The 72,089-nt window shown below is 37.8% G+C and overlaps 1 non-coding gene and 1 pseudogene across 1 annotated transcript; both read right to left on the bottom strand.

Annotated features, from left to right (window-relative positions):
• Positions 1 to 8,124: 8,124 nt before the first annotated feature.
• LOC112813037 (U6 spliceosomal RNA) lies at positions 8,125 to 8,231 on the bottom strand. The gene has a single exon (XR_003205423.1). It is a non-coding gene; the product is annotated as a U6 spliceosomal RNA (small nuclear RNA).
• A 44,645-nt stretch (positions 8,232 to 52,876) lies between these two features.
• Positions 52,877 to 53,249, bottom strand: LOC112812949 (eukaryotic translation initiation factor 1 pseudogene; annotated as a pseudogene).
• Between the last annotated feature and the right edge of the window lie 18,840 nt (positions 53,250 to 72,089).

Genomic DNA, 72,089 nt, shown 5'->3' with positions numbered 1-72,089 from the left:
CCATAGAGCACTGGGAAGTACCAGATTTGGGCAGTATAAACTTGACAATTCTGTATAATTGTTGGTTCATTGAGCCCAGGGGTATTTTCACTTTTATGACTAAACTCACTTTTATATTCTTGCTGATGAGTTTTCTGGTACCTGAGTGTAAACCCAAACGGCTTCTATATTCATCAGTCATTATTCTTAGCTGGAATATAGGCTTTTGCACATGTGACATTAACAAGAAACAACTGAACCAATGGATGAGCAGCCCCTGCACTGTCAGTTTTAAATTTTTATTGATGAAAATTATGTTTGAAGAAGTAGACAAATCTAAGTGTATATCACAGTGAAGGTCCATAAAGTGAATGTATCTTTGGAATCAGCATTCCATAGCAAGATACAGAATAGAAGCCTCACTTGTGCCCATGTAGCCCCGATCTTCTTCCCTGGTATAATCACTGTCATGACTTCTAACACCATAAATTAGTTTCTCTCAATTTGAACTTTGTGGAAATGAAAAAAAAAAGTTCAGCATGTATTCTTTCGTGTCAGGCTTCGTTTACTCCCAACTTTGTTAGCAATATTTATCCTTGCACTTGTGAGTAGTTAAGATTCGTTCATGCTCACTGCTCTAGTATTCCATTGCATGAATATACTGTGATACATTTATCCATTTTACCACTGATGGCAATTGGGCACTTTCCACTTGGGGCTGTTACAAATATTGCTACCACGTACATTCTTGTCCGTGTCTTTGGGTGCACTGCCTTTTGACCTGACTCCTCCTTGCTGTAATGAGAAGAAAAATTACGAACTAAAGCAGAAGTACCCCCCTAAAAGATAAGCTCATGGTGCTACTGCTCTTTGGGACTTGCTATGTGACTAATTGTATTTTGAACATAAACAACTGCCTCGCCACAGTGCTTTCCCTCAGGAACCCAGACTCATTGAATCACTTAGCAAAATGACCCCAAGATACTCCTGTTCTCATTTGAAAACCAACTGGATTTCAGTTAGGGATGAAAGCAAAATTTAGGATAAAAATATGCAAGCTTAAAGCCATATAGAACAGCACAGCCAAAAACACTCATTAAAATTACTCATGGACAAAAGAGATTTGCACTAATTAAAATGCCTAGTCACTGTAGAGTGGGTTAAGAGGGAAGATTGACTTAGTACCAAATGGCTTCATTTTATGGCTTTACATCAGACTTTTGAAATATTTTCAGTTAAGGAAATGAAAGGAAGATGGAAAAAAAAAACACCTCATAAGGAAACATAAAATACCATAGACCTAAGGAGATCCACTATCATCATTATGGCAGCATTTCCAATCACATTTATGAACTGGGCAATTTTTATCACACTTGTTAAGGGACAATTGAGCAGGTGCCATTTTATGAGCTACTAATTCTTTAGTGATTCCCAAGTGGAGGATACACACACAAGTGTCAATTATTATGAGTCTAATAGAAATGCTGTGATTAGGCAAAATGCAAAGTAACATTAATCTCCCCACTGCTCTCTTGAGCAGAGTCAACTGTCAATTTTAGTCCTGAGGAGCTTGGAGACCACCAACATGGCCAGAGGGTTTTGGATTTGTTACATCAAGGACAGAGTGAGCTAAATATTTTTAATATAACTTATAACTTTATAAAACTAACTCTTAATTTAACATTATAGGAATATTTAAAGATTAAGAAGATTAAGTATGGTTCCTATAACTAAAATACAGATTTTTATATGTCAGTATATTATTCTGAAATTTTAACCTTCAAATTCAAAGTCATTTTTAGTTTAGACCAAAAGTCCTGATTTTTATCATGCTACAATTTCAGTGTTTATGTGACTAAACATGGGGGCATTTATTCAGGTGATATGGCATTTGTATTCTCATTTCTCATGACAATCAGAACAGCCACAAATCCTTCTAAATATCGAAATAATAAATGTGAAATACTTAGTGCCATCATTACACATTTGGCATTTGATAAGGTTAGGTTCCTTCTAGCATATGTTTGTATGATACTGACATATAACCATCATTCACCATATGTGGGGGGGCATAGAAATGGAAGGAAAGGCAGAAGAGGCCTAATACTTATTGACGGCTTCTAATGTGTGAGATAACAAGCTCAGTGTTGTATATGTGGTCGGGCTGATTTAATCCTTTCAGTAATGCTACAGGACATGATTTATTAAGCTTTCTGTGGATTAGAAAGTTGAGACTCAGCGAGGTTAAGTCTCTTGACCAGTGTTACTCTCTAGTGAATGGTGGACTTAGGAGTCAGAACCATGCCTACTTTCCCCCAGTACTTTTCCACTGCATGACCCAGCCTTCTCATTTTAAGCACTGATTCTCCATAGTTAAGGTCCTTCATGTTCTGTGGGAAAGCTTGAAATGAAAATGCTCATGGCTAACCTGCCAGTACACCAAGCATTTTCCACATTCAAGGTCATTATGTCTCATACCAGTTTTGATACTGGCAGTCTTTTTTGAGAAATCTCAAAAGATGCCTACCACCTTCCAGTTATCGGTCCCAGGGCAAGGAAGCCTCAGCCAGCAGCTACAGGCTGCATGGCAGCCAAGGTCAAGCTACTAAGAAGGGACAAGACTGCTACAGTTCATCGTCTCCAGGCCGACACTGGCCCTCAATTTAGAACAGTCTACATCCATATTTCCTTATTCCTTGCTCTCAATTTGCTGTTTTTCCTCTATCCAGTCTCCTCCAAGTCCAGACTATCTTCTAGGCTGCTGCCAGAAATCTTGAGGTTCACAAAATGCACATCTGACCGTATCATTCTCCTTTGAAAAATACTTGAATCCCCATAGATTAACGACAACATTTCAACTTCCTAGATTAGCATACAGGAATTGGGCCCCTTCTTCCGTCAGTGGCCTTGCCTCTCCCAGTCTCCCCCTGCATCCACATATCTTTCTTTCTGATCATCCTCAAATAATGGGACAAGCTGCTTCCTATCTGCAAGCTTTTGTTTATACAGTTTTTTTACCTTTTTTTTTTATTTTATTATGTTACATCAATCACCATACATTATATCATTGGTTTTTGGAATAGTGTTCCATGATTCATTGTTTGCGTATAACACCCAGTGCTCCATTCAGTACGTGCCCTCTTTAGTACCCATCACTAACCCATCCCCTCCCCTCTAGAACCCTCAGTTTATTTCTCAGAGTCCATAGTCTCTCATGGTTCGTCTCCCCTCCAATTTCCTCCCCTTCATTTTTCCCTTCCTACTATCTTCTTTTTTTTAACATATAATGTATTATTTGTTTCAGAGGTACAGGTCTGTGATTCAACAGTCTTACACAATTCACAGTGCTCACCATAGCACATACCCTCCCCAGTGTCTGTCACCCAGCCACCCCATCCCTCACACCCCCACCACTCCAGCAACACTGTTTGTTTCCTGAAATTAAGATTTCCTTCTACCAGTTAGATCATATGATACGAGTCTTTGATTCACTTATTTCGCTCAGCATAATACCCTCCAGTTCCATCCACTTCATTGCAAATGGCAAGATCTCATTCCTTTTGATGGCTGCATAATATTCCTGTGTGTGTGTGTGTGTGTGTGTGTGTGTGTGTGTGTGTGTGTATACACCACATCTGCTTTATTCATTCATCTGTTGATGGACATCTTGAACCCTCTTGGTAGGAGGTTTCCCCTTTCTCTGCATCCCAACCAACATCTGTCGTTTCCTGACTTGTTAATTTTAGCCATTCTGACTGGTGTGAGGTGGTATCTCATTGAGGTTTTGATTTGGATTTCCCTGATGCCGAGTGATGTTGAACACTTTTTCGTGTGTCTGTTGGCCACTTGGATGTCTTCTTTGGAAAAATATCTGTTCATGTCTTCTGCCCATTTCTTAATTATATCCTTTGTTCTTTGGGTGTTGAGTTTAAGAAGTTCTTTATAGATTTTGGATACTAGCCCTTTGTCTGAAATGTCATTTGCAAATATCTTCTTCCATTCTGCCAGTTGTCTTTTGGTTTTGTTGACTGTTTCTTTTGCTGTGCAAAAGCTTTTTATCTTGATGAGGTCCCAATAGTTCATTTTTGCCCTTGCTTCCCTTGCCTTTGGCGATGTTTCTAGGAAGAAGTTGCTGCGGCTAAGATCAAAGAGGTTGCTGCCTGTGTTCTCCTTTAGGATTTTGATGGACTCCTGTCTCACATTGAGGTCTTTCATACATTTTGAGTCTATTTTTGTGTGTGGTGTAAGGAAATGGTCCAGTTTCATTCTTCCGCATGTGGCTGTCCAATTTTCCCAACACCATTTGTTGAAGAGACTGTCTTTTTTCCATTGGACATTCTTTCCTGCTTTGTCGAAGATTAGTTGACCATAGAGTTGAGGGTCCATTTCTGGGCTCTCTGTTCTGTTCCATTGATCGATGTGTCTGTTTTTGTGCCAGTACCATACTGTCTTGATGATGACAGCTTTGTAATAGAGCTTGAAGTCCGGAATTGTGATGCTGCCAGCTTTGCTTTTCTTTTTCAATATTCCTCTGGCTATTCGGGGTCTTTTCTGGTTCCATACAAATTTTAGGATTATTTGTTCCATTTCTTTGAAAAAAGTTGCTGGTATTTTGATAGGGATTGCATTAAGTGTGTAGATTGCTCTAGGTAGCATTGACATCTTCACAATATTTGTTCTTCCAATCCATGAGCATGGAACGTTTTTCCATTTCTTTGTGTCTTCTTCCATTTCTTTCCTGAGTATTTTATAGTTTTCTGAGTACAGATCCTTTGCCTCTTTGGTTAAATTTATTCCTAGGTATCTTATGGTTTTGGGTGCAATTGTAAATGGGATCGACTCCTTAATTTCTCTTTCTTCTGTCTTGTTGTTGGTGTATAGGAATGCCACTGATTTCTGTGCATTGATTTTATATCCTGCCATTTTACTGAGTTCCTGTATGAGTTCTAGCAGTTTTGGGGTAGAATCTTTTGGGTTTTCCCCATACAGTATCATATCATCTGCAAAGAGTGAGTTTGACTTCTTCCTTGCTGATTTGGATGCCTTTTATTTCTTTTTGTTGTCTGATTGCTGTGGCTAGGACTTCTAATACTGTGTTGAATAGTAGTGTTGATAGTGGACATCCCTGCCGTGTTCCTGACCTTAGGTGGAAAGCTCTCAGTTTTTCCCCATTGAGAATGATATTTGCTGTGGGTTTTTCATTTTTTATGATATTGAGGTATGTACCCTCTATGCCTATACTCTGAAGAGTTTTAATCAAGAAAGGATGCTGTACTTTGTCAAATGCTTTTTCTGCATCTGTTGAGAGGATCATATGGTTCTTCTTCTTTCTTTTATTAATGTATTGTATCACACTGATTGATTTGCGGATGTTGAGCCAACCTTGCAGCCCAGGAATAAATCCCACTTGGTCGTGGTAAATAATCCTTTTAATGTACTGTTGGATCCTATTGGCTAGTATTTTGGTGAGGATTTTTGCATCCATGTTCATCAGGGATATTGGTCTGTAATTCTCCTTTTTGATGGGGGTCTTTGTCTGATTTGGGGATCAAGGTAATGGTGGCCTCATAAAATGAGTTTGGAAGTTTTCCTTCCATTTCTATTTTTTGGAACAGTTTCAGAAGAAGAGGTATTAATTCTTCTTTAAATGTTTGGTAGAATTCCCCTGGGAAGCCATCTGGCCCTGGGCTTTTGTTTGTTGGGAGATTTTTGATTACTGCTTCAGTTTCCTTAGTGGTTATAGTTCTGTTCAGGTTTTCTATTTCTTCCTGGTTCAGTTTTGGCAGTTTATACATCTCTAGGAATGCATCCATTTCTTCCAGATTATCTAATTTGCTGGCATATAGTTGCTCATAATATGTTCTTATAATTGTTTGTCTTTCTTTGGGGTTGGTTGTGATCTCTTTGATTCATGATTTTATTTATTTGAGTCCTTTCTCTTTTCTTTTTGATAAGTCTGGCCAGGGGTTTATCAATCTTGTTAATTCTTTCAAGGAATCAGCTCCTAGTTTCGTTGATCTGTTCTACTGTTCTTTTGGTTTCTGTTTCATTGATTTCTTCTCTGATCTTTATTATTTCTCTTCTTCTGCTGGGTTTAGGCTTTATTTGCTGTTCTTTCTCCAGCTCCTTTAGGTGTAGGGTTAGGTTATATATTTGAGACCTTTCCTGTTTCTTGAGAAAGGCTTGTATTGCTATACACTTTCCTCTTAGGACTGCCTTGGCTGTATCCCAAAGATTTTGAACAGTTGTGTTTTCATTTTCATTGATTTCCATGAATTTTTTAAATTCTTCTTTAATTTCCTGGCTGACCCATTCATTCTTTAGTAGGATGCTCTTTAGCCTCCATGTATTTGAGTTCTTTCTGACTTTCCTCTTGTGATTGAGTTCTAGTTTCAAAGCATTGTAGTCTGAAAAGATGCAGGGAATGATCCCAATCTTTTGGTACCGGTTGAGACCTGATTTGTGACCTAGGATTTGATCTATTCTGGAGAATGTTCCATGGGCACTAGAGAAGAATGTGTATTCCATTCCTTTGGGATGGAATATTCTCAATATATCTGTGAAGTCCATTTGGTCCATTGTGTCATTTAAAGTCTTTATTTCCTTGTTGATCTTTTGCTTAGATGATCTGTCCATTTCAGTGAGGGGGTTGTTAAAGTCCCCTACTATTATTGTATTGTTGTCAATGTGTTTCTTTGCTTTTGTTATTAATTGCCTTATATAATTGGCTGCTCCCATGTTAGGGGCATAGTTATTTACAATTGTTAGATCTTCTTGTTGGATAGACCCTTTAAGTATGATATAGTGTCCTTCCTCATCTCTTAGTATAGTCTTTGTTTTAAAATTTAATTTGTCTGATATAAGGATTGCCATCCCAGCTTTCTTTTGATGTCCATTAGCATGGTAAATGGTTTTCCACCCCCTCACTTTCAGTCTGGAGCTGTCTTTGGGTCTAAAATGAGTCTCTTGCAGACAGCATATCAATGGGTCTTGTTTTTTTACCCAATCTGATACCCTGTGTCTTTTGGTTGAGGCATTTAGCCCATTTATATTCAGGGTAACTATTGAACGATATGAATTTAGTGCCATTGTATTGCCTGTAAGGTGACTGTTATGGTATATTGTCTGTGTTCCTTTCTGGTCTATGTTACTTTTAGGCTTTCTCTTTGCTTAGAGGACCCCTTTCAATATTTCTTGTAGGGCTGGTTTCATGTTTGCAAATTCCTTAATTTTTTTTTTTTTTTTTTTGTCCTGGAACCTTTTTATCTCTCCTTCTATTTTCAATACAGCCTAGCTGGATATAGTATTCTTGGCTGTATATTTTTCTCATTTAGTGCTCTGAATATATCATGCCAGTCCTTTCTGGCCTGCCACGTCTCTGTGGATAGGTCTGTTGCCTATCTAATTGTTTCTACCATTGTAAGTTACATATCTCTTCTTCCGAGCTGCTTTTGGGATTTTCTCTTTGTCTCTGAGACTCGTAAGTTTTACTATTAGATGTCAGGGTATTGACCTATTTTTATTGATTTTGAGGGGGGGTTCTCTGTGCCTCCTGGATTTTGATTCCTGTTTCCTTCCCCAAATTATGGAAGTTCTCTGCTATAATTTGCTCCAGTATACCTTCTGTCCCTCTCTTTCTTCTTCTTCTGGGATCCCAATTATTCTAATATTGTTTCGTCTTATGGTATCACTTATCTCTCAAATTCTGCCCTCGTGATCCAGTAGTTGTTTACCTCTCTTTTTCTCAGCTTGTTTATTTTCCATCATTTGGTCTTCTATATCACTGATTCTCTCTTCTGCCTCATTTATCCTAGCTGTTAGAGCCTCCATTTTTTATTGTACCTCATTAATAGCCTTTTTGATTTCGACTTGGTTAGATTTTAGTTCTTTTTATTTCTCCAGAAAGGGTTTCTCTAGTATCTTCCATGCTTTTTTCAAGCCTAGCTAGTATGTTTAAAATCGTCATTCTGAGCTCTAGTTCTGACATCTTACTAATGTCCATATTGATTAGGTCCCTGGCAGTCAGTACTGCCTCTTGTTCTTTTTTTTGAGGTGATTTTTTCCGTCTTGTCCTTTTGTCCAGAGGACAATAGATGAATGAGAGAACAGAATGTTAACAGGGTAACAGCGACTCCAGAAAAATATAAAAATATGGAATGCTTTATGAATTTGCATGTCATCCTTGCACAGGGGCCATGCTAATCTTCTCTGTATCATTCCACTTTTAGTATATGTTCTGCCAAAGCAAGCACTGTTTATAATCTGCCTGGAATATCCTTCCTTCCTTTGTCTCCTGAGTAAATCCAACTTTGTCTTTTATAGTTCAGGTCCAACCATTAAGCCCCAGTGTCTGATTTTTATGGGCTGGTACGTATTCCAATAGAATACAATGACGTTACTGAATTAAAATAATTCGACTATGTTTCCCATGACAAGGTAAGCTGCTTGAGGACAGGGACTACAGTTTCAGGAATGTTTTTTTCTGTACGTAGCATGAGAACATGGGCTCTGTATCATGCTTCTTGAATTCAAATCTAAACTCTGCCACTTACTGACTGACTCACTTCTCCGTTCTAAGCCTCACTTTTCTCATCAATGAAATGGAGCATCACCCACTTTGTGGGGTCATTGTTAGAATTAAGTGAGGTTAGCCTGTGTCTGAAAGTGCAGCGTCTGCCATATGTTCAATACTCAATAAATGTTAGTTATTACTATGATGACAAGAACAGTAACTATTTAATGAATAATCATTCTCAGTGTATAATAATTAGGAATTCCATAACCATTTGATAGTTTAGTTTTTGTTTTTTTTTTGCAAACAAAGCATGCTCTACAAGTTCTTTTTTTGTTATTGGAAGTATAGTTGATGTACAATGTTATATTAGTTTCAGGTGTACATCATAGTGATTTGACAATTCTATACATCCCTCAGTGTTCACCACAATAAATGTAGTCACCATCTGTCACCATACAGTGTTATTACAATATGATTTTTTAAAATTAATTTTAAATTCCAGTGTAGTTAACTTAGTGTTAGTTTCAACTGTACAGTATTATGATTCAACACTTTAATACATCACAGTGTGCTCATCATGATAAATGCACTCCTTAATCCCTATTACAATATTATTGACTATATTCCTTATGCTCTTTTTATCTCTGTGACTTAGTTTAACTGGAAGATTGCACTTTTTAATCCCCTTTGCCTATTTTGCCCATCCCTCCACCCACCTACCTCACCTCTGGCTACTACCAGTTTGCTCTTTGTGTTTATGAGTCTGTTTCTGTTTGTTCATTTGCTTGTATTGCACATACAAGTGAAATGAAGTAGTATTGGTCTTTCTCTGACTTATTTCATTTTATTTAATACCCTCTAGGTCCATTCATGTTGTTGCAAATGGCAAGATCTCATTCTTTGTTATGGGTAATATTCCACTGTATATACACACAGTGATTATACATCTTCTTTATCCATTCACTTATCAATAGACACTTAGGTTGCTTCCATATCTTGGTTATTATAAATAATGCTGCAGTAGACATAAGGGTTCATATATCTTTTCAATTTAGTGTTTTCATTTTCTTGGGATAAATAATAGTGGAATTACTGGATCATATGGTATTTCTTTTTTTAATGTTTTGAGGAACTGCCATACTATTTTCCCTAGTGGTCACACCAGTTTACATTCCCACCTACAGGGCACAAGGGTTCCTTTTTTTCCACATCCTCATTGGCACTTGATAATTTGTTATCTTCTTGATAATAATCATCCTAACAGGTGTAAGGTGATATCTCATGGTAGTTTTTGTTTGCATTTCCCTGATGATGAGTGATGTTGACCATCTTTTCATGTGTCTGTTGGCCATATGTATGTCATCTTTGGGGAAAAAATGTCTGTTCAGGTCCTCTGCCCACTTTTTAAATTGGATTATTTGGGGGTTTTTGTGTGTGTTGAATTGTCTAAGTTCTTTATATATTTTGGATATTAGCACCTTATCAGAGATATCATTTGCAGATATCCTCTCCCATTCAGTAGGTTGCCTTTCCATTTTGTTGATGGTTTTCTTCATTGTACAAAAGCTTTTTATTTTGGTATAGTCCCAATAGTTTATTTTCTTTTGTTTCCCTTGCCTGAGGAGACATATCCAGAAAAATGTTCCTGAGGCCAATGTCCAAGAGTTTGCTGCCTGTTTTCTTTTAGAATTTTTATGGTTTTAGGTCTCACATTTAGGTCTTTAATCCATTCTGAGTTTATCTTTGTGTGGTGTAAGAGAGTGGTGCAGCTTCCTTCCTTCCTTCCTTCCTTCCTTCCTTCCTTCCTTCCTTCCTTCCTTCCTTCCTTGGCTTGTAGCTATACAGTTTTCCCATCACCACTGATTGAAAAGATGTTATTTTCCTCATTGTATATTGTTGCCTCCTTTGTTGTAGATTGATTATATATGTGTGGGTTTTTATCGGTGCTCTCAAGTCTTTTCCATTAATCTGTTTTTGTGCCAGTTCTATACTGGTTTGATTAGTATAGCCTTATTTATGATATGATATTATATGGTATAGTTTGAAATATGACTTTGTTTTTCTTTCTCAAGATTGCTTTGGCTATTCGGGGTCTTTTGTGGTTGTACACAAATTTTAGGATTACTTATTCTAGCTCTGTGAAAAAATACTATAGGTATTTTGATAGGGATTGCATTGAATTTGTTGCTTTGGTTAGTATGGATATTTTAGCAATGTTAACTCTTCCATTCCATGAGCATGATATATCTTTCCATTTGTTTGTGTTGTCTTCAGTTAATAAAGGTTTGAAGGACTTCTGCCTTTGTCACACTTGTCAGAGGAACTCTTAACAGGAGGTAAAATTTGTGTTATCTAGTAGAGAAAGGAAACTAAGATATCTTCTAATATCCTTGCTCTGCTTTACAACCAAAGTAATTGAGGCTCTGTAACATTAACTGTATCATTTAGGGTTTGATCAAAGAGACAGAAGTCTTTTGATGTGGAATGAGGGATTTATTATATGGATCAGACCGTGGGCAACTGTGAATGTTAGTGGGGAAGATGATATAAAGCCATTGCTTTCATGTCTGGTGGTAAATCTTAAGTCACAGCAGATCAGCAGAACCAGCAGTCTGGAGTCAAGCCGGGCCTGAGGTAGAGGGTCATGAGGACAAACTGAAACCTTCATAAACAGCTAGAACCTGCCTGGACAAACTGGAACTCCTATTTATTCCCCCCTGCCTCCAACTTTGCTGATACAGGTGATCTGAACAAAGAGACAGTGTCCTAAGCCACACATGTGCCTAGTCCAAGACTTGGAGAAACCAGAGAGTAAGGTGTGGTAGGAGCTAGAGGAGCTGAGGTCTGGTGGCCCCTGGGGCCAACAAAGTGAGTCAGCAGACAGGCAATAATGTGCATGCGTGCCCGCAGTGCATGGGGCCCAGGCTGCCCTGCAGAGCATAGAGGCTGCCACTTCCCTTTCACCTTCTAAATTGCAGCTACATTTCTCCTGTGGCCAGTCCTAACCTGAAGAAATGAATTATTGGAAGTGCAGTTCCAGGTCAGATAAATTGGCACAGCTTAAAGCTGCCACATCAAGTAACAACTCTTACAGATATGCGATTGTAGAACTGGCCCCAGGATCCAATGTTCTTTTCATCAGATTACTCTCCCATCTATAATAGTATCAATTGCAAGGTGAAGAACATATATTTTACTTTGGAAAGATTAAGTATTAAATTTTTGAAAATAGGCTTCAAATCACTGGATTTCTATCCTAAGCAATGCCAGACTTTTCAGTAATTCTCAGAAAATTTTATTTTGTAATATCAAATGGTCTGTGAGATCATTTAGGCCCAACTTGCTTACTCAATATGACATCCATATTGGAAAAAATTAGCTTAACACTGATCTATGGAATATTCCATGTCTTGGCAAAATGGAGAAGGGGGTTTGCAAAGTTCTGATGTTTGTGAGGAAATTCTAAATCATTCAGTTTTGGTCAAAATCACACCAACCGAATACCACGGAGGTTTTTGGCTCCCCAGAGATGGCCTAATTGAAGACCACAAAACCACAAGTAGCCACATGGCCATTGTTTGTGTGATTTTGTGAAAACTTCCAACATTCTAAACTCTAAACTTAGTAGCAAGGGACATTTTATCTGTAGGAGAATCTGAATTTCTGTGAAAACTTTGGTTTAAGCAGCTTCATCCACCTAATTACATGTTGCTCAGAAAACTATATGAAAAATAGACTGAACAGAACACTCAACCAAAAGATGTGACTTTCGAAGAACCTCCTCTAGGTGGCCCCAGAGTTCTGTTTCTGTTCTGACATCTTTGGGTTCTTATTTAAGATCTCTTCTCTCATAGAAGCTAGCACACTTTGTTATAATTATTAACTTTATGACTTTATGACAAGCTATATCCCCTTCCCCCTTTCAATTCCATTTTACCTTAATTGTTGTGACTTTTTTAAAAAAAAGATTTTATTTATTTATTTCAGAGAGAGAGAGCAAGAGCATAAACGGGGGTGGGGGGGCAGAGGGAGAAGCAGACTCCCTGCTGAGTAGGGAGCCCAGTGTGGGGCTCGATCCCAGGACCCTGAGATCATGACCTGAGCCAAAGGCAGACGCTTAACTGACTGAGCCACCCAGGCACCCCTAATCATAACTTTTTAAAGTGCTCTGTTTTGAAAACATTTCTTCAGTTCTTGCCATAGCTCTCGTTTTGCCGTTCTTGTGGATGTTTTAGCTCAAAAACATGAATCAGTAAAGTCTCATAATACTCTATGGTATATATACTATATAAGACATCTTTAAATTATCCTGATTTTGTAGTTGTCATTTGCTTTGACGGGGAAAGTAAAGAGTGCCAGGGACCATTTTTTCCCATGATAAGTGGCAGATTTGTGGAATCTGGTTCCTTCATCTCTGTGGCTGAACTTTCACTTAAAGGGCTTTGATTATGCACACCAGTCTTGCCATGGCACAGGCAGGGCTGACTCACAAGGTATGTTCACCTTGGGGAGGCAGCTGGGTTTTCAGGGGCTTGACTGAGATGTCAGCAACAACATTTTAAGGATGGAAGCTGTCTTCAGAGTTTGAGGGCAGTGGCTTTTTTGAATTGGAGAGCCAGAGTTCAGCAGTATCCTCAAAGTGAGGACTTTGGGTATGGAGGCCAGTGTCAGAAATGTGTATGCAAATCTCAGCTCACCTCCTCCCCTGTAGTTGTTTTTTGTTTTTTGTTTTTTGTTTTTTGTTTTTGTCCTTCTGGGATTACCTGTGCCTGCCATTCTTGCTAATTTCCTCTATGCTATTAAGTGAAACAAGGATATTTACTGATGGTAATCTAACAGACCAAATTCCCCAAAGACATTTTCATCTAGTAAGATGTTCTTTAATGTTAGAATAAAACAGTATGTAAGACCTTGGGGTTTTAGAGTTAGGGAGATGTAGGCTGACTTTTAGCTATGGCACTTATTGGCTGTGCAGCCCAGGAAAAATTATTTCATGTCTCTGAGCTTGGTTTCCTAAATGATACAATACAAACAATACCTCAGAGACTCCACTGCAAGGATCAAATGAAATGTGAGTGGATATAGTGATGAACACTGAGAGAGCATGCCGTAAGTGGTAGGTCTTACTGTTTTAATTATTTATTGTCTTATTATTTTATTATTTTATTATTGTGTATACAGAAGTAAAGTTATAATGGTACCTGATAGGAATGGGTTTAAAGCGTGGAGTCTGGACTCATATCTTGTGTTTTTGTTATTATGTTAATCACCATACATTACATCATTAGCTTTTGATGTAGTGTTCCATGATTCATTGTTTGTGCATAACACCCAGTGCTCCACGCAGAATGTGACCTCTTTAATACCCATCACCAGGCTAACCCATCCCCCCACCCCCCTCCCCTCTAGAATCCTCAGTGTGTTTTTCAGAGTCCATTGTCTCTCATGGTTCCTCTCCCCCTCCAACTTACTCCCCTTCATTCTTCCCCTCCTGCTATCTTCTTCTTCTTTTTTTCCTTTAACATATGTTGCATTATTTGTTTCAGAGGTACAGATCTGTGATCCAACAGTCTTGCACAATTCACAGCGCTCACCATAGCACATACGCTCCCCAATGTCTATCACCCAGCCACCCCCTCCCTCCCACCCCCCACCACTCCAGCAACCCTCAGTTTGTTTCCTGGGATTAAGAATTCCTCAAATCAGTGAGGTCATATGATACATGTCTTTCTCTGATTGACTTATTTCACTCAGCATAACACCCTCCAGTTCCATCCACGTCGTTGCGAATGGCAAGATCTCATTCCTTTTGATGGCTCCATAATATTCCATTGTGTATATATACCACATCTTCTTTATCCATTCATCTGTCGATGGACATCTTGACTCTTTCCACAGTTTGGCTATTGTGGACATTGCTGCTATAAACATCGGGGTGCACGTACCCCTTCGGATCCCTACATTTGTATCTTTGGGGTAAATACCCACTAGTGCAGTTGCTGGATCGTATGGTAGTTCTATTTTCAACTGTTTGAGGAACCTCCATACTGTTTTCCAGTGTGGCTGCACCAGCTTGCATTCCCACCAACAGTGGAGGAGGGTTCCCCTTTCTCCGCATCCCTGCCAACATCTGTCGTTTCCTGACTTGTTAATTTTAGCCATTCTGACTGGTGTGAAGTGGTATCTCATTGAGGTTTTGATTTGGATTTCCCTGATGCCGAGCGATGTTGAGCACTTTTTCATGTGTCTGTTGGCCATTTGGATGTCTTCTTTGGAAAAATGTCTGTTTATGTCTTCTGCCCATTTCTTGATTGGATTATTTGTTCTTTGGGTGTTGAGTTTGATAAGTTCTTTATAGATTTTGGATACTAGCCCTTTATCTGATATGTCATTTGCAAATATCTTCTCCCATTCTGTCGGTTGTCTTTTGGTTTGGTTGACTGTTTCTTTTGCTGTGCAAAAGCTTTTTATCTTGATGAAATCCCAAGAGTTCATTTTTGCTCTTGCTTCCCTTGCCTTTGGCGATGTTTCTAGGAAGAAGTTGCTGCGGCTGAGGTCGAAGAGGTTGCTGCCTGTGTTCTCCTTTAGGATTTTGATGGACTCCTGTTTCACGATTAGGTCTTTCAACCATTTGGAGTCTATTTTTGTGTGTGGTGTAAGGAAATGGTCCAGTTTCATTCTTCTGCATGTGGCTGTCCAATTTTCCCAACACCATTTGTTGAAGAGACTGTCTTTTTTCCATTGGACATTCTTTCCTGCTTTGTCGAAGATTAGTTGACCATAGAGTTGAGGGTCCATTTCTGGGCTCTCTATTCTGTTCCATTGATTGATGTGTCTGTTTTTGTGCCAGTACCATACTGTCTCGATGATGACAGCTTTGTAATAGAGCTTGAAGTCCGGAATTGTGATGCCACCGGCTTTGCTTTTCTTTTTCAATATTCCTCTGGCTATTCAGGGACTCTTCTGGTTCCATAAAAATTTTAGGATTATTTGTTCCATTTCTTTGAAAAAAGTGGATGGTATTTTGATGAGGATTGCTTTGAATGTGTAGATTGCTCTAGGTAGCATTGACATCTTCACAATGTTTGTTCTTCCAATCCATGAGCATGGAACGTTTTTCCATTTCTTTGTGTCTTCTTCCATTTCTTTCATGAGTATTTTATAGTTTTCTGAGTACAGATCCTTTGCCTCCTTGGTTAAATTTATTCCTAGGTATCTTATGGTTTTGGGTGCAATTGTAAATGGGATCGACTCCTTGATTTGTCTCTCTTCTGTCTTGTTGTTGGTGTATAGGAATGCCACTGATTTCTGTGCACTGATTTTATATACTGCTACTTTACTGAATTCCTGTATGGGTTCTAGCAGTTTTGGGGTGGAGTCTTTTGGGGTTTCCACATACAGTATCATATCAGCTGCAAAGAGTGAGAGTTTGACTTCCTCTTTGCCGATTTGGATGCCTTTGATTTCTTTTTGTTGTCTGATTGCTGTGGCTAGGACTTCTAATACTATGTTGAATAGCAGTGGTGATAGTGGACATCCCTGTCTGCCGCGTTCCTGACCTTAGGGGAAAAGCCCTTATCTTTTCCCCATTGAGAATGATATTCGCTGTAGGTTTTTCTTGATGGCTTTTATGATATTGAGGTCTGTACCCTCTATCCCTATACTCTGAAGAGTTTTGATCAAGAAAGGATGCTGTACTTTGTCAAATGCTTTTTCTGCATCTATTGAGAGGATCATATGATTCTTGTTCTTTTTTTTATTAATGTATTGTATCACGTTGATTGATTTGTGGATGTTGAGCCAACCTTGCAGCCCAGGGATAAATCCCACTTGGTCGTGGTGAATAATCCTTTTAATGTACTGTTGGATCCCATAGGCTAGTATTTTGGTGAGAATTTTCGCATCCATGTTCATCAAGGATATTGGTCTGTAATTCTCTTTTTTGATGAGGTCTTTGTCTGGTTTTGGGATCAAGGTAATGGTGGCCTCATAAAATGAGTTTGGAAGTTTTCCTTCCATTTCTATTTTTTGGAACAGTTTCAGGAGAATAGGTATTAATTCTTTAAATGTTTGGTAGCATTCCCCTGGGAAGCCATCTGGCCCTGGGCTTTTGTTTCTTGGAAGATTTTTGATGACTGCTTCAATTTTCTTAGTGGTTATAGGTCTGTTCAGGTTTTCTATTTCTTCCTGGTTCAATTTTGGTAGTTGATACATTTCTAGGAATGCATCCATTTCTTCCAGGTTATCTCATTTGCTGGCATAGAGTTGCTCATAATATGTTCTTATAATTGTTTGTATTTCTTTGGTGTTGGTTGTGATCTCTCCTCTTTTATTCATGATTTTGTTGATTTGGGTCATTTCTCTTTTCTTTTTGATAAGTCTGGCCAGGGGTTTATCAATCTTGTTAATTCTTTCAAAGAACCAGCTCCTAGTTTCCTTGATCTGTTCCACTGTTCTTTTGGTTTCTATTTCATTGATTTCTGCTCTGATCTTTATGATTTCTCTTCTCCTGCTGGGTTTAGGCTTTATTTGCTGTTTTTTCTCTAGCTCCTTTAGGTGTAGGGTTAGGTTGTGTATTTGAGACCTTTCCTGTTTCTTGAGAAAGGCTTGTATTGCTATATACTTTCCTCTCAGGACTGCCTTTGCTGTATCCAAAAGATTTTGAACAGTTGTGTTTTCATTTTCATTGGTTTCCATGAATTTTTTAAATTCTTCTTTAATTTCCTGGTTGACCCATTCATTCTCTAGTAGGATGCTCTTTAGCCTCCATGTATTTGAGTTCTTTCCGACTTTCCTTTTGTGATTGAGTTCTAGTTTCAAAGCATTGTAGTCTGAAAAGATGCAGGGAATAATCCCAATCTTTTGGTACCGGTTGAGACCTGATTTGTGACCTAGGATGTGATCAATTCTGGAGAATGTTCCATGGGTACTAGAGAAGAATGTGTATTCCGTTGCTTTGGGATGGAATGTTCTGAATATGTCTGTGAAGTCCATTTGGTCCAGTGTTTCATTTAAAGTCTTTATTTCCTGGGTGCCTGGGTGGCTCAGTTGGTTAAGTGACTGCCTTCGGCTCAGGTCATGATCCTGGAGTCCCGGGATCGAGTCCCGCATCGGGCTCCCTGCTCGGCAGGGAGTCTGCTTCTCCCTCTGACCCTCTTCCCTCTCGTGCTCTCTATCTCTCATTCTCTCTCTCTCAAATAAATAAATAAAATCTTTAAAAAAAAAAAAAATAAAGTCTTTATTTCCTTGTTGATCTTTTGCTTAGATGATCTGTCCATTTCAGTCAGGGGGGATGTTAAAGTCCCCCACTATTATTGTATTGTTGTAATGCGTTTCTTTGCTTTTGTTATTAATTTCCTTATAAAATTGGCTGCTCCCATGTTAGGGGCATAGATATTTACAATTGTTAGATCTTCTTGTTGGATAGACCCTTTAAGTAGGATATAGTGCCCTTCTTCATCTCTTATTACAGTCTTTGTTTTAAAATCTAATTTGTCTATATAAGGATTGCCACCCACCCCAGCTTTCTTTTGGTGTCCATTAGCATGGTAAATGGTTTTCCACCCCCTCACTTTCAATGTGGGGGTGTCTTTGGGTCTAAAATGAGTCTCTTGCAGACAGCATATTGATGGGTCTTGTTTTTTAATCCAATCTGACAGCCTGTGTCTTTTGATTGGGGCATTTAGCCCATTTACATTCAGAGTAACTATTGAAAGATATTAATTTAGTGCCATTGTATTGCCTGTAAGGTGACTGTGACTGTATATTGTCTGTGTTCCTTTCTGATCTATGCTGCTTTTAGGCTCTCTCTTTGCTTAGAGGACCCCTTTCAATATTTCTTGTAGGGCTGGTTTCATGTTTGCAAATTCCTTTAGTTGTTGTTTGTCCTGGAAGCTTTTTATCTCTCCTTCTATTTTCAATGAGAGCCTAGCTGGATATAGTATTCTTGGCTGCATATTTTTCTCGTTTAGTGCTCTGAAGATCTCATGCCAGTACTTTCTGGGCTGCCAGGTCTCTGTGGATAGGTCTGTTGCCAATCTAATGTTTCTACCATTGTAGGTTACATATCTCTTCTCCCAAGCTGCTTTCAGGATTTTCTCTTTGTCTCTGAGACTCGTAAGTTTTACTATTAGATGTCGGGGTGTTGACCTATTTTTATTGATTTTCAGAGGGGTTCTCTGTGCCTCCTGGGTTTTGATGCCTGTTTCCTTCCTCACATTAGGGAAGTTCTCTGCTATTATTTGCTCCAATATACCTTCTGCCCCTCTCTCTCTCTCTTCTTCTTCTGGGATCCCGATTATTCCAATGTTGTTTTGTCTTATCGTATCGCTTATCTCTCGAATTCTGCCCTCGTGATCCTGTAGTTGTTTCTCTCTCTTTTTCTCAGCCTCTTTATTTTCCATCATTTGGTCTTCTATATCGCTGATTCTCTCTTCTGCCTCATTTATCCTAGCAGTTAGTGCCCCCATTTTTGATTGATTGCACCTCATTAATAATCTTTTTGATTTCGACTTGGTTAGATTTTAGTTCTTTCATTTCTCCAGAAAGGGTTTCTCTAATAACTTCCACGCTTTTTTCAAGCCCAGCTAGTATCTTTAAAGTCATGATTCTGAACTCTAGGTCCGACATTGTACTAATGTCCGTATTGAGTAGGTCCCTGGCAGTCGGTACTACCTCTTGTTCTTTTTGCTGAGGTGGTTTTTTTCATCTTGTCATTTTGTCCAGAGGAGAATAGATGAATGAGAGAACAAAATGCTAAGAGGTTAACAACGTCCCCAGCAAATATACTCTATACAAATCAGAAAAGACCTGAAACCAGGGGAAAAGAAAGGGAAAGAAAGAAAAAAGAAAGAGGAGAAAAAAAGAAAAAGAAAAAGATAAAAACAAACAAAAACAGAACAAAACAAAAAAAAAACAGAATATGATCAAATATTATCAGGCTAGTGCATAGATAAGTGCCACACACTGGATTTTGGGCGTATTTTGGTCTGTTAGAAGAAAGTGCCTCCTAAAATACATCTTGTGTTTTTATCTGGCATCATGGCCTATGAATGGTGAGACCTTGAGCAAGTTGTTTAACTCTTAACCCCCTATGACTTTGTCTTCTCATCTGCAGAATGGGGAGAATAGCTACTTCTTAGGGGCATTGTTAGAAATATATATATTTGTATTTCACTTATGGAGGGCCTAGTGCATCATAAGTGCACAATAACATTCAGCTCCTGTCATATCACCCTTCAGAATGAGCAACATACACACATAGTTTTAATTCATGCATTTTTAATATTTGTTAGAAAAACTTGAGGGCTATCCACTCTGATTTAGGATGTCAGGCCATAAAGAATTTGCTTTTAATCAACAAACTTGACAAATTTTGTGGGCAGGACAGAAAGACTGACTTCCATATCTTTCATACAAATCTTTTCTACCTTGCTTTTCCTTTCCCTCCTGCCAGAAGGTTATTAAAGGGAATATAGTATTTAAGGAGGAGTTATGGCATTTAAATGTGAACACATTTCAGGAAAAGGAAAAGTTGGGAGTGGCATCAGAGACCCCTGAGTGTGTGTCACGACTGTGAGAGCTTGTATAACAATGCCAAGCATCTGTTTTCCTCACAGAAGTTTTGAGTAAGTAAATCCCGGTCATGCCCAAGGCTTGGCATTTTCACCAGTACTCCAGGTGATTCTGTTACCCCACTTTGAGAATCATTAGAGTGAGAGCCCCTAAACGGGGTAAAATTCCATTTCTAGAAATTCTGACTCTAAACCCCAAGATTTCAATCACTTATTATTCTGGTCTTAAAGAATGTGCCCAACTATTTATGTACAAACGTATGTGCAAGGATGTTTGTTGTTAAGAGTGAAAGTTTAGCAGCAGTGTAAGTGTCCAAAAAGAAGGGACTCATTAAACAGATCATATCAGTTCTGTCTATATGATAGAGTGCTCTGTAGCCATTAAAATTAAGACAAGTTTCTGCAAGTTCATAATTTAGTGGTAAGTGAAAAGATAGTGAAGATATGTACACTTTGAATCCATTTTTGTCAAAAATATTATGTTCATAAAGGCTAAAGGATACTGGCTAAAATGCTACTGTTTTAACTCTGGATAGTAGGTGATAGATAATTTTACAATGTTCTCTGTGCTTTCCATGGTTAGGAATTTTTTAAATAGGATATTCTGAGAATTTAAAAAGTCCGTATATATATATATACTGCAGGGCTTAAGCACATTTGCCAAGAAAACTGGTAGGGAGAATAACTGCCCCCCCTCCAACACACACACAAGGTGCCCACACTCTAATCCTCAGAAACTGAATATGGTACCCTACATGGCAAAAGGGACTTGGAATATGCAATTAAGTGTTCGTTAGAGACTTGGTATGGAGAGATTATTCTGGATTCTCCAGTGGACCTAGTCTAATCAAATGAGTTCTTAACAGCAGAGAAACTTCGTGGGCTGATGAGAGAGAAATGTGATGACAGAGGGTTCGAGAGCTGTGATGTGAGAACTCAGCCTTTGCTGACTCTGAAGATGGAAGAATGAGCCACAAGACAAAGAATGTGGATGGTCTCTAAAGTTGGCAAAGACAAGGAACAGATTTTCCCTTAGAGGCTCCAGAGGAATACAGTTCCTGTCTCACCCAGTCTTAGCCCAGTGAGATCTGGTGTGGACTTCTAAACTAAAGAACTGAAAGATAGAAAATTTGTGTTGTTTTAAGCTGCTAAGTTTGTAGTCATTTGCCACAGCAGCTACAGAAAATGAACACAAAAACAAAGCTAAATATTTGCCATTGTTTAAGATTTTTCCTAGTGTATAGACCCTCTGCCACAATCAACAACCAAATTGCTTTCCTTATCTATGGTATCATTAAAATTATAAATGTTAATAGTGGAAACAACTTCAATCATCTAATTCCAGACATATTTTAAACATGAAGAAATCAAGGCCTGGAGAGGTGTGTGACTTAGCCGTTGAAAATTAAAATCCTTTAAGTTGCAAGTCTCAGGGAAGTTTAACTCACTCTGATTTTTCATATGTTTTATTATATTTATAATATATTTATATTAGTTATTATAGTTACATTATTATATTTTATTACATAACAAAAAACAGGGTGGTCTTTTCCACAGGCTGTCAGAACTCTGGCTGTTGGCAATTCTTTTGGCTCTGGCTATTGGCAGGATGACTGCCCCAGCACCAGGCCACACATCCACACATGACAATGTCCAGGGAAAAAATGGGAGTGTTTCTTCCTGTATCTCCTTCTTAACAGTGAGGAATAGTTTCCCTTATACACTTTAGCTATATATGTTGTGATTCTGAGCATGAAATCTAGAACCAGATTCACTGGGTTAAAATAATAATGCTGCCACTTAGTAGCTGTGTAACCTTCCTTGGGCCAGTTATTTAACCTCTCTGTGTCTCATTTTCCTCAACTGCAAAGTGGAATTAGTACATTTTGCCTGCCTCATTGAGTATGCAAAGAATCAAATGTGTTACTGTAGCTGCCAATTTGTTCAAGCCTCCTGTAGCCACATCCCTAGAGTAGTCCCCTTCTATGCTGACTCTGGGCTCAGCTGTGTCAAGGAAATGATACTGGGCATGACCCAAGCAGAGACTTGAAATGCACTTGCGTATTAGGGCTTGTCTTTCCTTGTTGCCCTTTTTTTTTTTAAGATTGATTGATTGATTGATTGATTGAGAGAGAGGGGGGATGGGGAGGAGCAGAGGGAGAGGGACAAGCAGATTCCGTGCTGAACGTGGAGCCCAACGCGGGGCTCGATCTCACAACCCTGAGATCATGACCTGAGCCAAAATCAAGAGTTGGACGCTTAACTGACTGAGCAACTCAGGCACCCACCCCTTGTTGTTCTTGAACATTGCTGTCATATGTTAGCAGCCCAGGGTAGTCTGCTGGAGAGGAGAAACATGTTGCTTTGGTTGCCCTGGCCAAGAGCTCAGCCTATGAATGAGGCCATTTTAGATCAGTTAGTCACCACTCATCCATCCAGCTGACTCCAGACTCCTGTGTAAGCTCAGCACAGATCAGCAGTCTCAGCCCAGACCTGAAGAACCTGGCAACCAACCCACGGAATCATGAGATAAGTTGTAGATTAAAGTCACTAAGTTTTAGGATGGTTTATTATGTATCAAAGGCTGGCTGATACAGTAAGCACTCAATAAGAATTAGCTATCCTTTGCCTGTAAGTCTCATGAGTCAATCACCAACGAGATGATTATTCAAATGATTGTAACAATGATTAGTTTAAACCAGAGGCTTTCACCCTGGCTATGTCTCATGAAATGTTGTGAGGCATTAGCAAGTGGCAGAGGTGATTCTTATATGCATCCAGGGTTGGGAGTACTCATTTGATTTGGAGTAATGATTGAGAAGGAATGGATGTTGGGTTGTCAGTCATCAAAGTCATTACACGCATGATCACGTAGCTGGTCAGTGGCAAAGAGATGATATTGACTAGTTCTCCTGAGCCCCTGCCTGTGTTTTTTCTCTCATTGCATGCTGTGGGAGAGGGTGATACCCTTAGGCATTCACAACAAGTTAGCTATTGGGCATATTGTCCAACAGCAGAGGGAAACTTGTTCACACTGTTTTTCTTTGAGCTGCACATATTCTGAGGCAAAATAGAAAACTTCAGATACCATTACTGAGACATTTTTTCTTTTCTCCTGCATGCCCAGCAGCTGGTGAGTGTTCGGCATCAGATATGGGAAGTTAAGCTGAATAAACCGGAGGAAAACCTTCTAGAGAAAGCAAGCTCAGCTTAAAAAAAATGCTAAGTTTGCCGACTCAAGAGTCCAGGACAGCTTAATAGAATTGAACAGAGGAAAACCAATTAAACACTTTAAACTGCTATTCTGGGGCTCACCAAAACAACACAAATCAAAAGAGGAAATATTCAATTATTAGTAGCAACTGGATTTTTGTGAAAGGTTTTTAGTTAAGCCAAGTCTCCCCTCTTGATACAGCTTCCCAGAGGACCAACCGATTTTTCAATCTCCAAAAAGTACTTCATTGTGGATTTGCCCACAGGGATATTCAAAGAAATCCTAATTGCCTAATGCATAGCTCCTCACTCCTCACTCCTCTTTTCAAAAACATTCAGGGTTCCCCATGGCTTGTCAATATCCTTGATTGGGTAGACAAAACCTTTTGCAATATGGTTGCACAACACACATACTACACCTTTCTAGCTTTCCATATTACTCTATCTACTTATAGCCTGAATTCTTAACAAACTGCCCTAATTAATCCTGTCCTCCGCTGCCTTCTTGTTTGTGCTTATGCCCCCCACCCCCCACCCATACTCACCTCTTCCATATATCCTCACTGGCTAAGTAATCCATTTTCAAGACCAACCTCAAATGGTAATTCATGAAGCCTTTGCTTATTTTTTTGCTGAAATGCACCAGCCACAGACCACCTGAAATGCAAGTATAGTTAAGGTTTATTTAACTTGCTGTGGTTTGGAAGAACACATATCAGGAAACCATGAATATTTGAACTTTGAACTTACGCTGGGTGATTCTGAGGAGGGTTTAAGGAGGCAAGGGTCATTTCTGGATGGGGTGCTGTCAGAAAGCAGGAGCCACTTGGTGATTGGATATCTTGATGACTTTTATTAAGAGGCAGCATCACTAAAGCAACGCTTTCTCCAGTTGACTGCTGTCTTGGCCACTCATGTGATTTAGGCTTGTCCATTTACACTGGACTCATAATCCTCTCCTGCTGGCCACTAGGGATGTCTGGGATTGTGATCTCCATTTACTATGTTTCAGAGTTAAATAAGGGACTGTGTAGAACACTGCAGGAAGATGAAACAGTGACCTGTAAACAACCAGATATTAAACATTAGGCTTTGTGGGCCAGACTGTCTCCATCACAACTACTCAATTCTGGCATTATAGCAAAAAGGTAGTCAGAGACAACATATAAATGGATGGTCTCAGTTCCAATAAATTTTTTTTATTATTGAAGTATAGTTGACATACAATGCTATATTAGTTGTAGGAGTATGATAGCAGTTTGACAATTTACATATTATATAGTGTTTATCATGGTACGTGTAATTGTTATCTTACACCATATTATTGACCATATTCCCTACACTGTACTTTTCATCTGTGTCTTGTTTATAACTGGAAGTTTGTACCTCTTAACCCCCTTCACCCATTTCGCCCATTCCCTCACCCTGCAGCCACCAGTTTGTTCTCTGTATTTATGAATGTGTTGCTGTTTTTTGTTCATTTGCTTTGTTTTTTAGATTCTACATATAAATGAAATGATACAGTATTTGTCTTTCTCTGACTTATTTCATTTAGCAGATCCATCCATTCTGTCATAAATAACAAGATTTCATTCTTTTTATGGCTGAGTAATATTCCATTATACACACACACACACACACACACACACACACACACACACCCCACATCTTCTTTATTCGTTCATTTATCGGTGAACACTTGGGTTGCTTGTACATAATGCTGCAATAAGCCTAGGGTTGAATATATCCTTTTGAATTAGTGGTTTTGTTTTCTTTTGGTAAATACCTAGTGGCATTACTAGATGATACTGTATTGTATTTTTAATTTTTTGAGGAACTTCTGTGCTCTTTTCCACAGTAGCTGTACCAGTTTGCATTCTCACCAGTAGTGCATTAGGGTTCCTTTTTTTCCACATCCTTGCCAACACTTGTTATTGTTTGTCTTTTTGATAATAGCCATTCTGGGTGGTAGGAAATGATTTCTTATTGTGATTTTGATTTGCATTTCCCCAATGATTGGCGATATTCAGCATCTTTTCATGTGTCTGTTGTCCATCTATATGTCTTCTTTGGAAGAATATCTATTCAGGTCCTCTGCCCATTTTTTAATTGGATTACTTGTGGTTTTTGGTATTGAGTTGTATATGTTCTTTATGTATTTTGGATATTAATCTCCCATTGGATATCATTTGCAAATATCTCCTCCCCTTCAGTAGGTTGCTTTTTCATTTTGTTGATGGTTTCCTTCACTATGCAAAAGCTTTTTATTTTGGTATAGTCTTGATAGTTCATTTTTGCCTTTGTCTCTCTTGCCTGGGGAGACATATTCAGAAAACTGTTGCTAAGGCCAGTGTCAAAAAAAATTACTGCCAATGTTACCTTATAGGAATTTTATGGTTTCAGGTCTTATATTTAGGTCTTTAACCAACTTTAAGTGTATGATTTTATGTGTGGTGTAAGAAAGTGGTCCAGTTTCACTCTCATGCATGTAGCTGTCCACTTTTCCCAATGTCATTAGTTGAAGAAACTGTTTTCACCCATTGTATATTTTGGTCTCTTTTGTCATAGATTAATTGGCAGTATAATTTAGTGAAGTCCCTATCAAAATATCAATACTATTTTTTAAAGAACTAGAACAAATAATTCTAAGTTTGTATGGAGTCATGAAAAACTCCGAATTGCCAAAGCAATCTTGAGAAAGAAGAACAAAGCTGAATATATCACAGCCCCAAATTTCAAGATATACAAAGCTATAGTAATCAAAATGGTATGGTACTGGCACAAAAATAGACTTACAGATTACTAGAGCATGATAGAGAGCCAAGAAACAAAACCAATAAAATTTTACTTACAAAAAACAGGTGGTAGACAGGATTTAGTCCAGAGGACTAATGCTAAGTTTGAGGCCCATTCTTGCCATTTGATCGCAAGCCAATGACCATATCTGGTTTTGCGATTCTCATCTGTAAAATGGTGATAATAGTTACTTGCTTTATGTGTAAGGATTAAAACAGGATATTGTTATGTGGAAAACCTTTTAAAATATGAAGCTCTGTATACTTAAAATATATTATTAGCTCGTCAGATATTTAGAGAACAGAACTGTTCACCTTTCTGCAGCAAGCTTGTGATAGGTGTGGAAATGTGCCAAACAGATCTCCCTTTAAGAGAAGACTTGCTGCCTAGTGTGCTCAGCAGGCAGCCTCCAGCTGTCAGCTCCTTCCTGGTCAACCTCAGCTGTTGAGAGCTGCCTCATGCACGTCAGACATTATGGTGACTGAGCACAACAAAAGTATACAGGTTCAGGCATTTCAACCTCAACTTGATAACCAGTACTCATTGTAGAGCTCAGTGCCAGATGGGCCAAGGCTCTGGAGGACCTGCATGTTGGTTCAACTTCTCCCTCTTCTCAATCATGCTTCCTCTCCCTTCCCATCATGAGTTGATCCTTAGTAGATATCTTGTACTCTAATGTCTATCTTGGGGTGTGATTCTGGAGAACACAACCTGCAACAAGGATAATTTACTGAGATACTACTGTGGTGTGGGTGTGTTGTCTCCTTTGTCCATTTCAAGAACATAGCCAAGCCTTGCCTTGAAGCTATTTATGTTCTTTGAGGACAGTTCCACTTTCTGACCAGAATCTGTGATAGAAATATGCTTGGGTTTTAAAGGTGTAGATGGAGAGATGGCTTGAGAGGTAAGTGGCCAACTCAGAGGGAATGGAATTACTCTGGACTAGGAAGTAATTAGTGAAGGGTCTGTGTTCTATTAGTATCAAGATCTGCCCACTATGTGTTCATAACATCCCAAGAAGACCTCAGAGAGGACAGGGAGAATTTTGTCACTCAGAGAGTCTGGAACGGACAAATTGGAGTACTGATGCCAGCAAAATTTCTCGGCCCGTGGGACCTCTTCAGGGGAACATGTATGTAGGCTTGGATCATAACCAGGGTGGGAGTTGAGAATCACATTGAATTTAAGCTTTGAAAAGTACAATAATGTGTTTTGTCTTGCATAGCCTAGTTATGGCGTAAAATCCAATCTACTGCATTTATATCCCTTTAAAAATAATTTTCTGACAAGTAAATTCAGTGAGTTTTGAGGAAATCAACAATGAAGGTCTAATCACTTATTGATTTCACAAACATATATTAAGCATCTACTACCTCCCTGGTATTCTCCTGGCCACATAGTGATGAATAAGGTAGATATGGTCAGCAGCAAGTTTACAGCCACTTTTTCTTCTGCTGCTGCCAACAGTATCTCAGGGCCAGGCAGCTGGAATCATGGGAATTTGACAGGGCCTTCAAAGATTGAAGGGGTCAGTGCAGCCTCCTGTTACTTCCTGAGAGACTCCAATTTACCTCAGTGCAGGCAGAGCACATCACAGGCTTCTCTTGCTGCCAGCATCTGGTCTCTCTACTTGGGGGCTTTCTCTAGCTGCATGAACCTGCTCAGCACATGTGCAGGACAGGCCTGAGGGGTATGTGTATGTGTGTGATGTGTTGTGGGTATGCTGTAGCATGGATGTATTGGGAAGAAGCCCTCAACCATTGGAGATGGAAGTTGGTGAATAAACAACCCTGCTTGCTTGCCCCTTAGGTAGGAAAACTCTGAGATATGCTCTACACTGACTCCCAGAGATCCCCAGTGGGATTCAGCCACAGTCACCCACACCAATAATATGCTCATTACTGCAGTCTGTCTTGGCTTCCTTCCTTTCCCTAATTCATTTTCCCACTCCTGTTCCAGTGATTTCCAGCATCACCTTGCAGATAAACTACTTAAGTCCTCATCATGGCATCTATTTCCTGGGGAACCTAACTGAAATTCCCACCACCTTCGGACTTGCTTCAGCAAGGAAGGGGCACCATCACCACTACCACGTGCACCCCAGTACCATGCTGGAAAGCCCCCATCTCTGGGTCCTTGTTGATGAATGTGTTTGCTTTGTAGAGTAGCAAATCTCTAAGCACTTTGATTGACATATGGCTGAAAATAGCAAGCAACTAATTTGCTTTTCTTCCTAATGAACAGTAAGCCCACCGAAGGCAGGTTTGTGTTATTTCTTCTTCCATTAACACTAAGCATAATGTTAGGCATCAAGTAGGTGCTCAGTGATGGACCTGAAATCTTCCCTGGGGAGTTTGCCCCTACTTGTAAATAAGCAGCCAAACGAGTCTCTTAATTCACATTTCTAGTTTTTATTTAGAGCCTGAAGGAATAGTATATGTGGTCTCTTGAGGGGAAGAATTGAATGCCTCCGGTTTTTTCATGAAGTCTTTGGGCATTTCTATGCAAAATCTGTAAACTGACATGATCAAAAGTAGTATCTAGCAGGGTTCAGCAAACTATTTTCTGAAGGGGGCCAGATACTAAACATTTTAGGCATTGTGGCAAGAAGTCTCCATTGCAACTACCCAACTGTGCCAGAGACAGTATGTAAATGAATGTTACAACAAAATATTATTTGCAAACACTTCTGGCTGGATTTAGCCCATGGGACATGGTTTTCTGACCTCTGGCCTAAGGTAGTGTAGTCCAGGAGAACTTTCTGCAAGATGAAAATATTCTGTAATCAGAGATAACCAGTTTGGTAACCAATGTGTGGCTAGCGCTACTGAGAATATGAATTTATTTATTTAATTTACATGAAAATAAGTACATGTGTCCAGTGACTAACATATTGGGCACTGCATGGTATTGTTTTCCAATCCTGGCAAAGCCCAAACCACTTAATCATATTTCTATCAACATTTCTGCCCCAACTGCTGCTGCTTTGGGGAACACAGTGATCAAAACAATGAAAATGAGAACAGCATATGCTCTGTCTTCCCAGTGAACCTGCCAACTTCCCTCTTGCTTTTGGTGTGGTTTGCTGAACATGATACATATGGAGGAGACAAGCCATTATTTCTTCCTGGGCATGCTAAGGCATGAGTACAGCTCTCAGGCATATAGTTTATGAGCTGCAGTGTCTTTCCCAGGAATTCAGACATCTTCAGGTGGTCTTGGATACTACTAGGACAAGACTCATCAAGGTTAGGGCTTAAGTTTTCTTTCTCAATAGGCTCTTCCACCCTAGTAGCACCGTCAGCTCCAAAGTTCTGACCTTTTAGCAGTTGATGACTCAATTTTGGCAAGCTGAGTTTCCACCCCCCTTCTCCTTTTTAGAGTTTGCTTTTCAAAACCAGCCTAACAGGGATCATTTCAGTGTGTGATGAAGTAGGCACTTATTGAGCAATAAACCTGTGGATTTATGCTTATGGGTTCCTAGAAGCAACTTTGCCACAGTCCTGTGAAATCTTGCTCACAGTTCATTGAGCTCTGACTGGATCTTGAATTATAGTTGATGCTCCAAACAGAAAGTAATATTTGTCACATTCTATAACTGTATGTTCTACAGCTTTGGAATACTGTGCATTGCTTTGACAAATTCACTCGGCTAAAGCTGGAGTAACTCTTTACATCCTGGGTCACACAGTTCTAATGTGCCCCTGTAATTTTACAAATAACTTATGGATAGGAAAGCACACACATCGAAACCTGATGCATATTCACCAGCTCAGCACAACCATGGAACCATTATGCAGATCATTCCCACCAAGGTGGGAAGCACCATCCTTACTTTTAGCAGCAGTATAGGTTATTTAAAAAAATTTTTTTTTAAAGATCTTTGTTTTTATTTATTTGAGAGAGAGAGAATGAGAGATAGAGAGCACGAGAGGGAAGAGGGTCAGAGGGAGAAGCAGACTCCCTGCTGAGCAGGGAGCCCGATGTGGGACTTGATCCCGGGACTCCAGGATCATGACCTGAGCTGAAGGCAGTCGCTTAACCAACTGAGCCACCCAGGCGCCCCAGCAGTATAGGTTATTTTATTGGTTTTTTTTCAGGTTACATAAATCAATCAAGTATACTCTATATCTAGATTATTTTGTTTGTAAGATTCATTCAATCTCTTTTGCTGTACTTAGAGTGTGCATTCTCATTAACATAAGGCATTCCATTATATGAATATTTATCGATTTAACTCTAGATTAATATTTGTGTGGTTTCTAAAGTTTGGAACAATTATAGACAGTGCTTCTATGACCACCCTAGTGCATGCCTTTGGTACACACATACGGAATTTCTGGATCATTTGGGTATGCATATATCGACTTTAGAAGATCCTGCCAGTTTTATAAAATGGTTGAACCATTTCACACTCCCATCGACAGTGTATGGGAATTCTAATTGATCTACATCCTCACAAACATGTTATTTTCTTTCTTTCTTTTTTCTTTTTACTACTATAGTTGATATGAGGAAACTTATTGTGGTTTTAATTTGTGTTTCCCTAATAATGAATTGAGTTCTGTACCTTTTTTTTTTTTTTTATCTTTATCAGCCCTTTGGGTTTTTTTTTTTTTTTTTTTTTGTAAAATGTCTGTCCAAGACTTTTGACCAGTATTCTCTTGGATCAACTACTTTTACTTATTTAATTTTTGAATTTTGTTTTTGAATATATAATATAATCAAGTCCAAAACCAAAAAATATTTTTGAAAGATCTAGCAAAATGTATTCCTCTCTCCTTTGTCCCACTTCTCCCTTTCCTATGAGGAACTGCTTTTTATTAGTTTTTATTAGTTTATTAGTTTTATCATTTTATTATTTTCCTGTGCTTTCAGGGCTTCTTATGAGGGTGCTCCTATTTAAATATGAGATAAATTTTCCATGGAATTAGCAAAATGTCAGGACAGTGGCCCCACTTTGAACAACCCAGGAGGTGGTTTTTGTTGTTTTTTTTTTTTTTTTAAAGATTTTATTTATTTATTTGAGAGAGAGAGAGTGAGAGATAGCACGAGAGGGAAGAGGGTCAGCGGGAGAAGCAGACTCCCTGCTGAGCAGGGAGCCCGATGCGGGACTCGATCCCGGGACTCCAGGATCATGACCTGAGCCGAAGGCAGTCGCTTAACCAACTGAGCCACCCAGGCGCCCTGTTGTTTTTTTTTTTTAAGATTTTTCCATTTATTTTAGAGAGAGCAGGGGAGGGGAGGGGAGGGGCAGAGGGAGAGGGAGCAAGAATCCCAAGCAGACTCCTTGCTGAGCTGGGAGCCCAACACTGGGCTTGATCCAATGACCCTGAGATCATGACCTGAGACAAAATTGAGTCAGACACTTAACCTACTGAGCCAGCCAGGCACCCCCGGGAGGTGGGGTTTTTATTTTATTTTTTTGCAGTGCCAGTGCTACATTAACAACAGTTGAGATGATAACTGTTATGTGCAACTGTAGGGCAAGAGGCATAATTTGGGAATCATTCTAGATCTGAAAGACAGGATATGAGCATGTCATCTAATGCTTCTGTTTTGTCAGAACTAAATAATTCAGTCTATTAAGCATAATGCTTGAAAATCAAATATCTAAGTTGTAAGTCGGTCTGTTCATCCTCTAAGCCATAAATTCTCTAAACATAAAGATTTATTGGAATCGTAGGACTTACATAAGCAAGGATGTATGATTTGCTGCAGATTTTTCTGACTTAACTGATGTTAGGCTCTTTACTCTCCAGTTTCTCAGGTACTTGCTATTAATAAGTTGGACACCTTAGGGAGGTGCATTAACTCTTTTGAGCCACCTGGGCAACATTACCACACAGAAAATTAGTATAAAGAAGATTGCTTTCTCTATAAGTGTTCCTTTTTTGCAAGCTTGCTGAAGTGCCGATTTACACTTTGAAGCAGAATCAGATAACCTATTCAGGAAACTTTGGAGTTCTGTGTATACACAGTACCCCAGTGGTCATATGTCAGACTTTAAGAGAAAAGCCCCATGTGTTCTGGAAGAGTTAATTTACCAAAGGTGAAATGTTGTCAAAAGTAGCATATAGACTACTTATGATCACAAGTGATCACATGCCTGTGTTTGAGACAATTAAAAAAAAAAAACTTAAAACACAAAATTATCTTGATTGCCACTCAGCTGTGGTAGACCTGTGGGAAAGCCCTCAGACTTCCCTCAGACTTTAATCTGGGAGAACCCCAGCTAAGGGTGTGCATCCTGGGGGAATATTGTTTGGCCTCTGGGGATAGGGCTTCTACCTGAAGCTATGTTAGGTTCATGTTTTCCCAGGAAAAGCCTCCAAACACCTTTATCTCTCCTTCAGAGAAAAAAAAAATCCAACTAGAGCCACTGCTCAGAGAAGTAACCTAATATAGGTGTAAGCATGTGGTTCCAGCGCCAACAAACATAATACATCAATAGGAGAGTAGTTCGGCTAATGCCAGGTGCCATGCAACAGAAAAAATAATTTTTTGGTATTTAGGCATCTGAGCTAGGTGCAAAGACTCTTGACTTATTTTCAATAACATTTTAAATTAGTATTTTCATTAATTTGAATGAAAACTAAAGTCTGGTGATCGTTGCACTCAGTTATCTAGATTTATAACATACGTATTTATTATATATTAACACACTTAAATAATAAATGAATTATGTAATATATTAAATATTTTTGCAGCAGCTAAAAAACTCCTTAGTTATTATGTAAAATTATATAATAAACATAATATCTTTAGAACATTCTATTTTCAAATTATAAAACAATTGACAAATTTATTTTTATTGCCTTTATCAAATAAGGCAGTCTGCTAGGCCAAGCAGAATCTAAAATTCGTGGGTCCCAGAGAAGTTAGCAGAGAAATAGTGTATGTTCTGTCCTTTTATCTTGAGCGGTAAAGAAAGGGCTGGTCTCATATGATTTCACTCATATGTGGAATTTAAGAAACAAAACAAATGAGCAACAAAGAAAAAAAGAGACAAACATAAACCAGACTCTTAAATACAGAAAATAAACTCGTGTTTGCCAGAGCAGAGGTGGATGGGAAGAAGGGTGAAATAGATAAAGGGATAAAGAGTACATTTATCTAGATGAGCACTAAGAAATGTATAGAATTGTTGAATCATATTGTACACTTGAAACTGATATAACACTGTATGTTAATTGTACTTGAAAAAAGAATAAAAATAATAGCTGCAACAGTAAAAAAAAAAAAAAGAGGGCTGATCTCCAGTCTGACCCCCTTCTCTCCCCCTCACTTTGACTCTATTCGAAAAGGGGTCACATACATAGACACTTGCACACTCAACCCCCATGTCCAACCTCCATCCACCTACCTCCTCTGCAAATAGCTGCTCCCTAGCCAATTCTCAGACCCAGGGCTGTACACACCAGTAGAGTGTCCACCCTCAAATGCATGGAAACAAGAAAAAGACATGCACACACCTTGGAAGCTGAAGTATGTTCTAGAATGAGTTGGAAGAGACCTGAGTTCCAAGTAAACCTCTCACCCCTAGGTAGGGGCAGAATTGGTAAAGGACCAAAACAGGTCCTCTCAAGTACAGGAAATAAGGCAGGATCTCTTCCTGTCTCATTCTAACAATGGTACTACTGTTAGGCTACTGGGTACAGGGGAGAATGGAAGGTAAACAACAACAGAGATCCCAGCTCTCATGCTAGTTAAAATTTAGTTGATGGGATAGGCTTCTTATAAGAACGAACACAACTCTCAGATATCTCACCAGAAACTTACAAGGAATTGCTTAGCGCAACCTCTTCCACCATATGGAAACAGTTCTTCCTTTTAGGAAATACTGGCAGGCAGCTTCTCTTTGGAAACTTCTCTGATTGCCCACAGCCCTGCATTACATCTCCAACAACAAAGACCCTTGAAAGATAGACTTACCACCTACATTAGGAGTTGTTAAACTTGTTCTGTAAAGGACTAGAGAATAAATATTTCAGGTTTTACAGACTGTATTGTATAGTACCTGTCGCAAATCCTCAACTCTCTTTGTAGTACAAATGCAAACCTAGACAGTGTATAAACAAATTTGGAATAGCAGTGTTCCAGTAAAACTGTGTTTACAAAAGCAAGCAGTGGGCTGAATTTGGCCCATAGGCCATCATTTGATTTATATTATGACCAGATAAGGGAGAAAGATAGAAATGGGAGGTCGGAAAAGAGAAGAAAAACTCTAGGAGAGAGAGACAAATATACATACTCAAAAGGGGAAATATATTTTTTAATTTATTTTTTATTTAAATTCAATTAATACACGATGTATTATTAGTTTCAGAAATATATTTTTTAAAAAGACGGGAGAAACAGTGTCATGAAGCAGTGTACTCAGTGAATGACTGCAGGTATATGAATACATGAGTACACACAGCAGCAGTAGAAAAGATGAGAGAGGTAAACAAAGGTCAGTGTGCGGATCCTATTCTTTAGTTGTATTTACATATTTTACATAAGAATATATGGAAATCCTCTCTTTGTCTTATTTTAACTTAAAAAAAATTCAATTCCCTCTTCTAAAGGGGAAGTTGCATTTTATTTTATAGAAAGTAATGGTATTTTCAAATAGCATCCCTTTCTTATCACCTATAAGACTTCTGCCAACAAAAACTTGGAATGCCGTTTTTTAAAGTTTAACATGTAATTTTAATAGAGGTTATGTTAGGGACTTGGTCTAACTAAGCAGAAGACTAGATTGAGCCAAAGAATTAGAACATCCTCACCTATGATCTAAACATCTAGGATGATCCTATTTCCTCTCTTGAATCAGTGAGGTAATTTTTGGAAAGACGCATGTCTTGATGGAGGAAAAGCTTTACTGAAATGGAGATCACTCGAGTTTAGGACGCTTCCAGTAATGTCATGAATTTCAGTCATTGTTTGCTTTGCATCGGTTGGCTCTCTGTAGTCAGCCACAGATGAGGTTTTCAAGGACATCTGGATTGTGGAAAATTTCAGCCAGTGTATCCTTGACATTTCACTGGGATGGCGGGAAGGGAAAGATACTTAATGATGTGAGAGCTTATTACACATTGCATTTTACCTTGAGACAGTTGATTCTTTCTGATATGGGGATAGTCCTGAAAGTTACATCTGACAATAAAACTTTTATTTTCAGTTAGCCCATTACTGGAAAAACATGTTTTTCTGTATCTTTGGAAAGAATGTACTGTTTTTCTACAGTGCTTCCCTAAAGAGCTGATGAGCTCGCAGAGTATCTTCACTAACTCTGTATATATTTGCATCCCCTCAAGCCTCACTCCTTCAATATTTAAGAACTACATATCTGATCATTTTGCTATTCCCTTTGTCAAGTGTCAGTTTCATTTGCTACAGGTTGGATAGATGAAATGTTTTTTAAATTTTCTTTTTTCTATTATGTTCAGTTAGCCAATGTATAGTACATCATTAGTTTTTGATGTAGTGTTCAATGATTCATTAGTTATGTATAACACCTAGTGCACATCATAACACATGCCCTCCTTAATACCCATCACCCTGTTACCCCTTCCCCCACCCCCTCCTCTCTGAGACCCTCATTCGTTGATAGATGAAATGTTTGGGTCTCAAGACCAGGGAAAAATTTCACTGTCAGTAAGAAAAACTTAAAAATAAATTGAAAAATCTAACCCTAAGTCCTGGGTCCATCTTAATAATCAGTCAATGATATTAAATCTGTTGTTAGGGTTCTAGTTTGTCTGATCTGAATGCCTCCTTTAATATGGAAGAAGAAGAGTCACTTGTACAAGGCCCCATGACTCATTTGTCAAAAGAGAACAGATTGAAATGTTAAAGGCCCATCATTTCCACCTTGCTCTAACACTACTCCCGTTTTCCACATTGTTCTTTCCATGGTTAAATAGATTCATTCCTTTAAAAAGCATTTACTGCAGTGAGGCATCACCTCACCTATGTTAGGATAACTATTACAAAGAAAAAGTTAAGTGTTGGCAAGAATGAAAATACAAACTTGTGCACTGTTGGTAGGAATGTAAACTGGTGTAGCCACTATGGAAAACAGTATGGAGTTTCCTCAAAAAAATTAAAAATAGGAATGCCTGGGTGGCTCAGTTCGTTAGACATCTGCCTTTGGCTCAGGTCATGGTCCCAGGGTCCTGGGATCGAGTCCCGCATCGGGCTCCTTGCTTGACGAGGAGCCTGCTTCTCCCTCTGCCTGCCGCTCCCCCTGCTTGTGCTCTCTCTCTCTCTCTGACAAATAAATAAATACAATCTTTTTTTAAAAATTAAATGATCCAGCAATCCTAGTTTTGGGTATATAGCCAAAGAAACTGAAATTAGGATCTCCAAGAGATACCTGCATCCCTATGTTCACTGCAGCACTCTTCACACCAACCAAGACAAGGAAGCAACCTAAATGTCTATCAACAGATGCATGAATAGGGAAAATGTGGTATATACTTACAATAGAATATTATTCAGGCTTTAGAAAGAAGGAAATCTGCCATTTGTAACAACATGGATCAACCTGGAGGACATAAAGCTAAGTGAAATGAGCCAGATACTACATGATTCCACTTATATAAGGAATCTAAAATAGTCAAACTCATAATATCAGAGAGCAGAGTGATGGTTACCAGGAGCTGGGGGAAGGGGATAATGGGGACATATTAGTCAAAGGGTACAGAGTTTCAGTTCAGCAAGATGAGTAAGTCCTAGAGATCTGTACAGCATAGAGCCTATGGTAAACAATACTGTGTTATATTCTTAAACATTTACTGAGAGAGTAGATTCTATGGGCGGTGTTCTTATCAGTAAAAATAGGGCAGGAGGAAAGTTTTTCAGGTGATAGATATTTTTTATGGCATAGATTGTCATAATGGTTTTAAGGGTATGTAATATGTCTAAACTCATCAAGTTGTATATATTAAATATATACAGCTTTTTATCAACCTCAGTAAAGTGGCTTAAAAACAAAAGCATTTATTTTTTAAATATTTTATTCACTTGAGAGAGAGGTAGTAAAAGCAGGGGGAGAGACAGAGGGAGAGGGCGAAGCAGACTCCCTGCTGAACCAGGAGCCTGATGTGGGGCTCGATGCCAGGACCTGGAGATCATGACCTGAGCTAAAGGCAGACGCTTAACCATCTGAGCCACCCAGGTGCCCCCAAAACAAAAGTGTTTACCAAGAACCTATGAGGGGCAAACATCCCTAGATGCTGCACATATGAGGATCTATAAGATAGATGAGAAATCACTCTTGAGAAAGGCAGTCACAAAACTAATGTGATAATCTTGATAAATCAGAATATGCCAGGTGTGTGGGAACATAAATGAAGGGATGGGGCACCTGGGTGGCTCATTCGGTTGAGCGTCTGCCTTCAGCTCAGATCATGATCCCAGGGTCCTGGGATCGAGCCCCACATTGGGCTCCCTGCAACGCGGGAAGCCTGCTTCTCCCTCACCCACTCCCCTGCCTTGTTCCCTCTCTCGCTGTATCTCTCTGTCAGATAAATAAATAAAATCTAAAAAAAAAAAAAAAAGGGGATAACCCATTCTTTCTGGATTTGTGGGTGATACAGCTTTCCTCAGAGAGACTCATTTTAGCAATAAAGAACAAATCCGTTTGTTTGGTTTATTTGGTGCCTGAATGATCTATGTAGTTACTATACTGGGTCATTGTCATACGTTCATCCTCTATTTACTAAGTATGTACAATTTATACTTGAAGTGATAGAATATAAGACATGGAATTTGCAGTCTTTACACTTAAGTAGCTTACAACTGAAAAGATGGTAGACTCCAGTGTACCTTCATATAATCTGTAAGAAACACAGCCAAATAAAGTAGGGCATGAAGGAAAAGGTGGGTTGGAAGTAACAAAAGTGTTATAAATAAGAATGTTTCTGGAAAAAGTGAACACAGTAGAAACTCTCTGAATTGAAGAAATGTAACAAATAGTATTATAAATATAAAGATATTGTTTGAAGAAAATTTGTGATAGGTGTAATTGAATGAAAGAGAAAATAAAAACCCCTGCTGCCCCACCACCCAGAGCTAATCATTAACATTTTGGTATCCAGTTGTTTTCACAGATTTTTCTTAGGTACAAACAAACACACATTTTTTTCGTACAGAAATTGGGTTCATATTATAGATACTATATTGTAATCTAAAGATTATACCTGATAGTATAGTGTTGACACTTTTTACTCCCTTTATTTTTTTTTAATTTTTTAATTTTTAAAAAATTCAAATACAGTTAACATAGTGTTATATTAGTTTTAGGTGTACGATATATTGATTAAACAATTCTATATATTTCTCAGTGCTCTTAATTGTACTCTTAATTCCTGTAAGTGTACTCTTAAATCATTTTATCTGTTCACCCATCTCCCAACCCACTCCCCTTTTGGCAACCACCAGTTTGTTCTCTGTATTTAAGAGTCTGGTCTTTTGTTTATTTCCTTTTTTTTTTTTTCATTTGTTTCTTAAATTCTGCTTATGAGTGAAATTATATGGCATTTGTCTTTCTCTGTCTGACTTGTCTCACTTAGAATAATACCTTCTAGGTCCATCTTTGGTACTGCAAATGGCAAATTTCATTCTTTTCTTTTTATCCCTGAGTAATATTCCATTATAGATATATACCATGTCTTTTTTTTTTTATAGAGGTTGATTTATTTATTTTAGAGAGAGAGAGTGTGCATGGGGATGGGGCAGAGGGAGAGAGAGAGTCTTTTTTTTAAATATTTATTTTTTGAAGGAGGGAGGGGGAGAGAGAAAGAGAGAGAGTGAACAAGTGGGTGGAGGGGTAGAGGGAGAGAGAGAAATCCCTAAGCAGATTCCCTGCCCGACTCAGGGCTTGATCCCAGGACCCTGAGATCATGACCTGAGCCTAAATCAAGAGCCAGGTGCTTAACCCACCGAGCCACCCAGGTGCCCCAGAGGAAGAGAGGGTCTTAAGCAGACTCCACACACTGAGCATGGAGCCTGACATGGGGCTCAGTCTCACCATCCTGAGATCATGACCTGTGCCAAAACAAAGAGTCGGAAGCTTAACCAACTGTGCCACCTAGGCGCCCCATCATAGCTTCTTTTTTTTCTTAATTTAAATTTTCATTCATTAACATACAATATTGGTTTCTGGAGTAGAATTTAGTGATTCATCATTTACATACAACACCCAGTGCTCATCACAAGTACCCTCCTAAATACCTGTTACCCATCTAGCCCGTCCCCTGCCCACCTCCCTCCATCAACCCTCAGTTTGTTCTCTATTGATAAGCGTCTCTTATGGTTTGCTTCCCTTTTTCTTTTTTTCTTTTCCCCTTCCCATATGTTCATCTGTTTTCTTAAATTCCACATATGAGCGAGATCATATACCATATCTTTTTTATCCATTCATTTGTCAATGGACACTTGGGCTACATGTATCTTTTTGAATTAATGTTTTCATTTTCTTTGGATAAATACCCAGTAGTGGTATTATTGGATCCTATGGTAATTCTTTTGTTTAATTTTCAAGGAAACTCCATACTGTTTTCCACCGTGGCTACATGAAATTGAATTCCCACCAGTGGCACACGAGGGTTCCTTTTTCTCCACATCTTCTCACCAACATTTATTATTTCTTGTGTTTTTGACTTTAGCCATTCTGAACTTTTTACTCTATTTAATTCTCTTCTAAAATGTGATATTAAAGAAGTGCATATCATATAATTTATTAAATCAATTCATATGTTCTTATGCAGGATGTTTCCAGTATTTTGCTATTACAAGTAGCACCATAATGAACACACTTGTACATAAATCTTGGTCTGAATCTTTGATTCTTTTAAAGTCCTAGAACTTGAATCATTAGGTCACACTTTACACAGACCAATCACTTCTCAGAAAAATATAGCTGTTTTAATCCTACAAATGATTCACCCTAGATAATAGCATTACTACTTTTAAAAAATCTTTTCAGCAGCACAAATTAAGTGTCATTCTTACAATTTATGTTCCTTTGGTTTAGTTACATTTAATAGTATATAATTATTATCTACCTGTATTTTTCCACTGTGTTGTTTACTCATGTCTTAAAACCAGTCACCAATTTTCATAAGTAGTGTTTTTTTTTCCAAAAAAATTAAACCAGTATGCATTAAGGTAGTTAAAACTGTTAAAAATATTCTTTATCTGTCTTTTCCTGCTAAATTTATTTCAGATGTTTTATGACATGGTATGTAGAGTTCTTTTTTTTTTTTATCCCCCCCTCCCAAATTTTAACCAGTTGTCTGAAAACAACTTATGGAATAGTGGCCTCCTTCTTCAGTGAATATTTTCACTGCAAATTTCACATGTATCATATACTAAATTATTTCATGTACTTGGATTTATTGCTGAATTTTTTATCTTATTTCACTTACTCGTTGCATTCATTTCACTGGTAAATTATTGTTATTTAAAGACGTTATTTTATTGGTAGAATGAACCTGAACGTCTGTCAACACAAATGTCTTTTTTTTTTAATTATCTTGGCCACTTATTCATTCATTCATTCTACAAATGCTTATTTGGCTGTACTATTTGCCTTGCTCTGTTTCAGGATCTTGTTGCTGATTTATTCTTTTTATAACATAATAACATTTATTGTTTTATTATAAAAGTACATTTTCACTGGAGACATTTTAGAAAACTCAAAATATGCAAATTAGAAAATAAAAATACCTACAGTCTAATTACTAGTCTTAATGCTTTGGCCTATAAATTTAAGTGTGATATCTATTCACTAAGGTGGATTGTTCTTTTTTAAATGTGTGCTTAACATATAGACCTCTATAATTTTCATTTAAAATATGTCATGAACATATTCAAATGTAACTGAATATTTTTTGGTAGCACTTTAATGACTTGGCTGTTTTCCCTAATATGGGTCTACCATAATCTATTTATATGCATTAGATGTTTCCAGATTCTACTGTTATAAAGTATACCATGATTAATTTCCTCATACGTATGTCTTGCATCTGAATATTTCTTTAGTATATATTCTTGGAAGTAGCTAATCTATTTGAATTTTACAGAGGAAATTTAAAAGAGTTTTGTCAAGTTTCTAAATACCTCATTGGTATTTCAATTTAAGTTCCTCAGAAAACTAAAAGTAGAGGGGCGTCTAGGTTGCTCAGTTGTTTGGGCAACCAACTTTTGGTTTCAGCTCAGGTTGTGATCTCAGGGTCATGAGATCAAGCCCCACGTCATGCTCCTCACTGAGCATGGAGTTAGCTTGTTCCTCTCCCTGCCCCTCCCCGCTGTGCGCATGCTCTCTCTCTCTCTCTCAGATAAATAAATAAAATCTTTTTAAAAAATAGAAATACCATATTATCCAACAATTCCATTATTGGGTATTTACCCAGGGAAATGAAAACACTAACTCAAAAAGATAAATGTAACCCTATGTTTATTGCGGCATTATTTACAATAATTAAGACATGGAAACAATGTAAGTATCTCATCAATAGATAAATGGATAAGGAAAATATGTTATACATACACAATGGAATATTATACAGCCATAAAAAGGATGAGATCATGCCATTTGAGAAAACATGGATGGACCTAGAGGGTATTATGCTAACTGAAATAAGTCAGATTGAGAAAGACAAATACCATATGATTCCACTTCTAAGTGTAATCTAAAATAATAAACAAAAATCAAAATCAGAAATATAAATAGAGCAAACTGATGGTTTCCAGAGGGGAAAAGAATGGGTGGTTGAGCAAAGGAGCAGGAAATACAGGTCTCCAGTTATGGAATGAGTAATTTATGGGAATAAAAAGCAGAACATAAGGAATATAATCATTGATACTATAATAGAGTTGTAATAGGACAGATCATAGCTATGCTGATGGTGATCATAGCATAATGAGTAAACTTGTCAAATCACTAAGTTGTATACCTGAAACTAACATAACATTGTGTGTCAACTATATTCAGATTTTTTAAAATTGCATTTTAAATTCATAAATTGGTTTCTGTCCAGTTGACATCTTTAAATATTGATTTTTTTTGCTTTGATATGTGATTGTCCGCTTGTGTAATTTTTCTTGCTTTAAAATATTTTAGGGGCGCCTGGGTGGCTCAGTCTGTTAAGCGGCTGCCTTCGGCTCAGGTCATGATCCCAGGGTCCTGGGATCGAGCCCCACATCGGGCTCCCTGCTCATTGGAGAGCCTGCTTCTCCCTCTCCCTCTGCCTCTGCCTGCCACTCTGCCTACTTGTGCTCTCTCTCTCTGTCAAATAAATAAATCTTTAAAAAAAATAAAATATATTTTAATTTTTCTTTGTCTTTTATTGATAGATACTGTACTTGTTTTTTTTTAATATTTATTTATTTGACAGAGAGAGCAAGAGAGGGGACACAGGCAGGGGGAGCGGGAGAGGGAGAAGCAGGCTTCCTGCCGAGCAGGGAGCCCGATGTGGGGCTCGATCCCAGGACCCTGGGATCATGACCTGAGCCGAAGGCAGACGCTTAACGACTGAGCCACCCAGGCGCCCTGTACTTAGTTTTTAATATTTTGTGTTGCTATTGCAAATGGCATCTGTGTTTGGCATGATTAGGTTGTAAGATACAATTCTACATTTAGAATGCCTTCTGTTTTTACTTCCATTTTTACATTTCCACAGTTTTTCCAGTCAGGCCTTATGTAACAAGAACGGTGACTAGGGAGAATGACAGAAGAACTCTCCTGGTGCACTACATCTGTGACTCAGCTCCTTCCTCTTGGCTTCTCTGCCTAAATCTTACTCTCCCTCATTGCCTTCTCTCCTCCTCTCCCAATCATAGCCACTCTTGTCTTTTGGCTTATACTAATTCCCTTATCTCTGTTTTGTGTCTTAGCCTCTGAGATAGTCTAGTGATTATGTCCCTAAGTGTGTTCTTATCAATGAGGAGGATCTGATTGGTTCAGAGATAAGAAATAAAGATCACCTCATTTAGGCAGGCGACAGGCTCCTGGTTGCCCTATGCCTGACTACTTCTGGGTCAGAAGGCAAACTGTGATCAGTTTTCTATGGCTGGGAAATGAATGCATGTAGTATAAAGCAAGGCAAATTATGCTTTGGATGCTTGCTTAGGAGGGTGGCTGTGGACACAGGAGGTACTCAGAAAATGTTGTTAGTAAAGGATCTTGTTTTATTATTATATTTGTACTAATTATTGTTTTATAGAGGTATTAATTTTATATTATTATTTTGTAACCAGATGCTTTGTTGAGATTTATTTTTTCTTAATTTTATTTATGAGAGAGAGAGAGACTGAGAGAACGAGTAGGAGGAGGAGCAGAGGGAGAAAGAGACTCCCTGTGGATCAGGGAGCCCGACGCAGGACCCTGGGATCATGACCTGAGCTGAAGGCAGACAGTTAACCGACTGAGCCATCCAGGTGTCCCAAGATTTTTTTTAATTCTAAGGGTTTTTCAAGTTTCTTTTTTTAAATTTCCATGTAGATATTTTCTTCAGTGATTTTCCTCTACCTTTCTAGTATTTACACTTCATTTTTTCCCCTTAATATATAGCATTCGATAAATAGTCCAGAAGAAAATTGCAATACAATAGGGATAGAAGGCATTCTTATCTCATTTCTGACCTTTGTGGGATTGCCTCTCTGTTCAGTATTTAATATGGTGTTAGCTCCTCGTTTGGGACATATACACTTTATCATGCTGTGGTAGTATCTTTCTATTCCTAGTTTACAAATAATTATTAAAAACGGATATTGGATTTAATGCATGTCTTTTGGATGTCTAATGCGTTGATCATTTGGTTTTTCTGTCTAGTGACTAATCAGTATGACTCTCTGGTTTATATTGGCTAACATTTGTATGGCAGAGATTTACCAATTCCTTTAATCTTTCTGACTTTACTGTTTTCCCTGTCATTCTGTAGAAAATGCATAGTTGTGTTTTTTTATCCAGTGGATTATTTTTCAGGAGAGTTTGATCTTTCTCTTCTTGTTTCATTCATTATGATTTTCAAGCTTTCTTGCAGTTAATTTTGCCATGTGTGGTAGACTTCACATTTATCCCCTTTTACAAGAGAATTATACATCCCTGCCCATTGTCTTGAGATTTTCAGAAATGCCCCATAGGAACAGTCTATGTCCCTTCCCCATTGATGGAAGGTATGGACACATGTCTTGGTTTGGCCAGTATAATGCCAGTGGGCTAGTTATATACTACAACTGAGCTGAAGCAGAAAGGGAGCCTTTGTGTGTTTCATTCTTGTCTTTTTCCCTGTGAAATGAGAAATACTTGTTCTTTTTTAAAAAGATTTTATTTATTTATTTATTTATTTGGCAGAGAATACAAGCAGGGGGAGAGGCAGGCAGAGGGAAAGGGAGAAGCAGGCTCCCTGACGAGCAGGGAGCCTGACACAGGGCTCGATCTCAGGACACTGGGATCAAAACCTGAGCCAAAGGCCAATGCTTAACTGACTAAGCCACCCAGGCGCCCCGAGAAATACATGTTCTATATAGGGATTGATCCTTCAGAAGGGATCCTGGCATGAAGACGACACATGGAGCACAGCCTGAGCCACCACAGCCCAAACTACCCTATTATTCAGCAATTGCATTACCAGGTATTTACCCAAAGGATACAAAAATAATAATTCAAAGAGGTACATGCACCCCAATGTTTATAGCAGCATTATCAACAATAGCCAAATTATGGAACGAGCCCAAATGTCCATTGTATATGCGCGTGCGCACGCACGCGCGCGCGCACACACACACACACACACACACACACACACACACACAAATGGAATATTACTCAGCCATAAAAAAGAATGAAATCTTGCTGTTTTCAACAACATGGATGGAGCTAGAGAGTATTATGCCAAGTGAAATAAGTCAGGAAAAGACATAGATGATCTCACTCATGTGGAATTTAAGAAATAAAACAGACAAACATAGGGAGAAAAAAGAGAGGAAAACCAACAAACGGACGCTTAACTCTAGAGGACACACTGATGGTTACCAGAGGAGAGGTCGGGGGGCGGGAGGATGAACTAGGTGATGGGAAATAAGGCGTGCACTTGTCATGTTGAGCACCAGATGATGTATGGAAGTGTTGAATCACTATATTGTACACCTGAAACTGATATTACACTGTACGTTAACTAACTTGTATTTAAATAAAAACTTAAAAAAATAGAAAATGTAGCATCAATGTATCAATGAAGAGTAAACATTTGTTGTTATAAGACAGTAAGAAGTAAGAATTAGGGGTTGCTTTTTACCACAGCATAATCTAATGAAAGCTGAAAACAGCAAGAACCTGTCTTTATATCTTTTTTATTTTTAAAAAATATTTTATTTATTTATTAGAGAGATGGAGAGCTAGAGCAAGACAGAGCGTGAGCAGGGGGAGGAGCAGAGAGAGAGGGAGAAGCAGACTCGCTGCTGAGCAGGAAGCCCGATGCAGGGCTTGATCCCAGGACCCTGAGCTGATGACTTGAGCCGAAGGCAGTCACTTAACTGACTGAGTCACCCAGTGCCCCAAGAACCTGTCTTTTTTAAAAAAAAATTCTGGGGGCGCTTGGGTGGCTCAGTCGGTTAAGCGTCCAAATCTTGGTTTTGCCTCAGGTCATGATTTCAGGGTCATGAGATGGAGCCCCAGATCAGGCTCCACACTGGGCGTGGAGCCTGCTTAAAATTCTCTCTCTCTCTCTCTCTAAAAAAAAAAAAACAAAACTGTATTGTTAAGTAGTTTATCCAGACAGCTCCTAATTTAATCAGACAAATTAAACTAGTATTTATTGTATTATTTTCTGACCCATTCACAGACTAGCCTTATTGACCAGAGGCACTTAAACAATGATCCCAAGGCCTCTTTGTTAGGGGTAGAGGCAAGGAAGAAAGTGACCCAAATGGCGAATTTCCCCCAAGCTTGTTGCTGAGCAGAATATGTTTAATATCTGGATGTTCCTCTCTAGGTAGGTACAGTATACAAGGGATGTGTATTAGGATAGTTTTGTATCTCACACCATGATTTATTTGCTGCTTCCGCTTTCTCAGTTGCTTGTTAAATAACAAGAGTGAGATAGATGTCAAGTTCTGAATTAAAGCATTTGCCAAAAATATATGAACTGAACTATAGCAGTATAAAGAATTTTATAAAGGAGGGTTTTTTTCTTCTTACCTTATTTATTCATAAATCCTGCGGAGAAAGGCAGGATCCTAATTCTTATTGCCCCCATTTTTTTTACATAGTGAATCAAAGTTCATACATAAAGATGAAAGCATTTTTATCACCAGGTGTCACCAACCAATAAAATTTGCCTTGATTCCAGTTCATACATAACAACGCATTCTGGATCAAATGTAATCCCTAAAATGAAATGCAGTCAATATTATTTTGATCTTTTTTCCAAGGTGTGAAACATACGTTTTAGGAAGATTTCCAAACAATTTGTTCTCATTTTTATCTAAAAATCTAACTCTTTGTTTTCGTAGGAAAAGTTTTCTCTTATTACATCTTTTGTTACTGTTTCTGTTCCATTCCTTTTGATTGATCTTCAGATGTATGATTATCTTCACTGCTGGATCTCTGCTCTCTGCCCTTCACATTAATGATTTCTCCTAATTTTTACTCTTTATATTTCCTTTCTACCTAATAGTACTCCTTAAGTTTTCCTCCATTTTAATAATTTTGCAGTGTCAAATTTCCTCATTATTATTTCCAATAAAGGCATTTAACATGCTAAATAATTTTCATTTCTTTATTAAGCTTTATATTTAACATTATTTTAATTTCTACTTCTTTCTTACCCTATCCTATATCCTATCTCACATTTCTTTTTTTTAGTATTTATTTATTTGAGAGAGCGATCATAAGTGCATGTGAGGTGGGGGAGGGCCCCAGGGAGAGGGATAGAGAGAATCCTCAGGCCGACTCCCATGTGGGGCTCAATCCCAGGACCCTGAGATCATGACCTGAGCCAAAACCAGGACTTGGATGCTCACCTGACTGAGCCACCCAGGTGTCCCCCTATCTCTTATTTCTTATAATCATATTTCCTTAAACAGTACTGTGACCAAATATATGCATTCTAATTTTTACTTATGTTGTTTGTAACTAATACTTTTAAAATTGTGTTGTTCCATTGCATCTTTTAACGTGTTCTCTCCATTTTAACTCAGTTTTGGACTTTTACTCATCACTCTGTGCGTTTCCAGGTGGCTTTCCCTGGCCTGGTAGGAGGATTCCTCCTGCATCACCTCTTTGACCCCCAGAGGACAGTACATTGCCTTAGATGCAGTTGGAACCCACGTAGCACATTAGAAGATGAGATGATAGACATTTCAAAGCTTTGGCAGCCAGAGAGATGGAGAAATTGAGAGTTGTAAGGAATGTTGTCCCTGTTGAGAGTCTTCTTCTTCTCTGTATGTGATGATTTCTGAGATCCCCAAGCTTTCTATAGCAAATACCCTGCCCTTGTACCAAATAACTGATGTGGTCACCTCTAGTCCCCTCCTTGATGCTTTCACTGGGTGACTTCCATCCAGAATTTGACTATGAGTGTTTTTTATTGCTATTGAATTCAGTAACAAAAATCATTTCCATAGCTCACCCTCACCTCCAAACCTTATCCTGCATTATTCAGGAGGTATTTGTGAGTTTCTTCCAGACCTCATCTACTTACTTCTGTCAGTGCCCAACTGCCCTCCTAGGAAAATTCATTTTAAGCAAACATTTTGTAACTTCCTTTTATGTGGCCCCATGGCACTGAATCAGCATAAATATTTTAATGCTTGTCATGTGTATGCCATCCTCCCCTAGGTGCCAGACTCACTATAGCAGGGAAAGAGAAATGTTATCCTATTTCCATTTACCCCATTGTTTCTCCTAAAATCTAGCAGAAATTTTCAAAAGAATGGAGAGAGAGATGGTTTTCCACATGGTGCAAGAAGGCTTTTCATTGATGGAGAATTTACTTTCACCCTCGGAATCAGAAGCCCATTGGCCAGGAATTTTTCGCTTTGTCTAATCTTATATTCAGCTGTCATTTCAAACTTTCCTCACTTTGCTAAACTAACCACCTCACCACGATCATCTTCGTTCTCAGGAGTTAAATTTACCTCTCTCTTCATGGTGAACAAAATTAATTGGATGGAAATCCATCCACCTTCCTGCCTCCAAAATTACACATTTACCTGTTCTTTTACCTGTTCTTTTTCCTTTCCCATGATAATGGAAATGGTCTCCATTTTTCAGCACTAAAATTTGTCTCCTAAGCTGTGTGGAACCCCCAAACCCATTGCCACACAAATAATTCAACAATAATTTATCCCACAAGCCATCTTTGAATATTTCTTTTCCTCCTTCTTATACTGAATCCAGTATTTTGTTTTCTCAGTCTACTGCTATCAGTCTGTATGAAACAACCATCATCTACAGCCTGCACCACTGCAATTGCCTCTTAATGATCCACTCTGATCTTTTAATGTATCCTCTAGCTTTTCCTGATATTATAGCTAAAGTGATCTTTCAGATCTTCCAGAAATACAGATCTGATCATGTCCCTCTATCACATAAAACATTTCATTGCTTCCTATAGAGAAAGCAGAGTCCTTAACATGTCTCTATCAACCTCTCAAGCCTAATCCTATGAGCCTTGCTCACCCAAGGCCATTTTGCTTGCATTCCCTATGCATAGAATATTCTTGCCTTCTCTTGTCATCTCATCAGTACCTACTCACTAAAGATTTTAGTCAAAGCCATCATCCCATTGGAGAAGCTTTTCCTGAGTCTCTGACTCATGGAGCCTATTTCCTGTTAGAATGTAAGTTCTAGGAGAGTAGCGACAATGTATTTTTTAATCACAATTAAAAAAATTTTTATTTGAATGTAGTTGACACACAATATTACATTAGTTTCAGGTGTACAGCATAGTGATTTGATAGATTTCTGCCTTATGCTGTGCTCCCCACAGGTGTAGCTACCATCCGTCACCCTACAAAGCTATTGTAATACCATTTACTATATTCCTTGTGCTGTGTCCTTTTATTCCTGAGACTTACTCATTCCATAGCTGGGAGCCCACATCTCCCACTCACGTTCGCCCATTTTGCCTACCCCCCTTCCTTTCTGGCAACGACCAGTTTGTTCTCTGTATTTATAGGTCTGATTCTTTTTGTTTATTTGTTTATTCATTTGTTTTTCTTTAGATTTCACATATGAATGAAATCATATGGCATTTGTCTTTCTCAGTTGGACTTATTTCACATATCATAATACCTTATAGGTCCATTCATCTCATCACAACTGGTATGATCTCATCCTTTTTATGGCTGTGTAATCCTTGATTGTATATATACCGCATTTTCCTTATCTATTTGTGTATCTGTGGACATCTAAGTTGCTTCCGTATCTTGGCCCTTGTAAATAATACTGCAGTAAACATGGGGTGCCTGTATCTATTCAAATTAGTGTTTTTATTTTCACTGGGTAAATACCCAGTAATGAAATTATTGGATTACATGGTTTTTGTATTTTTAATTTTTTGAGGAACTTCCATACTGTTTTCTACAGTGGCTATACCAATTTACATTCCCACCACCCAAACACAAGGGGTTTTTTTCTCCACATTCTCATGAACACTTGTTATTTCTCGTCTTTTTGAATTTAGCTATTCTGACCAATACCTCATTGTGGTTTGGATTTGCATTTCTCTGATGTTTAGTGATGTTGAGCATCTTTTCATGTGTCCATTACCATCTATCTGTATGTTGTCTTTGGAAAAATGTCTATTCAGGTCTTCTACCCATTTTTTAATTGGATTCTATGAGAGTTTTTTTGGTGTTGATGTTATATACATTCTTTACATACTTTGGGTATTAACCCCTTATCAGATATATTGTTTGCAATTATCTTCTCCTCTTCAGTAGGTTGCCTTTTTTTTTGTTGATAGTTTCCTTCACACTGCAAAAGCTTTTTACCCTGGTGCAGTCCCAGTAATTTTTCATTTTGTTTCTCTTGCCAGAGGAGACACATCTAGAAAACTGTTTCCACAGCTGATGTCAAAAAAATTCTTGCTTTCTTATAAGAATTTTAGGGTTTCAGATCTCACATTTAGGTCTTTAATCCATTTTGATTTATTTTTGTGTATGATGTGAGAAATTGGACCAGTTTTGGGTTTTTTGCAGTTTTTGTCCAGTTTTCCGAACACCATTAGTTGAAGAGATTGACTTTTCCCCATTGTATATTCTTCCCTGCTTTGTTGTAGATTACTTGACCATAAACATATGGGTTTTTTTCTGGGTTCTTTATTCTGTTCTCTTGATCTGTGTGTCCGTTTTTCTGCCACTACCGTAGTGTTTTGATTACTATAGCTTTGTAATATATCATGAAATCTGGGATTGTGATACTTCCAGCATTGTTTTGCTTTCTCAAAATTGCTTTGGCTATTTGGGGTCCTTTGTGCTTCCGTACAACTTTTAGCATTATTTGTTTTAGTTTTGTGAAAAATACTAATGGTGTTTTGATAGGGAATGTATTAAATTTCTGTATTGCTTTTGGTATTGTGGACATTTAAACAATATTTCTTGGAATCCATGAGCATGGACTATCTTTCCATTTCTTTGTTTCATCTTTAATTCCTTTTATCAGTGTTTTATAGTTTTTAGAGGACAGGTCTTTCAACTTTTTGGTTAAGTTTATTCTTTTTGGTGCAGTTATAAATGGAATTGTTTTCTTAATTTCTCTTTCTGCTATTTCATTGCCAGTGTATAGAAATGCTATCGATTTCTGGGTATTGATTTTGTATTTTGCAATTACTGAACTCAGTATTACTTCTGGAAGCTTTTTCATGGGGGTTTTAAGGATTTCTATGTACTATCATGTCATCTGCAAATTGTGATAGTTAACTTCCTCTTTACCAATACAGATGCCTCTTATTTATTTGTCTTGTCTGATTGCTGTGACTAGGACTTCCAATACTATGTTAAATAAAAGTGGTAAGAGTGAACATTCTTGTCTGTTCCTGATCTTAGAAGAAATTGAGTATGATGTTAGCTGTGGGTTTTTTTATATGGCCTTTACTATGTTGAGATATGTTCCCTCTAAATCCACTTTGTTGAGTTTTTATCATGAATGGTTGTTGAATTTTATCAGATTCTTTTTCTATATCTATTGAGATGGTTATATGACTTTTATCCTTGATTTTGTTGATGTGTATATGATATTGATTGATTTGCAAATGTTGAACCATGCTCGCATCCCCAGAATAAATCCCACTTGATTGAGGTAGATGATCCTTTTAATGTATTGTGGAATTTGGTTTGCTAATATTTTGTTGAGGATTTTTGCATATATGTTCATCAGGGATATTGGCTTGTAGTTTTTATGTGTGTGTGGTGTCTTTGTCTACTTTTAGTATCAGGGTAATGCTAGCCTCATAGAATGTATTTGTAAGTTTTCCTTCCTCTTCTGGTTTTTGCAGTAGTTTGAGGAGAATAGGTGTATTAAGTCTTCTTTAAATGTTTGATAGAATGGGGCACCTGGGTGACTCAGTCAGTTAAGCGTCTGCCTTTGGCTCAGGTCATGATCCCAGGGTCCTGGAATCAAGCCCCACATTGGGCTCTCTGCTCAGCAGGGAGCTTGTTTCTTCCTTTCCCTCTGCCTGCTGTTCCCGTTTGTTTGTTCTCTCTGTCAAATAATAAAATCTTTAAAAATAAATAAATATTTGGTACAATTCATATATGAATCAATATGGTCATAAACTTTTATTTTTTGGTAGTTTGTAAATTACCAATTCAATTTCGTATTAGTAATTGGTCTGTTCACATTTTCTATTTCCTCCTGATTCTGTTTTGGAAGGCTGTATGCTACTAGGAATTTATTCATTTCTTTTAGGTTGTCCAGTTTGTTGGTATGTAATTTTTTTGTAGTATTCTCTTGTGATCCTTTGTATTTCTGTGATGTCAGTTGGTGTTTTTTTACACTTAAAATTTTTATTTTGAATAGGAATAGAGTTGAAATACAATGTCACATTAGTTTCAGGTTTGCAACTTAGTGATTTTACAAGTTTATTCATTATGCTATGTTCACCACATATGTAGTTACCATCTGTTCTGTTACTATTACAATATCATTGACTGTCCCTGCCTTTTATTCCCATGACTTACTCATTCTATAACTGCAGACCTGTATTACCTTCTCCCGGCGTCCGTTTTGTCCAACCATCTACCCTCTTGTCCTCTGGCAACCATCAGCTTGTTCTCTGCATTTATAGGTCTGATTCTGCTTTTTGTTTTGTTTATTCTTCATAAATCGAATCATACGGTATTTGTCTTTCTCAGACTTAGATATTTCACTTAGCATAATACCCTCTAGGTCCATTAATGTTGTTGCAACTAGCATGAAGCCATCCTTTTTATGATTGTATAATATTCTGTTGTAGGTATGTATATCATATTTTCCTTATCTTTTCATCTCTTCATGGACACGTAGACTGTTTTCATATCTTGGCTATTGTAAATAATGCTGAAATATGCATAGGGGTGCATATGTCTTTTTCAGTTAGTGTTTTCAATTTTCTTTGTGTAAATAGCCAATAGTGGAATTATTGGATCATATGGTATTTCTATTTTGAATTTTTTTTGGCTCTTTTCAGTTTATTGCATGAAGGAGTTACACTAGTCCAAGTTAAAAGCAGACCCCAAATGGTTACATTATATAAGCTGTGAAGTTTTTAAACTCGTGACAAGGGACAGAAGGGAAATTCTACTCATTGCAAGGAAATCCTCACTTCAGCTTCAGTGAGCCAAAAGCACTTAAAAACCCATGAACCATCAGCTGGTCATCCTTAGCCAGTCCAGTCTATACCAAGAACTGGGATATGTTCTTGCGCTAGTCACCCTGTAGCTGAATTACTTCTCCATATTCTGGATGCTCAATTACAGTACCATTGCAGGCAAATTTCTTCTTAAATGCCTTCACTGGTTTCTTATTATCCATAATTATCAGTGATCCCTTGGACTGTAGTAAGGGTCTTCCTGCCATTCCTCTGTTGAATTCTTATATGGATGTAATCCTCAGTGCCAGCAAGAAGCAGCTCATCACCCTTACTTGCATCAGCAAAGGGATCGAAAGAATGGAGGTTCTGGATATTGGACATACAATACAATTCCTTTCCCTTGGTGGAAACAGCCTGAGGAAGGCAGTGATGGGAGAAGGCGGGGGGGGGGCGGGGGGACGGAGCGTCCAGATGCAAGGGGGCTCAAGGGGGAGGCAGTGGCTCAGTGACTCGGCCTCTAATTTGAGTTTTGTAAGAAACCTCCATACTATTTTCCATAGTGGCTGTACCAATTTACATTCCCACCAACAATGCACAGAAGTTCCCTTTTTTTCCACATCTTCATGAACACTTTTTATTTCCTGTGTTTTTTATTTTAGCCATTCTAACAGGTATGAGGTGATATCTCATTGTGGTTTTGATTCGCATTTCCCTGATTAGTGATGTTGAGCAACTTTTCATTTGTCTGTTAGCCATCTGTATGTCTTCTTTGGACAAATGTCTATTCAGGTCCTCTGCCCATTTTTCAATGGGATATGTTTTTTGGTGTTGAATTATGTAAGTTCTTTATATGTTTTGGATATTAACCCCTTATTGAATGTATCATTTGAAAATATCTTCTCCCTTTCAGTAGGCTGTTTGTTTTGTTGATGGTTTCCTTTGCTCTGCAAAAATTTTTTATTTTGGTATAGTCCTGATAGTTTATTTTTGCTTATATTTCCCTTGCTGTAAGAGACATATCTGGAAAAATGGTTCTTTGGCTGATGTCAGAGATATTATTGCTTGCGTTCTCTTCTAGGGTTTTTATGGTTTCAGGTCTCACATTTAGGACTTTAATACAACTTGAGTTTATTTTTGTGTATGGTGTTAGGAAATAGTCTGGTTTTATTCTTTTACATGTAGCTGTCCAGGTCTCCCACCATCATTTATTGAAAAGACTGTCTGTTCCCCTTTATATACTCTTGCCTCTTTTCTCATAGGTTAATTAGACCTAAAAGTGTGGGTTTATCTCTGGTGTCTCTATTCTGTTCATCTATATGTTTGATTTTTGTGCCAGTACCATACTGTTTTGATTGCTACAGCTTTGTATTATATCTTGAAATTGGAGACTGTGATACTTGTGATACTTTGAGCTGGGGCCTTTCTCAGAAATGCTTTGGGTATTTGGGGTCCTTTGTGGTTCCATACAAATTTTAATAGTATTTGTTCTAGTTTTGTGAAAAATGCTAGTGATATTTTAATAGGGATTGCATTAAATCTCTGTATTGCTTTGGGTAATATGAACATTTAAACAATATTGGTTCTTCCAATTCATGAGCATGGAATATCTTTCCATTTGTGTCATCCTCAATTTCTTTCATTAGTGTTTTATAGTTTTTGGAGGACAGGTCTTTTACCTCTTTGGTTAATTTTATTCCTAGTTATTTTATTCTTTTTGGTGCAATTATAATGGTGTTGTTTTTTAAAAATTTGATTTCTGTGACTTCACTGTGAGAGTATAGAAATGCTACCAATTTCTGGGTATTAATTTTGTATCCTGCCACTTTACTGAATTCATTTATTACTGCTAGTAGTTTTTTTGTTGGAATCTTTGGGGTTTTCTATATATAGTATTATGTCATCTGGAAATAGTGCCAGTCACTTTCTTCTTTACCAATATGGATACCTCTAATTTCTTTGTCTTGTGTGATTGCTGTTGCCAAGACTTTCAGTACCATGTTGAGTAAAAGTGGTAAGAGCGGACATCCTTGTCTTTTTCCTGATCTTAGAAGAAAAGCTCTCAGTTTTTCACCATTGAATATGATGTTAGCTGTGGGTTTTTCTCATGTGACCTGTACTATGTTGAAGTATGTTCCCTCTAAACCTACTCTCTTGAGAGTTTTTTTTATCATGAATGCATGTTGAATTTTGCAAATGCTTTTTCTGCATCTTTTGAGATGATTATGATTTTTACCCTTTGTTTTGTTGATGTGGTATATGATGACGATTGATTTGCAAATATTGTATTATCTTTGTATCCCAGGAATAAATCCCACCTGATTGTGGTGAATGATCTTTTTCATGTATTGTTGGATTTGTTTTACTAATATTTTGCTGAGGATTTTTGCATCTCTGTTCATCAGAGATATTGGCCTGTAGTTTTCTTTATTTGTGGCATCTTTGTCTACTTTTAGTATCAGGGTAATGCTGGCCTCATAGAATGTATTCAGAAGCTTTCCTTCCTCTTCTGTTTTTCAGAATATTTTGAGGATGTTTGGTAGCATTCACCTGTGAATCAATGTGGTCTTGGACTTTTATTTTTTGGTATACTGATTCAATTTTATACTAGTAATAAGTCCATTCAAATTTTTTTCTTTCTTCCTGATTCAGTTTTGGAATGTTACATGTTTCTAGGAGTTTAACCATCTTTTCTAGGTCATCCAGTTGGTTGGTGTGTCATTTTTCATAGTATTCTCTTAGAATCCTTTGTATTTCTGTGATGTCAGTTGTTACTTCTCCTCTCTCATTTTTGTTTTTATTTGTTTGGGTCCTTTTTCTCTCTCTCTCTTTTTTTTCCCCTTGTGTGTCCTACTAAAGTTTTGTCAATTTTGTTTATCTTTTCAAAGAACCAGCTCTTGAGCTCATTGATTTTTTTCGTTTTTTTTTTTAAGTCTCTATGGCATTTTTTTCTGCTCTGATCTTTATTATTTCCTTTGTCCTCCTCCCCTGGGTCTTCATTCTTCTTTTTCTAGTTCCTTTAGATGTAAGGTTAGATTGTTTATTTGAACTTTTTTCTTGTTTCTTGAGGTAAGCCTGTATAATTATATACTTCACTCTTAGAACTGCTTTCACTCTGTTCCAAAGACCGGACCATTGTGTTTTCATTTTCATTTTTCTCCATGTATTTTTAAAATTTCTTCTGTTTTTAAAGTTTTATTTATTTGAGAGCAAGCTCATGCATGAGCTGGGGGGGCGGGTTGTGTAGAGGGGGAGGGAGAGAGAGAATCTCAGGCAGACTCCCCATTGAGTGCAGAACCTGATACAGGGCTCAATTTCACAACCCTGAGATCATGACCCAAGCTGAAATCAAGAGTTGGATGCTTAACTGACTGAGCCACCCAGGTGCCACTAATTTCTTCTTTGATTGTTTCCTTGACCCATTGGTTGTTTAATGTCATGTTGTTTAGTCCCCATGTTTTTGTGTTTTTCCAGTGTTCTTGTGATTTATTTCTAGTTTTATACCACTGTGATCAGAAATGATGCATGGCATTATTTCAGTCATCTTAAATTTATTGACACTTGTTTTGTGGTGTAATATGTGATCTCTTCTAGGGAATGTTCCATGTGCACTTGAAAATAATGTGTATTCTGTTGGTTTTTGATGGAATGTTCTGTATATATTTGTTATGTCCATCTGGTCCAATGTGTCATTCAAAGACATTGTGTCCTTGTTGATTTTCTGTCCAGATTATCTATCCACTGATGTAAGTTGAGTGTTAAAGTTCTTTACTATTTATATATTACTATCAATGTCTCTTTCTGTCCATTAATATTTGCACCTAGTATTTAGGTGCTCCAGTGTTGGTTGCATAGATATTTATAATTGTTGTATCTTCTTGTTGGATTGATTCCTTTATCATTATGCAATTCCCTTCTTTGTCTCTTGTCAGCTTTTGTTTTAAAGGTTTTTGTTTTTGTTTTTGTTTTTGTTTTTTTGTCTGATATGAGTATTGCTACCCTGGCTGGTTTTTTTTTGCTTCATGGAAGCACAGTGAATGTTTTTCCATCCCTTCACTTTCAGTCTGTACGTGCCTTTAGGTGTGAGGTGAGTGTCCTGTAAGCAGCATGTAGATGGGTTTTGTTTTTTTTTTATCCATTCCACCACACTGTGTATTTTGATTGGATCATTTAGGCCATTTACATTTAAAGTAATTATTGATAGCTATGTACTTATTTCCATTTAAAAAATTTGTTTTCTAGTTGTTTTTGTAGTTCTTCTTTGTTCTGTTCTCTTCATCTCATTCTTTGTGTTAGATGAGTATCTACAGCATTATGTTTGGCTTTCTTTCACTTTATTTTTTGTATATTTGTCATAGGTTTTGTGTTTGTGATTACCATGAGATTTATATATAACATCCTAAGTAAATAGCTATCTATATTAATTTGATGGTCATTTCAGTTCAAACACATTCTTCAAATAAATTTTCCACACCTTTCTCTCTCTTCTGAGACCCTTTAATGCAAATATTTGCTTGATGTTGTCCAGGAGATCTCGTAATCTATTCTCTTTTTTTTTTTCCACATTTTTTTTTCTCTTTTTGCTGCTCAGCTTGGATTCTTTCCATTACCTTGTCTTCCAGATCGCTGATACATTCTTCTGCATCCTCTAATCTACTGTTGGTTACCTCTGGTGTATTTTTTATTTCAGTTTTTGTATTCTTGAACTCTGGTGCTTTAAATATTTTCTGTCTCTTTATTGAAGGTCTCACTGAGTTCTTCCACTCTTTTCTCCAGCCCAGTGAGTATCTTAATGATCATTACTTTAAATTCTATATCAGCCATATTGGTTATTTTTGTTCCATTTAATTCTTTTTTTTTTTTTCTGAGTCTTTTTCTTGTTCTTTCTTTTGCAGCATATTTCTCTGTCTCCCCATTTTGCTTGTCTCTCTGTGTTTGTTTCTGTGGATTAGGTGAAATGGCCACTTCCCCTAAACTTGAAGGAGTGGTCCTGTGTATGGTGTTCCCCATGTACACTGTGTGTGATTGCTGACTTTGGCTGGCTGACTAGAGCTGTGGCAATATATTGCTAGTTACTCTTTTAAGGGGGAGAGAAGTTCCTGCAGCCCCTCAACCTTTTTACACTGTGGCTTTTTCTCTGTGTCCCAATGGCTTCTGTGCCTGCTGAGGTTGCAGGCTCATGGAGATCACCAGACTCACCCATTATGGTGACCTGACCCTGCTCCAGTCTAGGCTTTTAAGGTGGGGCGGATATGTAAACCATGTCATTCTCCAGCCCCTCTGACCTGGAGAGCATTCCCACAGCTCCTCTGCTGCTTGGCAGAGTTCTAGTGTTTTCTCTTTTATATGCTAGTTGCTCTTTTAAACCACATCATTTTTTTCTGTGCCCATGGTCAAAGGAATCTGTTCCTGGACCCTCAGCATTATCCCTCTTCATTGCTTTTAGCAGCTTAGAGGGTGGGGGTTCCCTTTGTTATTGTATCTCCATTTCTCTAGCTCTTCTCTCTATCTTTGGTTGTTTAGTAGTTGTTCACTCAGCCCTCAGTTCTTCAGGAGCGATTGTTCCATTAATAGGTGTAATTTGGTATGTTCCACGGAGGTGAGTTCAGAGTCTTTCTATGTTGCCATCTTGAACTGGAATTCCCAATGTCAGTTGTTTTTTAATCAGTTTTATTCCCAGCACCTAGCATAACTCAAAGAACAGAGTATGCCTCAATAAATATTTGAGGACTGAATAAATTAATGAGGACTGAACACTGGAAAAGAAATTTGTATGTAATGGAAGCTGAGAAAAAAACAAACATGGAAGTTAGAAGAAACTCAGTAGAGACTTTAGCTTCAGAAGTTGGGGGTGAAGGAGTGAATTTCACAAAGGAAAGGAGCAGTAAACCTATCAAATGCTGCTGGAAAGTCAGTTGATCCCATGGAATTAACCAATATGTGGGTAAATTGATGACTTTAGGGATAGTGGTTTCAGTGGAGTGATGAGGGCAGAATCTGAACTATAGCAGGTTGAGGAATAACATAGAGAAGAGGAGATAATGTATATAAACAGATCTTTAAACATATTTGTCGGGGCACCTGGATGGCTCAGTCATTAAGCGTCTGCCTTTGGCTCAGGTCATGATCCCAGGGTCCTGGGATCGAGCCCTGCATCGGGCTTCTTGCTCCGCGGGAGGCCTGCTTCTCCCTCTCTCACTCCCCCTGCTTGTGTTCCCTCTCTCGCTGTGTATCTCTTGTCAAATAAATAAATAAATACTTAAAAAAAACCATGTTTGTCTTTGGAGAAAAGGAGGGAAATAGAGTGGTATATATAACAGCACATGGCTTAAAAGGAGAGTCTTTTATTTTACTATGGGAGGAAGATGCTGACATTTAAATACTGATAGAAAAGAGCGAGCTGAGAGAAAGAGTGAAGATACAGAATTTAAGTATCTGTAGAACAAAATGAATACTATTTTTGTTAAATAAAATGAGGGAGATTCCCTTGAAATGGGTTTTACTTCCGTCCACCCAGGATAGACCTTTAAAATCAAGAAAAGCAATTCAGATTTTAGTATAAAGCATGAAAATGAAATAAGGTAATTACAAAGACTGTTATGGCTAGCAGAGTATGATCGGTACCCCCTTGCCACCCTCTCACCTGGGATGTCACGTAAGACTGAGCCATCATTGGGAATTTACATTTTGAGACCTTTGAAAATGAAATGAAACCTACATACTAGTATTTCCTTTTTCGAAGTTAATTTAATAGGCTTAGTTTATAAATAATGCTAATTCCGTTGGAAATTTCTGAAGGACATTCCTAGTTGTTGTGGTTGTTTTATTCTAGTTTACAAATTGATTACTGTCAAGTAGCATGATAAGGATACAAAAGAGACAAGGACTGGGGATTAGAAGGAGTCAGCGACAGCTCTAGCTCTGTTGCTAATTAGCTCTGGGACATTGCCATCCTCTTTAATCTTTCCTGCCTTACTTTCCCCATCTACAAAATGAGCATAATAAGGTCTTTCATACTTCTCTCACAAGGCATATATTATGAGGATCAAATGTGTTCATGTGTATGAAAGCCTTTTTATTCATATAAAATACTATTCACAGGAGCTGGATGAGAAGAAATGAAACCTCAGTGCAAAATGTTGCTTCATCCCTTTCCAGGCATGTGACTTTTGACAGGCTCCTTAACACTTTTATTCCTCAGTCCCCTCACCCAGGAAGTAGGGGTAATATTCCTTAGTTCTGGAAATTTTTATTAAGATTAAATGAGTTGTGAATGAAATGAGAGAGCAGACCTGTTAAATGTGCCTTGATGTGAGGTTTATTTGGCCTATGATTTTGTTCTTTTATTTTCAATGTAGGGGGAGACGACTCTACTTGGATGGTTTGACATTAGACAGGATTTAGGGTCTGATGGGTTAAAGTATTTTACACCTTTGTTATTTGAGGGGTGGTCCCCAGGGCGGCAGCGGCAGCGGCAGCGGCACTAAGGAGCTTATCAGGAATGCAGAATCTTAGGCCCCACTCCAGACATAATGAGAATATACATTTTAACAAGATCCCCAGATGATGTGTACACAATTAATTTTGGAAATCACTGTTTAACAAGCCATCTGGTTGTGAGAAGTGGGTTCAAAGAGCACAGTGTACATATTATAACCTATGCTGCCATTTCCTCCCCTTCATTATCTTTGTCTTCAGTTTCCCGACTCTGTTTTACTATGAAAATGAAATGAACTGAAGATGAGAAAAAAAGAGCGAGAAGTTGAAGAAGCTTCAAATATGTCTGTGAAGTGGTTTTCCACTAGGGCAAGAATTAGCTTCAGAGCTGTCCTGTGCCTTTCTCTTTGTTCCTCATTAGATGTCTCTGCCTGGAATAACACTGTCAAAGTGGGGCCCTTCTTGTCCTCCCTGCCCATCTGTTCTTTAACTTGCCACCACTGTCAAAGGCCCTATTAAAATGCTCTGTGCTAAGGAGAGTGTCCAAGTTACTGCTTATTAACAAGCAAGGTAGTTTTAGTTCTACAGATTCTCCTGGTTGCTTCTCACAGATGAAGGTGAAATGTAGAAAAATATTTAAGCACTGAGTTTATGACTTTTGATTAGGCATTTAGAGATACGTCCTTTTCAAAAAGTAGGCAGAAAATAAAGTTGAGTCTGTTGCAATAAATTTCAGTAACAATCAAACTGCATAGTCTGAGTCTGTCATGAGTAAAAATTGCATTGTTTCTTTTTCAAATTTATTTTACTTTGTGAAATGACCCATTGGAATACTGGGGAAGCTTGTTACTGTTGACACTGATGATATTTCAGCAACATAGTAAGTTTGCACATTGCTGATAAAGGTAAAGTAAGTCTACTTTAGTTCAATCCAAGATCTGTAGCTTTTTGCTAAATATCAAGAGAGTCATCTTGTCAGTGCTCCAGAGGAAAGGGATTTACAAGTTATCCAAAATAGGTTAGAATCTCCTGGGATGAAAAGATACGTCATGAGAATAAATGTATGGTGAGGTTATCAGGGGAGTGTTTCTAGTTGACGCCCACAATTTTTAAATATTTCCTTCGTTAAAATTCTTCCTTTAAACAGCAAATGACCCTTTAAACATAGCATCTAAATTTTGATTTATGGTAAATCGGATGTTAGTGCAGTTTGATTTAAATGTCTTTAGGGGTCACCATGATTTTTGAAGCAGTATATATTGTGTTTCTCTGGAGGCCTCCCACACAACATTTAAAGTTTTGTGTGTCCCTTGGAGGTTTAGTGAGAGAATTGTTGCTCTTTATTTCATGCTAACAGGCTCAATTTTTCAATTCATAATTAAATAGCCCATAGTCATGTTGAGGGGCTGCTAGAATTGGCGCTACTCAAGCAAACCTTGAGGAAGTTATGGCAAATAAAGGCTAAGAAGATGATCGCCTGAGAAATAAAGATGATTAAATAGTCAGACCCACCAGGGCTCTCAGAATGCAGTTAGCAGTGATTATGAGCATTTGAAACAAACACAGATCCAGTCATTGCTAAGTAAAATCAACGTTGAATAATGGATTCTGCTCTTATGATCTTGCTGCAAAATTTAGAAAAGGAAATATACAAATGAGTCTTCGCAAAATGTCTGAAAGGCAGGGAAAAATAGCATTTCAAACAAGCAAGTTTACTGTAAATAACATTAGCTTGAATAGTATGCAATTCACATGTTAGATATGGTCTTGTTCTATGTTATGTGTTCAGGTTCAAGGTAAAATAGACCTATTAATAATTTTTTCAGTTCTCATTTTGCTAACCTTTTAACTTCTGGCTGTTGGGAGAGCAAAATCCCAATGACTAAGATTCTTTTGTGCTTTACACCCTTCAGAAACAAGAAGATATTGAACACTTTGTTGTTAAAAGGAAGAAAAGGCGGGAGGGAAGGAAGGGAGAAGGGAGGGAAGGAGGGAGGGAGGAAGGAAGGAAGGAAAGAAAGCAAGGCAACAAGGCAGACAACTTGCATGACCTGATGTGGTTCATTAAAAATTCAGCCCGTACCTTCCAGAGTATCACTTCCAATTAAGATCAATTTATGATTAGACAATGTGGGCAGCTATCTTGGTAACATGTTTTGATTGGATCTGCAAATTGAAATCCTACCTTAAAGTAACTCTTTTTTTTTTTATTTGAGTATAGTTGACGTACCGTATTACATTAATTTCAGGTGTACGACCTAGTGAGTGATTCAGTAAATCTATACATCATGCTGTGCTCACAAGTATACTATCATCTGTCCCCATAGAGCACTATTCTAATACCATTGACTATATTCCATGTGCTGTATCTTTCATCCCGTAACTTATTTGTTCCGTAACTGGAAGCCTGTATCTCCCACTCCTCTTCACCTGTTTTGCCCACCTCCCACCCCTCTCCCCTCCGGCAACCACCAGTTTTTTTCTGTATTTATAGGTCTGATTCTGCTTTTTCTTTGTTTATTCATTTGTTTTTTAGATTGCACATACGAATGAAATCATATGGTATTTGTCTTTCTCCGTCTGACTTACTTCACTTACCATAATACCCTCTAGGTCTGTCCACATTGTCGCAAATGGCAAGAGCTCATCCTTTTTCATGACTGAGTAATATTGCATTGCATGTATATGTTTGTGTATGGGTGTACACACACACAGATACACACCCCGCATCTTCCTTACTCATTTGTCAATGGACGCTTGAGTTGCTTCCATATCTTGGCTATTGTAAATAGTGCTGCAGTCAATATAGGGGTGCATATATCTTTTTGAATTAGTGTTTTCATTTTCTTTCAGTTCAAAGTAGCTCTTTCTCAAATCTTTGGGAAATTATTTTTCAAGTTACTGTTTCAAAACGCAATAAAGCATATGTGTATTCTTATTTAAAAGTAATGCACTATTATTGCAGAGTATTTTAAAATATAGAAAAACAAAGCAGAACAAATAGTTCTGATTTCACTGCCTAAAGAGAGAACTACTGTTTACATTTGTCCATTAAGTGTTTTTTAGTACATATGCACAAATTATAAAAAATGTTTTGTAATATAACGGTTTCCCTTAATATATGGGAAAGATCTTCCTGAACACTGCATATTCTTTTACAACTTAAGTTTTAAAAGATTGAATAGTATTCCACCTTGTGAATTTGTAATAATTTGTTAATCAACACCTATTTGGGAATGTTTATATTATTTATAATTTTTAGTTTTTAAAAACAATACTGAAATCAACATTGTTGCTCAGTGATTTTCAGTCATAGGTGATTTTACCCCCAACTGGACATCTGGCAATATCTGTAGATATTTTTGGTTGTCTTAATGGAGTGGAAGGGGGAGATATCATTGCCATCTAGTGAGTAGAAAAATATATTTCACAAGATTATTGAAACCTGAATGAGGTTCCCTAGATGTGCTTATAAAATTAAGATATTAATTTCCACTTTTTAAAAAGATTTTATTTATTTATTTGACAGAGAGTGAGATAGAGAGAGCAGGAACACAAGCGGGGGAGTGGAAGAGGGAGAAGCAGGCTTCTCGCCAAGCAGAGAGCCCGACACGGGGCTCGATCCCAGGACCCCGGGACCATGCCCCAAGCCGAAGGCAGATGCCTAACGACTGAGTCCCAGGCGCCCTTTAATTTCTACTTATTAACAATAATACTTTTAACTTTATCTACCAAAAAGTTCAAAGTTTCTGTTGAAAAAATGTTTTATAATTTCATTTTTGTATTCAAGTATAATTATACAGTGTTATATTAGTTTCAGGTATACAGTGTAATGATTCAACGATTCTATAAATTACTCAGTGCTCATCAGGTGTACTCTTAATCCCCTTTTATCTATTTCATCCATCCCTACACCCACCTCCTCTCTGGCAACCACCAGTTCTCTGTATTTAAGAGTCTGGATTTTTGTGTCTTTTTTTTCTTTGTTCATTTGTGTTGTTTCATAGATTCCACATATGAGTGAAATCATACAGTATTTGTCTTTCTCTGACTTATTTCATTCAACATTATACCCTCTAAGTCCATCCATGTTGTTGTAAATAGCAATATTTCATTCTTTTTTATGGCTGAGTAATACTCCATTGTATATATAACCAAATATTCTTTATCCATTCTTCTATGGTTGGACACTTGGGTTGCTACCATATCATGACTACTACAAACAATGCTGCAGTAAACAGAGGTGCTATCTTTTCAAATTAGTGTTTTTGTTTTCTTTGGGTAAATACCTAGTAATGCCATTACTGGATCTCACAGTAATTCTATTCTTAATTTTTTGAGGAACTTCCATACTGTTTTACACAGTGGCTGCACCAATTTACATTCTCACAAGTAGGGCATTTTCTCTACATCCTTGCCAACACTTATTTTTTGTGTTTTGATCTTAGTCATTCTGACAGGTTTAAGGTGCTATCTCATTGTGGATTTGATTTGCATTTCCCTGATGATTCATGATGTTGAGCAACTTTTCATGAGTCTATTGGCCAACTGTATGTGTTCTTTGGAAAAATGTCTATTCGAGTCCTCCACCCATTTTTTAGTTGGATTGTTTGGTTTTTATGGGTCTCTTTGTTGTTGAGTTGTATAAGTTCTTTATATATTTTGGATATTAATCCTTTATCAGGTGTATCATTTTCAAATATCTTCTCCCATTCTGTAGGTTGTCTTTTTGTTTTGTTGATGGTTTCCTTCACTGTGCAAAAGTTTGTTATTTTGCAGTAGTCCCAATAGTTAAATTTTGATTTTTTTCCCTTACCAGAGGAGACATGCATAGAAAAATGTTTCTATGGCTGATGTTAAAAAAATTACTACTTAAAAAAAATTACTACTTATAGGGGCTGCTGGGTGGCTCAGTAGGTTAAGCATCAGCCTTCAGTTCAGGTCATGATTTCGGACCTGGGATTGAGCCCTGCATCAGGCTCCCTGCTCAGCGGGGATTCTGTTTCTCCCTTTCCCTCTGTGCTCTCTCCCTCGTGCTCTCTCACTCTCTCAAGCAAATAAATAAAATCTTTAAAAAATTACTACTAATTACTACTTATATTTTCTTCTAGGAATTTTATGGTTTCAGGTCTCACATTTAAGTCTTTAATCTCTTTAGAGTTTTTTTGTGTGTATGGCATCAGAAAATGGTCCAGTTCCCTTCTTTTGCATGTATGTGTCCAGTTTTCCAAATACCATTTGTTGAAGAGACTCTTCCCCCCATTGTATATTCTTGCCAGTTATGTCATAGATTAGTTGACTATAAAATTGTGGTTTTATTTCTGAGCTCTCTGTCCTGTTTCGTTGATCTCTGTGTCTATTTTTGGATGGGACCGTATTGTTTTTGATTACTGCAGCTTTGCAGTATACTTCAAAATCTGAGATTTTGATAACCTCCAGCTTTGTTTTTCTTTTCCTAGTTTGCTTTGGCTTTTGTGGTTCCCTGTGAAAAATGATGTTGGTATTTTGATAGAGATTGTACTGAACCTGTAGATTGCTTTGGGTAGTATGGACATATTAACAATATTGGTTTATCTAATCCATGAGCATGGGCTATCTTTTTTTTATTTTTTTAAATTTTATTTATTTATGTGACAGAGACACGGACAGCGAGAGAGGGAACACAAGGAGGGGGAGTGGGAGAGGGAGAAGCAGGCTTCACACCGAGCAGAGAGCCCCATGTGGGGCTCGATCCCAGCACCCTGGGATCACGACCCGAGCCGAAGGCAGATGCTTAACCAACTGAGCCACCCAGGTGCCCCAGAATATCTTTCCATTTGTTTGTGTCATCTTCCATTTCTTTCATCAGTGTTTTTTGTTTTGTTTTGTTTTTTTAATCAGAGTACAGGTCTTTCACTTCCTTGGCGAAGTTTATTCCTAGGTATTTTTTTGGTACAATTATAAATAGGATTGTTTTCTTAATTTCTCTTTCTGCTACTTATTAATACATAAAAATGCAACACATTTCTGGGTATTAATTTTGTATCCTGTGACTTTACTAAATTTCTTTATTAGTTCTAGTAGTTATTAGGTTGAGTCTTTAGGGTTTTCTATATATCATATCAGGTCATCTGCAAAGAGTGGAAGTTTTACTTCCTATCACTTTGGATGCCTTTCTTCTTTTTTCTTGTCTGATTGCTATGGTTTTGATATATGCTGTACTACGCTGAATGAAAGTGGTGAGAGTGGACATCCTTGTCTCCTTGCTGATCTTAGAGGAAAAATTCTCGTTTTTCACCATTAAGCATGGTGTTCACTGTGGGTTTTTCATATGTGGCCTTTATTATATTGAGGTATGTTCCCTGTAACCATACTTTGTTAAGAGTTTTATCATGAAAGGTTGTTGTACTTTGTCAAATGCTTTTCCTGCATCTATTGAAAAATGATCATATGGTTATTAGCCTTTCTCTTGTTAATGTGTTGTATCATGTTGATTGATTTGTGAATATTGAACCATCTTTGCATCCCCAGAGTAAATCACACTTGATCATGGTGAATGATCTTTTTAATGTATTGTTGGATTTGGTTTCCTTGTATTTTGTTGAGAATTTTTGCATCTGTGTTCATCAGAGACATTGACTTGTAGTTTTCTTTTTTTGTAGTGTCTTTATCTGGTTCTGGTATCAGGGTATTGTTGGCTTCATACAATGAATTTGGAAGTTTTCCTTCCTCTTCTGTTTTTTGGAATAGTTTTGAGGAGATAGATATTAACTCTTCTTTAAATGTTTGGTAGAATTTACCTGTGAAACTGTCTGGTCCTGGACTTCTGTTTGTTGTGTTTTTTTTTTTATTATTACTGATTTAATTTCATTGCTAGTAATTTGTACATATTTTCTGTATTTCTTCCTGATTCAGTTTTGGAGAGTTATAGGTTTCTAGGAATTTATTGATTTCTTCTAGGCTGTCCAATTTATTGGCTTGTATTATTTCTTTTTTTTTAAAGATTTTATTTATTTGAGAGAGAGAGAATGAGAGATAGAAAGCACGAGAGGGAAGAGGGTCAGAGGGAGAAGCAGACTCCCTGCTGAGCAGGAAGCCCGATGTGGGACTCGATCCCGGGACTCCAGGATCATGCCCTGAGCTGAAGGCAGTCGCTTAACCAACTGAGCCACCCAGGCGCCCTGGCTTGTATTATTTCATATTATAATCCTGTGTGTTTCTGTATTGTTGGTTGTTACCTCTCCCTCTTCCATTCTGATTTGATTGATTTGAGTCATGTCTCTTTTTTTATTGATGAATCTGGCTAAAGGTTTATCAATTTTGTTGCTGTCTTCAAAGAACCATCTCCTCTTTCATGTGTTTCTGCTCTAATCTCTATGATTTCCTTCCTTCTATAGACTTTGTTCTTTTTTTCTGGCTCCTTTAGATGTAATGTTAGGTTGTTTATTTGAGCTTTTCCTTATTTCTTGAGGTAGGGCCATACTACTATAATCTTCCCTCTTAGAATAGGTTTTGCTGAATCTCAAAGATTTTGGACCATTGTGTTTTCATTTTTATGTTTCCATGTATTTTTAAAATTTTCTCTTTGATTTCTTGGTTGACCCATTCATTGTTTAGTAGCATGTTATCTAGTCCCCATGTATTTGTGTTCTTTCCAGATTTTTTCTTGTGATTGAATTCTATTTTCATACCATTATGGTTGGAAAAATTGCATGATATAATTTCAGTCTTTCTGAATTTTTTGAGACTTGTTTTGTGGTCTAACATGTGATCTACTCTGGAGAATGTTACATGTGCACTTGAAAAGAATGTGTATTCTGTTGTTTTTGGATGGAATGTTGTGAATATATCTGTTACATCCATCTGGTTCACTGCATTCAAAGCCACTGTTTCCTTGTTGATTTTTCTATCTGGAGGATCTATTCAGTGATGTTAGTGGGGCACTAAAGTCCCATACTATCATTGTATTACTGTCAGTTTCTTCCTTTGTGTCTGTTAATAGCTGCCTTATGTATTTAGGTGCTCCTTTATTGGGTGCATAAATACTTACAGTTGTTATGTCTTCTTGTTGGTTTGTTCCCTTTATAATTATATAGTGTCTTTGTCTCTTGTTACAGTCTTTGTTTTAAAGTCTGTTTTGTCTGATAGGAGTATTGATTGCTACCTCACCTTTCTTGTTGCTTCTTTCTGTATAGTGTGTTTTCCCACCCCTTTACTTTCAGTCTGCATGTGTCTTTAGGTCTGAAATGAGTCTCTTTTAGGCAACATATAGATGCATCTTGCTTTTTATCTACTCCTTCACCCTATGTCTTTTGATTGGAACATTTAGTCTGCTTACGTTCAAAGTAATTATTGATAGCTATGTGCTTATTGCCATTTTGTTACTTATTTTACAGCTATTTTTGTAGTTCTTCTCTGTTCCTTTCTTATCTTGTACTCTTCACTTGTGGTTTGGTGGCTTTCTTTAGTGATATGTTTGAATTTTTTTCTCTTTATTTTTTGCATCAATATTACAGGTTTTTGATTTGTGGTTACCTTTAGTCTCATATAAACATCTTATGCATATCACAGTCTATATTAAATTGATGGTCACTTAAGTTTGAACCCATTCTAAAAGCACTAAATTTTGACTCCCCTTCTCCCATGTTTTAGGTATATACTTTATATTCTTATATTTGTGAATCCCTTGACTGCTTTTTATAGATATAATTGATTTTACTACTTTTATGTTTTAACTTCTGTACTGGCTTTATAAGTGATTAATCTACTCTTACTATGTTTGTATTTACCTGTGAAATTTTACTTTCCTTATTTTCTTATTTCTCATTATGGCCTTGTCTTTCTAGTCAAAGAATTTTCCTTAAGGTTTCTTGTAAGGCTGGTTTAGCTGTGATGAATTCCTTTAACTTTTATTTGTCTAGGAAACTTGTTATCTCTCCTATTCTGATGATAGTCTTACTGGATCGAGTATTCTTGGTTGCAGGTTTTTTTCCTTTCAGCACTTTGAATATATTATGCCACTTTCTTCTGGCCTGCAAAATTTCTGCTGAAAAATCCTGAAAGCTTTATGGAGTTTCCCTTATATGTAACTGTTTTCTTTTGGTGCTTTTAAAATTCTCTATCACTTTTTTTCTGCCATTTTAATTATTATGTGTCTTGGTGTGGACGTCCTTGTATTGATTTTGTTTTGGATTCTCTGCTTCATCTGCATGTCTGTTTTATTCTCCAGATTAGGGAAGTTTCACGTAATATTTCTTCAAATAAATTTTCTGCCTTCCTTTTTCTTTCTTCTCCTGGGAAACCTATAATGTGAATGTTATTACACTTGATGGTATCGCTGAGCTCCTTTAACATATTCTCATTTTTTATTATTCTTTTCTCTTTTTGCTGGTCAGCTTGGTTGCTTTCCATTACTCCATCTTTGATCTCACTAGTCTGTTCTGCTTCCTCTAGTCTGCTATTGATTCCCTCTGGTGTATTTTTAATTTTAGTTATTGAGTTATTCATCTCTCATTGGTTCTTTTTTATATTTTCTCTCTTTGTTGAAAGTCTCATTGAGATCTTCCATTCTTTTGTCAAGTCCAGTGAGTATGTTAATGACCATTACTTTTAATTCTTTGTCAGACATATTGCTTATCCCTGTTTCTTTTAGTTCTTTTGCTGTGGTCCTATTATTTCTTTTGTGACATGTTCTTCTGTCTCCTCATTCTATCCAGTGCTCTGTGTTTGTTTCTATGTATTAGGAAAGTCAGCTACATCTCCTCATCTTCAAAGTTGTGACCTTTTAAAAAAAGAGATCCTGTGGTGACCTGTAGCACAATGTCCCCTATTTACCAGAGCCAGCCACTTCAGGGGTGTCTCCTATGTGGGTTGCATGCACCCTACTGTATTGGCTGAGCATCATTGCCATCAGTCCAGTTGGTTGCAATGGCCCATTTTGCCTCTTGTGGGCATGGTTTTGTCCCTGTGCTCTTAGGGGACCATTTGGGGACTGCCGTGGGTTTGTAGTTGGGCATTGTCAACAGTCAAATGCCTGTTTGCTGGGGCCCTGATGACATTGATTTTTAGGGCACTCTCACTGCATTGTCCACTGAGGCTGTCATTGGTAGACGGGGCCTGCAGTCACACCAGATGCCTACCCCCAGTTTGCCCAGGCTGCAGTGACCTGGAACTGTGGGGCTCCCTCCAAGTTGCTGTCCTTTGAGAGGTTTTTGTTGGTGGGTAGGGCCGGCAGTCAGATCAGATGTTTGCCCCCTGTCTGTCTGCTGGGGCTGCAAACTGGTGTGTGTGGTTATCTTCCCTTCTTCTTAGGGCAGGGGTCACTTTGAAATGGTGCTGGTCCCTGCCAGGGCTGCCTGCAAGATGGGATATGGCAGGAGTCACTTTAGATGGAATCCTCTTAAGTAGAGCTTGTATAGGGCAGATCTGCAAGAGAACTCAAGCAGGGTGCATGATATTAGCAAGATAGGTGGAGGGTGTTAGAGCTGTTTTCCACAGGTGTCCAGTCATCTAGGCTTAGGATGAGAGGGTGAGGAGGAATGGTACCTGTCAGCTCTTTTGTTCTTAGAGAAGTCTCCTAAAGATCCCTGCCCCTCCACTGCATGTTTTGAGATTAGTAAATAAATCTCTTTCACATATATCAGAGGTGTTTTTCAGACAGGTGCTAGATACAGCATAGAATGCTGTATCTCAGTGATAAAAACTTGAGAAGTTAAGCCCCACTGGTTTTCATAGCAAAATGACATGGGACCAGTTTTCCCAGTTCAGGTCCTGTGTCTGGGGTACCTGGTATTGTGTCTGCTCCCCTCCCTTCTCCATGCTTATGGTGTCCCTCCTGTTTGTGGTTAGTCTTATAGGGAGTTTTCACCATGTATCTGCTCCTCGTACTCTTTTTGATGAGGCCTCCTCTCTACAATTAACTGTGGAAATTCTGTTCTGCCAGCCTTATGGGTAGTTTTCTGGGTTAGTTGCACTGACGGGGCTGTTATCTACATATGTCTGTTAGACAAGATGAACTTAGGATCTTTCTACTCTGCCATTTTTTTTCCAGTAGTCCTTCTTTTGAAAATTTTTAAAGCATGAAATTAGGTAGGTTTTTATAGGTAACATAATTTTGAGCAAAAACCCACATTGTCACAGGAATATTGGAATATTTTCAAAATATTCATTATCAAAATAATCTCTCCATAACACCTTTTTTTTTTTTTCCTCAAAAAGCAGTTACTTTCTCACCTATTGTTAATATTTTGCTTTTCCCTTGAAGGGATAAAGTGTGATTTAGATAGGTACTGGTTATTTTTGCCTTAATCTCTTATTTCCTTGGTCAAATTAAGCTTCAGTTTCATTGATACCATGTTGTATGTGTGTTTTGTGTGCCATCATTTTCTTCTATTTTTCTTATTTTAATGCTTTCTTTGAGTTTGTCTTGCTGTTTTTTTTTAACTTTTTGGGATACATGTCTTGTTCATTAATTATCTTCTTTTATAATATACACATTTGAAACTGTACCTTTCCAGATAAGTATTATTTAACTCCATCTTACCTGTTTTTGTTTAAACTGTTTATTACTGTTCCCTCAAAATATTTTCTAAATTCTATTATGTTTTATTGTCTTGGGCTAGTGGATTTAGAAATCCTTTTGTCAACTGCCAAACATATGGGAGTATTTTTGTTTCATTGTTGTTGTCACTTATTAAAGAGGTCATGTTTAACTGCATGTCCTGTATGGTGTCAGATCTTTGAAATCACTTGAAAAAAATTATGGCACAAGTGGTCAGTTTTTTAAAAATGTTTTCCATGTGTTTGAAA

This window comes from Callorhinus ursinus, unplaced genomic scaffold, assembly GCF_003265705.2.
Source record: "Callorhinus ursinus isolate GAN/ISIS: 27379988/994484 unplaced genomic scaffold, GSC_fseal_2.0 scaffold16, whole genome shotgun sequence".
In the NCBI taxonomy this organism is placed as follows: Eukaryota; Metazoa; Chordata; class Mammalia; order Carnivora; family Otariidae; genus Callorhinus; species Callorhinus ursinus.
Note: the sequence above shows the minus strand (reverse complement) of the source record. Positions and strands in the feature narration are given on the sequence as shown.